This window comes from Meles meles, unplaced genomic scaffold, assembly GCF_922984935.1.
Source record: "Meles meles unplaced genomic scaffold, mMelMel3.1 paternal haplotype, whole genome shotgun sequence".
NCBI lineage: Eukaryota > Metazoa > Chordata > Mammalia > Carnivora > Mustelidae > Meles > Meles meles.
Genome location: NW_025721246.1, coordinates 18,215 through 90,303, shown reverse-complemented (window position 1 = coordinate 90,303; position 72,089 = coordinate 18,215). Strand labels below are relative to the sequence as shown.

Below are 72,089 nucleotides of genomic sequence, written 5' to 3'. Positions count from 1 at the left end.
TAGCTATCTGAAGAAACCTGAACCTGTGAATTTTGGTTTGGTTTGAGTTTTAGGCTTGTAGAGAACATCAGTACTTGCTATCCTAGGCAGGAGAGAGTAGTGATAGAAATAATGGCTCACGACAAGCTGGGAATAGGTAGCCATTAGAGCAGTGGCTCTATAACAGTAGTTCCAGCTCTGGCAGTAGTGTATGCCTGTTCATGAGAAGACAGCTAGGAGTTGTTTAATCACAGAGCTGCTGTCAGAGGCTGGACATGGCACTCTCCTCACATGACCTTCCTTTCCAGCCCCAGATAGCGATTTCAGATCTTTATCCTTCCTATCTTCTTAGCTAACCTGGAAGAGCCTAATAAGCACGTGTGTAAATAAGTTAGTATTTCTTCTGGTTCTAATATTCTATAATTATTCTGAGCACAGTAGAAACACATTAATTCAGATAGCTTGTTCCAAATTTCTAATTATTATTCCATTTGGACGAAGCTGCAGTTTATTTTTGTTCAGCAAAATTTTATTATAGATAGCTCAAATTAAAAAGAAAGGGAGGTAGAGGAATTATTAAAATATTTAAGGAGACAAACTTAATTTAATATGTTAAAACTGTTTTATCTGATATATATACATATACATATATATACATGGAATATGTATATATATACATATATATACATGATATATACATATATATACATGGAACTTGCATCTAAACAGCTTAAAAATGGATGGGGAAAACAGACAAATCAACAAATAGATTGTTGTGATAAATGCTGAGAGAGAGGTGTACACACGGTGTGTTAACAAGAAGAAGAATACCTCAGGTACACTAGGGTTGGGGGTCCAGACAGAGAGAGAGACTCTCTGGCAATTACAGAGTGTGGAGGATAAAACAACACTCCTTCTGTGTCCTGCTTCTCTCTCATTACTCTACTACCGTACTGACAGCACTTCTGATACCAGATGTGTGTGTGTGTGTCTGTTTCCCAAACCAAGCAATTCTCTGCAATGCCTGTTGGGTATCCTAAAGTTTAATTCAATTTTAATATTAGCTGGAATTAATGCAGACTCCACAAGTTAAGGGCTCAGTTCCACAAGACTGCACCCCACTTCAACTTTTCAATTGCAAGTAATAGGTCCCTAGGTTACCCATAACTTAGCTACAAATCAGAGGTTCTCATGATTTCCCCTCCCGCCTTGAATTCAATTATTTCCTAGAAAAACTCACTAAACTCAAGAAAACTCTTACTTGCATTTATTGTGCTTATTATAAATACAGTATATGATTAAGGATATAGATTAGCAGCCAGATGAAGAGCTCCGTAAGACAAGGTCTGGAAGTGTTCTAAGCACAGGAGCATCTATCCCTGTGGAGTTGAGTACTCTCCCAACATGTGGTTGTGTACATCAACCTGGAAGCTCCCTGAATCCCATACCTTTGGGATTTTTATGGAGACTTCATCACATAGGTATGATCAATTGTTAACTCAATTTCCAGCACCTCTTCTGTTCCTTGGGGTTGTGGCTTAGGCTAAAAGTTCCAAGCATCTTCCTGGAAACCAGTCCTCATCCAGGAGCCAGAAAATTCCAAAGGACTTAGGAGCTCTGTGTAAGGAACCAGTGTCAAAGACCAAATATTAGAACAAATGTTCCTAGTGCTCTTACCACTTGGGAAATTACAACGGTTTCAGGAACTCTCTGCCAGGAACCAGGGCCAGAGGCCAATATATATATTTTCTATTATTTCACATGTTGGTCAAGGTTTAATGGTTGAATCTAGGTATCTAGATGAAGAGGAGAGGGAAAGAACACTAGGAAAAGCATTTATAGGCAACCACAAATAGTGCAGTGGAAATGGAGACCATATGGCAATAATATTGGAGAACATAATCAATTTTCACTATTCATGGTAGTTATATACTTTAAACTTGTGAGCACTGAATTAGGGAACACTGAACTATTACTCTGTGGTGTGGGTCACAGGTTAAGTTTCTGTGAGTCTCTGGTCAAAACATTTCATCAACTGAAACACAATATGCGTTACACAGATTTGTTTGTCAGGATCCTTGTGAAACAAGCTGGTCTCATCAGTGTTGAAAGTCTGTCCTTACACATAACACTTTTCTTGTATAACACTTGTCAGGTATCTAAAATTCTTCTGTAGCCTCCAGATTCCTTTGGCCATACTGACTCAGGCCTTTATAAAAAAAGAAAAAAAAATAGTATTCTGTTCAACATAGGTGCTTGAAGTCCTAGCCAGAGCAACTAAATAAGAAAATAATAATAATAATAATAATAATAATAATAATAATAATGGCAACAAAATTGTAAAGGAAGAAGTAAATTTTTTTTCTGTCTGCAGTTGAAATGACCTTATACACATAGAAAACCTTGGAAATTCCACAAAGAAACTGTTAGAATAAGTGAATTCAACAAAGTTGTAAGATACAAAATCAGCACACAGATATCAACAGAGTTTCTATATATTAACAATGAATAATCTAAAAAAGATTTTAAGAAAACTCATTGATGAAGGGTGCCTAGGTGGGTCAGTCAGTTGAGCATCTCACTGTTGTTTTTGGCTCAAGTCATGCTCTCAGGGTCCTGAGATTGAGCCCCATGTTCAGCTCCACACTCAGTGGGAAGTCTGCTTGAAAGATTCTCTCCCTCTGCCCCTTCCCCATTCTCTCAAATAAATAAGTAGATCTTAAAAAGAAAGAAGTCTCATTTACAATCGCATCATAAAGAATAAAATACTCAGAATATAAATATAACCAAGAAGCTGAAAGGCTTATATTTTGAAGTCTATAAAATGTTGCTGAAAGAATTCAAAGACATAAACAACTGGAAAGACACGGCTTGTACATGGATTGGAAGGCTTAACATTTTTAAGACGTCAATACCACCCAAAGTGATCCACAGGTATAATGTAATCCCTATCAACCCCCCCCCAAATTAGAAAAATCTATCCTAAATTCATATAGAATCTCAAAGAATTCTATATCACTAGCTAAAACAATCTTAAAAAATGAACAAAGTTGGAGGTCTCATGCTTCCTGATTTCAAACTTATTACAAATCTGCAGTGATCAAATGAGCATCATAATGACCTAAGAACCAATGGTAGTTCAATGGAATAGAAATCCCAGAGAGAAACCCATGCATATATGGTCAAACGATCTTCAGTCTGGATACCAAATCCATTCAGTGGGGAAACATGCTACAATGTGGATGAAACTTGAGGCCATTATGCTGTGTAAAATAAACCAGACACAAAAGGACAAATATTATATGATCCTACTTATGTGCAGTACCTAGAATAGTCAAATTCTTAGAGACAGAAAGTAGAATAGTGCTTACCAGGGCTGGGGATGAATGAGGAGTTACTGTTTAATGGTTAGAGAGTTTCACTTTAGAAGATGGAAAAGTTCTTGAGATAATGGTGGTGATGGTTGCACTATATATATGTATATATATATATGTGTGTGTGTGTGTGTGTGTGTGTGTGTGTGTGTGCATGCGCGCACGCATGTGTATCTTTTATTTTGTAGATATATGTGTGTGTGTATGTATTTGTGCATTTTTTTAGTGATTTTATTTATTTATCTGACAGAGATCACAAGGAGGCAGAGAGGCAGGCAGAGAGAGAGAGAGGAAGGGAAGCAGACTCCCTGCAGAGCAGAGAGCCCAATGTGGGGCTCGATCCCAGAACCCTGGGACCATGACCTGAGCTGAAAGCAGAGGCCTTAACGCACTGAGCCACCCAGGCACCCCATGTATTTTTTATTTTGTAGATATATGTGTGTGTGTGTGTATATCTATATTTGTGTATTTTTTATTTTGTATACACACACACACGTATATCTACAAAATAAAAAATACACACACAATTATCCATATACACTGAGAACATTGTTGATGAGAATTTACATGCATACATGGTCTGTTGTTAATACTATATAATGCTGTCTGCTACATGAAGAAAGAAAAGTAAAGTTATGAATCCCAAAATTATATTTTAGAATATTCTGTTACCTTGTTTAAAAAGATAAACATTTCATATTTTGGCTTTCTTTTTCAAAAATTCCAAATTTTAAAAATAGTAAACATTTACACAGCATTAAATTTCCCATAAATTATAATCAATCTATTCCACATATTATATGAGATAGGCTAACAGATTAAGATATATAAAGAGATATTTACTTCCCTTCCCATCATCAGCTGCAAAATATTTGAAGAGCATATATCTAAATACCTTTGCAACTCTGTAAAGTCTTTATTTGCTCTATTTGCTGATGTTCAGTCTTCACAAATACACTGAAAAAGGAAAAGTCAATCTCAACTTGCTTCTTCCTGCTAGATTCAGAATGGAATTATTTTCTTTCTAATATAGTAGAAAACTCTCATTAGCACACAAAACTATTATTGAAATATTGAATGATAATCCTCTCTTAAGACATCAGAAAAAGAAGCCAATTCAAAGTGAATTGGCTTCACTTCAGTATCAAAATATCCTGAAATTGAACCAAAATCTCATTCTAAACCCATACTATATAACTAATGATGTTGAAATCCTGATGATGGTCTGTGGTTTGATTTTTTTGTTCCTTCACCATTGCTATTTTTATTCTGTGAAAGATTTTTCTATACTCCCACACAGACCAATTTCCAGTGTCACTTCTAATCAACCAAACTCAAGTTAGGAAACCTTATAATAAGGTTTTTATTCTTGGGATTTCACAATATGACCTAAGACAGAAAACTGAGTAACAGAAAGTTAACTCTTACTCATGCAACCTGACTGGGCATTAAAACATTTAGACTTCCTTGAATATTTGCATTGAACATGAGTTAGATATAGAAATAGTTAATTAGTAAAAAAAAAAAGTCAGCAATACAGAGTTAATTATGCAACTTTATATAGACAAATTAGAGCCAGAGGAGGTGTCAACCAACTTTCTCAACATCTCAATAACACAATAATAGATGCAATCACTTCCATACAATGTTATCCTTAGCTCATAAAAATAAGTTATCTCTCAGCCTTTTTTTTTCCCCCCATCCTTTGTGGAGATGGTTGAATGTACAAAAGGTTAAGAATATGTAGCAGAAATCAATAATTATTCATTTAAGACAATTTAGGAAAAAGTGTACATCCTTCCTCATACCATACAAAATTGATTGTCAATAACTGAAAGACTTAATAACAAAATGAAATTATAAAGACATTGTAAGAAAATAAATATTCTTGCATTGAGAAATGTCTAAGTAGAAAGTAGAAATTATGAAAAACAAAACATGGGGTCAAGAAAAAAAAAGCAAAAACAAAAGAAATGGAAAGCCTGTAAAAAATCTGAATGAGGCAGGACTGGCTGGAATATAAAAGTTGGGAAGCAAAAATCTTAATCCAGTAGTTTATAATTTGTCCAATTCACATAGTGAAGGGATGGAATAACCAAAGGACTAGAAGCCAAGTCAGTGGTTGACTGGGTCCACCAGCCCATAGATCTAATTTTTCTCTCTCCTGTGGCAAGTATGTCACTCTGAAAATTACTAGATTTGGCTGTTGTACCCTAGGGATATTAACACCAATAACGGCGTTTTCCTGTCATAATTATGTGCTCCCCATGCAAGCTTCGAATTAGAATATGACTTGCCTATAAATATCTACTTACAGGGAAAGACTGTGTTGTTATGGTGACCCAAGATTTCTGGTATATTCAGTAACCAAATATTATTCATTTATTTATTCATTCATTTAATAAGCCCAGAGCATATCATGTGCCCTGAGCCCTAAGATTATTAATTTAAATAAACATAAAAGAATTCTTATATGACACCAAAGGAATAGGGATCTTGCTTTTTGCTTAGTTGTTTTTTTTTTTTTTAAGATTTATTTATTTATTTTAGAAAGAGAGAGTGTGCTCTAGTGAGGTGGAGGGGAAGGGCAGAAAAAGGCACTTGCTGAGTATGGAGGCTGATGTGGGGATGGATCCCAGGACCATGACATCATGACCTGAGCCAAAAATCAAGAGTCAGCCACTTAACTGACTGAGCCAAACAGGTGCCCCATGCCTTGCTTTTTAAATAACTCACTCCATCCTTCAAATTGTTTCAACATGCATAACCATATATAAATTACATATTTGTGACCTTCTATGTGAATGATATACTGTACATGTTGTAAAAATATTTTTAAGAAAGTCAAATTCCAGGATGACTTGATGAGCCTTCCATCTTCTTCCTATGAGTAATCCATCTGTATGTCTTCTTTGGAGAAATGTCTGCTCATGGATTCTGCCCATTTTTAATCCATTTAATTAGATTATTAGGTTTTTTTGTTTTGTTTTATTTTGGGAGGTTTGGCATTGAGTTGTATAAGTTTTTTATGTATTTTGGATACTATTCCTTTATTGGATATATCACTTGTGAATATCTTTTCCCATTCAGTAGATTGTCTCTGTTTTGTTGATTCTTTCTTTTGCTATGCAGAAACGTTTTATTTTGATATAGTGCCAATAGTTTATTTTTGCTTTTGTTTCTCTTGCCTTAGGAGACTTACCTAGGAAAATGTTGCCATGGACAGTGTCAGGGAAATTACTGACTGTGCTCTCTTCAAGGATTTTTATGGTTTTAGGTCTCAGATTTAGGTCTTCACTCCATTTTGAGATTATTTATTTATGTATTTTTAGTGGTTTTTTTTTTTTTTGTATGATGTGAGAGAATAATCCAGTTCCATTCTTTTGCAAATAGTTGTCCCATTTTTTAAACACCATTTATAGAAGAGGCTATCTTTTTTCCATTGTGTATCGTTGTCTCCTTTATCAAAGTTTGATTGACCACATAATCATGGGTTTATTTCTGGGGCATCTGTTCTGTTCTATAGATCTATGTGTCTATTTTTGTGCCAGTACTATATTGTTTTGATAACTGCATCTTTGTACTGTATCTTGATATCTGGAATTATGATACCTTCAGTTTTGTACTTCTCATTCAAGACATCTCTGGCTTTTCAGGGTCTTTTGTGATTCCATACAAATTTTAAGATGATTTGTTCTAGTTCTGTGAAAAATGCTGTTGGTATTTTGATAGTGATTGCATTAAATGTGTAGATTGCTTTGGATAGTATGGACATTTTAACAAAATTTGTCTTGCAATCCATGAGCATGGAATATCTCTCCATTGTTTGTGTCATCTTTAATTTCTTTCAGTGATGTTTCATAGTTCTCAGAGTACAGGTCTTTCACCTCTTGGGGAAGTTTATTTGTTAGTGTTTTATTATTTTTGCTATAATTGTAAATGGAATTGTTTTCTTAATTTCTTTTCCTGCTACTTCATTATAAGTGAATAGAAAGGCAACAGATTTCTGTACATTGATTTTGTATCCTGCAACCTTAATGAATCCATTTATTGGTTGTAGTAGCTTTTTGGCGGTCTCCAGGGTTTTCAGCATATTATCATATCATCTGCAAATGATGAAAGTTTTATTTCTCTCTTACCAGTTTGGATCACTTTTATTTCTTTTTGTTGTGTGGTTGCTATGGCTAGGATTTCCAGTACCATGTTGAATAAAAGTGCACAGAATGAATATCTTTGTCTTATTCTTGACCTTAAGGGAAAAGCTCTCATTTTTCTCACCACTGAGTATGACATTAGTTGTGGGTTTTTTATATAAAGCTTTTATTATGTTGAGGGATGCTCCCTCTAAACCTACTTTGTTGAGGGTTTTTATCATGAATTAGTGTAGTACTGGGTCAAATGTATTTTTATCATTTGTCAAAATGACTATATGGTTCTTACTCTTCTCTAATTGATGTGATGTATCATGTTGATTGATTTGCAAATATTGGACAACCTTTTTTTTTAAGATTTTATTTATTTGACAGAGAGAGAGACAGTGAGAGCAGGAACACAAGCAGGAAGAGCACCTTAATGTGCTTAACGACTGAGCCACCCAGGGACCCCTTATATTGGGCAACTCTTGCATCCCAGAAATAAATCTGACATGATAATAGTGGATGAATTTTTCCTTAATGAGTGGTTGGATTTGGTTTGCTAGTGTTTTGTTGAGGATTTTTGCATCTATGTTCATCAGAGATTTTGGCCTGTAGTTCTTTTCTTTTGTAGTGTCTTCACCTGGTTTTTACCCTGTATCAGGGTAATATTGGCCTCATAGAATGAATTTGGACAATTTTCATTCTCTTCTATTTTTTTGTAATAGTTTGAAAAGAATAGGTATTAACTTTTCTTTAAGTGTTTGGTGAAATTCACCTATGATGTCATCTGGTCCTAGACTTTTGGTTGGGGGAGGTCTTTTTTTTAATTTTTATTTTCCTCATTACTTATTCAATTTCATTGTTCATAATAAGTCTGCTAATTATTTTTAATTCTTCTTGATTCAGTTATGGGGGGTAATATTTTTCTTTTTTTTTTTTCAAAGATTTTATTTATTTATTTGACAGACAGAGATCATAGGTAGGCAGAGAGGCAGCCAGAGAGAGAGGAGGGGAAGCAGGCTCCCTGCTGAACAGAGAGCCTGATGCGGGGCTCGATCCCAGGACCCTGGGACCATGACCTGGGCCGAAGGCAGAGGCTTTAACCCACTGAGCCATCCAGGTGCCCCGGGAGGTAATATTTTTCTAAGAATTTATCCATTTCTTCTAGGTTGTCCAATTTGTTGGCATATAATTTTTCATAATATTGTCATGCCTTTGTTTTTCTGTGGTGATGATTGTTATTTCTCCTCTTTCATTTCTGATTTTGAATCCCATTTCTCTCTCTCTTTCTCTTTCTCTCATTCCAATGGGTTTGACTAGTAGTTTATCAGTTTTTTATTTTTCATGTTCTCCAAGAACCAGCTACTGATTTCATTTATCTCTTCCAATGTTTTGTTTGTTTGTTTTGAACTTCCATTTCATTTATCTCTGCTTCAATCTTTTTTTCAATCTCTGCTTTCAATCTTTTTTTATATCCTTCCTTCTGCTGGTTTTGGGTTTGTTTTTTTTTTTTCCTCTCTAGCTCCTTTAGGTTTAAGGTTAGGTTAATTATTTGAAAATTTTCTCACTTCTTGAGGTAGGCCTCTAAACTTGCTTTAAAATTCCCTTTTAGGCTCCGTAGCTCAGGGGTTAGAGCACTGGTCTCGTAAAATTCCCTTTTAGAATAGCTTTTGCTGCTTCCAAAAGATTCCAGGCTATTGTGTTTCATTTTCATTCATATTCATGTATTTTTAAACTTTCTCTTTGATTTCTTAGTTGACATTTCCTTGTTTAGTTGCATGTTATTTAACCTAGTTGTATGTGTGTGCTTTCCAGAGTTTTTCTTATAGTTGTTTTCTAGGTTTATAGCACTGTGGCCAGAAAAGATGCATGGTATGATTTCAGTCCTTTTTAATTTGTGGAGACTTTTTTTATGGTCTAACACATGATCTATTCTGGAGAATATTCGATGTGTACTTGAAAAGAATGTATATTCTGCTATATTAGAATGGAATGTTCTGAATATACCAATTAGATACATCTGGTCAAATGTGTGATTCAAAGCCATTGTTTCCTCATTGATTTTCTGTTTGAATGATCTATCCACTGATGTAAGTAGGGTGTTAAAGTCCCATATTATTTTGTATTAGTATTGATTACTTCCTTTATGTTTGTTAGTAGTTGCTTTATGTATTTGAAGGCTCCATTGGTTGGTGCATAAATATTTATAATTCTTATATCTTCTTGTTGAATTGTTTCCTTTATGGTTATATAGTGTCCTTCTTTGTAACTTGTTATAGTCTTTGTTTTCAAAGTCTATTTTGTCTGGAAGAATCCTGTAGATGATGGAAAAGTAGTGTTTCATCTGTTCCCTTGAATTTACCTAGATATCTAACAGATCATTCAGAATATCTATAAATTCAACCTGAGATCTAAGGAAAGAATTGATACAATTCTACAAATAGAAAAGAGACCACTTTTTGCAAAGGAAGAAGGTGCAGATACATGAATTTGAGGGGATATATAAACCACAGTGGGGAGGAGCCTCTGTAAGCAGGCCACTGGAAAGTGATATAGCAGCAGTACATAAAACCGGAACTTTTAGAAGTCTGCTTCCATGAGGGACATCGCTGGCTGAAATATGCTCAGGCAGTGAAGCAGAGCAGACTCTTAAGCAGCATGGTCTCAGGATCCCCAGGGTCACAGAAAGAAGGGGGATGTCTGAGTGCAGCAGAGTGCCCAAGTGTTGGAGCAGAGAAGCCAGCTATAATTAGAGAGCTCCAGCCAGAGTGACCTCTCAGCTACGTGTTGCAATAAACTGTGAACCCCAGCACAATCAGGAAACCACTCTCCAAGCAGGGACCCAAAAGACAGAGGATATTAGATTGAATAAAAAAGCAAGAACCATCCATATGCTGTGTACAAGAGACTCATTTTAGACCTAAAACACCACCAGATTGAAAGTGAGGAGGTGGAGAACCATTAATCATGCTAATGAATGTTAAAAGAAAGCTGAAGTAGGAATCCTTATATCAGACAGATTAGGTTTTAAACCAAAGATGATAATAGAAGGTGAGGAAGGACAGTATATCTTACTTAAAGGGTCTATCCAACAAGAAGATCTAACAATTATAAATATTTATGCTCCTAATTTGGAAACAGCCAGTTACATAAACCAATTAATAACCAAATTAAAGCAACAGATTGATAATTATACAATAGTAATAGGGGACTTCAACACCCCACTCACAGCAATGGACAATCATCTAAGCAGAAGATCAACGAGGAAACAAGGGCTTTGAATGACAATGACACACTGGACCAGGTGGACTTCATGGATATATACAGAGCATTCAATCCTAAAACAACAGAAAACACATTCTTCTTGAGTGCACATGGAACATTTTTCAGAACAGACCACATACTGGGTCACAACTAAGGTCTCAATGGGTACCAAAAGGTTGGGATTATTCCCAGTAATTTTCATACTACAATCCTTTAGAACTTGAACTCAATCACAAGAGGAAATTTGGAAGAAACTTAAACACTTGGAGGTTAAAGAGCATCTTACTAAAGAATGAATGGGTCAACCAGGAAATTAAAGAAAATTTTTAAAAATTCATGGAAACAAATGAAAATGAAAACACAACTCTTCAAAACCTTTGGGACACAGGATAAGTGGTCCTAAGGGGGAAATATGTAACCATCCAAGCCTTTCTCAAAAAAATTAGATAAGTCTCAAATACACAGTCTAACCTTATACCTAAAGAAACTGGAGAAAAACAACAAATAAAGCTTAAACCAAGCAGAAAAGAAATAATAAAGATTAGAGCAGAAATCTATGAAACAGAAACAAAAGAAGAGTAGAACATATCAATAAAACTAGAAGCCGGTTCCTTGAAAGACTTAATAGGATCGATAAACCCCTAACCAGATTTATTTAAAAGAGAAGAGAAAGGACCCAAATTAATGAATTGAAAATTAATAAATTGAAAAATGAAAGAGGAGAGATCATGATCAACATCAAGGAAATACAAACAATTATAAGAACATATTTTGAGTTACTATATGCCAACAAATTAAGCAACCTGGGAGAAATGGATACATTCCTGGAGACTTATAAACTACCAGAACTCTAAGAGGAAGAAACAGAAAACATGAACAAACCTTCACCAGCAAGGAAATTGAAGCAGTGATAAAAAAATCTCCCAACACCTGAGTCCAGGTCTGAATGGATTTCCAGGGATATTTTGCCAAACATTTAAAAAAGAACTAATACCCACTCTTCTGAACCTGTTCCAAAAAATAGAAATAGAAAGAAAACTTCCAAACTCTTTCTATGAGGCCAGCATTATCTTGATCTCAAATCCAAAGAACTCACCAAAAAGAAGAATTACAGACCAACATCCCTGATGAGCATGGGTGCCAAAATTCTCACCAAGATATTAGTAAGGTCCAACAGATACATTAAAAGGATTATTCACCATGACCAAGTGGAGTTTATTCCTGGGCTGCAAGGGTGTTTCAACATTTGCAAATCAAACATGACATATCACTTTAATAAAACTAAAGACAAGAAACATATGATCCTCTCAAATGATGCAGAAAAAGCACTTGACTAAATACACCATTCTTTCTTAATTAAAACTCTCCAAAGGATTTAGGTCAAGATGGCAGGGAAGTAGGAAGAGGAGGCACCGTTTCAAACTGTACCCTAAAGTGAGCTGATTACCTACCAAAGAACTCCGACCACCCATGAAATCAGCCTGAGATCAGAATTATACACGGCTGGATCTCTACAGGAGCAGAAGACACCAGTGGCAGGTAAAGCAGACTGGGAGCATTGCACTGATATCGGAAGATAAACAAAAGGGGAGGGAGCCACCAGAGGTGACTGATTGGAAAGTAATACCCCAATACGAGAGTGCCCTGCGTCTGAGGACCAGCATTAACTTGGAGTCTGGTTGAAAGCACTCAAAAAAAAAAAAAAAAAAAGAGCAAACGATCGCGGGGGGGGTGGGGGATAGTGGGAATCTGGGCGGTTAGGGTCAGGGACCTAAGTCCCAGGACCCAGGACAGCCTCCCCTGGCGCTGAGCAAGAGAGAGTGTGGCGGAGAAATCAGGTCTCAATCCCTGAGCTGCCAGTGCACCTGACCCGCCAGCGTGCCCGAAAATGAGTGGGGACTGGCTCCCGTGAGGGGCTGGGAGCCTGGCCAGACGGCAATCCTAAAACGCGCACGTCCCACACCCTCCCTTGGGAGAGGAGCTCATAGGTGCTAGCCTGGAGCTCTGGCATCCAGAAAAACCAGACATTCCCAGCCCGGGACAGCGGGAAAATCTCAGTGTGCGATCTCTGCTCGGAACCTCTCTGGCGGTCTGGAGCTGCCTAGACAGCCACTGCTTCCCTGGTATTGGGTACAACGAGGAGCTCCTGCATCCCCAGGGACAGTGACTCAGCTCTGCAGAACATTCTGAGGCTTCTCTCTAAGAGGGAGGTCAGGGTGCACTTTGGTCTCCTCTAAAACTCCAAAAACCATCAAATGCTGTCAAGGCGAGAGAAAACAGATAAAAGAACATAAAAACCACCAGAGAACAAAAGCCTGAAAAAAATAGTTTCCTCAGAGCCCACCCACTTGAGGAGAGCAGGAGGACCTAACTCAGGGAACATCATTGTCTGAAAACCCACGTGGCAGGTCCCTCCCCCAGAAAACCAACCAGGAAGGAAGAAAAAAAAAAAAGAAGAAAACTACAAGAGAACAACCACCACTACTTCATAAATACAACTTTTATTTTTAACTCTTTACCAATATTCTGGTTCTTTTATTTTTATACATACAGATAATTTTTTAACCTATTTACCATCACACTGAGATGTCCAGTACATCAAATTCTTTAATAACCTTCTAACCTGAACTTTTTGATACATACACCCATGTTTTTCTTTTGCTTTTCTATTTCTTTAATTCTTTTTTTATTTTAACTTAGTTTAGTCTAGTTTATTCTTTTTTAATTTTTATTTTCTACTATACATATAGAGTTAAACTTCAAGGTAATCCCCTTTCCCCAGTCAATGCTACCCCTATAGGCAAACCAGTTTCTAATCCCCCTGTAACTTAGGAAAGTTGAGTCCCTTAACAAAAACATCAGGATACATTCAGGAAGAATCAAAATAACCTTCCTCAAATACACTGAGAATTTATAACCACTCTCCCAATTTTTCCTTCTGTCAGTGTTTCTGTGAATTTGTGTTTGTCCTGATAATATATAAATCTTATACTTGGGGTTCTTTCTGATGAGGTTCTTCCCTTTTTTTGCTTATATATATATTTTTTTTTCTCTTGTCATATACTTTTATCAGTCTTTTTGTTTGTCTGTTTTTGTTTGTATACTCCACAAATTTTACCTTGTGGCCCATTTGGGCTGAGCCTTCTCTTTTATCTTCCCTTTTTTTCCTATCTCTCTCTCTCTCTCTTTTTTTTTCCTTTTTTCTTTTCCCCTTTTTTTTCTTTCTTCTTCTCTATTTCTTTTTCTTTTCTTTTTTCTCTCATTTGGGTGGGGAATCCTGATTGCACAGAGGCATTCCAGGGTGCACCTTGACTGCACCACAATCGATAAATCCAGCTGCATCTGTTCAGTCATCTCTTACCAAAATGACTAGGAGGAGGAATACCCAACAGAAGAAAAATACAGAGGATGGACCTTCTGCAACAGAGCTAATGGCTATCGACATAGACAATATGTCAGAAAAGGAATTCAGACTAACAATTATCCAGGCAATAGCTAGGTTGGAGAAAGCCATGGATGACCAAACAATTGATTAGGGCAGAACTGAAAGCCACCAGGGATGATGTTCACAATGTTAGGGCAGAACTGAAAGCCACCAGGGATGATGTTCAAAATGCTCTCAATGAGTTCCAATCTAAAATAAATTCTCTAAAAGCTAGGGTAACTGAGACAGAAGATAGAATTAGTGATCTGGAGGACAAAGAGATAGAGAGAAAGGATCAGGAGGAAGCCTGGAACAAACAGCTCAGAAGCCACGAAAACAGAATCAGGGAAATAAACGATGCCATGAAACGTTCCAACGTCAGAATTATTGGAATCCCTGAAGGGGAGGAAAAAGAAAGAAGTCTAGAAGATATAGTGGAACAAGTTGTCTATGAAAATTTTCCCAATCTCACGAATGGAAACAATGTTCATGTACTAGAGGCAGAGAGATTTCCTCCCAAGATTTTAGATTCTCGAAAGTCCTCACGACACCTTATAGTTAAAATGAGGAATTATGTTTCATGACAGTCCCTCTTAAAAGCAGCTAGGACAAAGAAGCTCCTTACATACAGAGGAAAGCCCACTAGAATAACGTCAGACCTTTCCACAGAGACCTGGCAAGCCAGGAAGGGCTGGCAAAATATATTCAGAGTACTAAATGAGAAGAACATGCAAGCAAGAATACTCTATCCAGCAAGACTGACATTTAAAATGGATGGAGAGATAAAGAGTTTTCAAGACCGGCAAGGCTTAAAAGACTATGCAACCACCAAGCTGACACTGCAGGAAATATTAAGGGGGGCCCTATAAAAGAGAAAAAATCCTAAGAATATCATTGAACAGAAATATAGAAACAATCTACAGACAGAAAGACTTCAAAGGCAACACGATGTCAATAAAAATGTATCTATCAATAATCACTCTCAATGTGAATGGCTTAAATGCGCCCATAAAATGACACAGGGTTGCATATTGGATAAAACGACAGGACCCATCTATATGTTGTCTACAAGAGACCCATTTGAACTTAAAGATACACCCAGACTGAAAATGAAGGGATGGAGAAGCATTTTTCATGCCAATGGGCCTCAAAAGAAGGCCGGGGTAGCTATTCTCATATCAGATAAATTAGATTTTAAACGAAAGACTGTAGTCAGAGATACAGAAGGACACTACATAATTCTTAAAGGGACTATCTGCTAAGATGATCTAACAATTGTGAATATCTATGCCCCCAATATGGGAGCACCCAATTACATAAGAAAACTATTAATCAAGATAAAGAGTCATATTGATATGAATACAATAATAGTAGGAGGTCTTAATACACCTCTCTCAGAAATAGACAGATCATCAAAGCAGAAATTAATAAAGAAATAAGAGCATTGAATGAAACATTGGGCCAGATGGACCTCATAGACATATACAGAACATTCCAACCTAAAACAACAGAATACTCCTTCTTCTCAAGTGCACATGGAACCTTCTCCAGAATAGACCACATACTGGGTCACAAAGCAGGACTCAACCGATACCAAAAGACTGACATTATTCCCTGCATATTCTCAGATCACAATGCTTTGAAACTGGAACTCAATCACAAGGAAAAGTTCGGAAGGAACTCAAACACCTGGAAGCTAAAGACCACCTTGCTTAAGAATGCTTGGATCAACCAGGAGATCAAAGATGAACTTAAACAATTCATGGAAAACAATGAGAATGAAGACATTTTGGTCCAAAACCTATGGGATACAGCAAAGGTGGTTCTAAGGGGGAAATACATAGCCATCCAAGCCTCCCTCAAAAACATTGAAAAATCAGAATACACCAGCTGTCTCTACACCTTAAAGAACTGGAGAATCAACAACAAATCAAACCAACTCCACACGCAAGAAGGGAAATAATCAAGATTAGAGCAGAGATCAATGAGGTAGAAACCAGAGATACAGTAGAACGTATCAATGAAACTAGAAGCTGGTTTTTTGAAAGAATCAATAAGATCGATAAACCATTGGCCACACTAATCCAAAAGAAAAGAGAGAAAGCCCAAATTAATAAAATTATGAATGAAAAGGGAGAGATCACAACGAACACCAAGGAAATAGAAACAATCATCAGAAATTATTACCAACAGTTATATGCCAATAAGCTAAGCAACCTAGATGAAATGGATACATTCCTGGAAAACTGCAAACTCCCAAAATTGAACCAGGAAGAAACTGACAACCTGAATAGACCGATATCTAGTAATGAGATTGAAGCAGTGATCAAAAACCTCCCCAAAAACAAGAGCCCAGGACCTGATGGATTCCCTGGGGAATTCTACCAAACTTTCAAAGAAGAAATAACACCAATTCTCCTGAAGCTGTCCCAAATAATTGAAGCAGAAGGAAAACTTCCAGACTCTTTTTATGAAGCCAGCATTACCCTGATCCCCAAACCAGGCAATGACCCTACCAAAAAAGAGAATTTCAGACCAATATCACTGATGAATATGGATTCAAAGATTCTCAACAAGATCCTACCAAACAGGATCCAGCAGCACATTAAAATGATTATCCACCATGACCAGGTGGGATTCATCCCTGGGTTGCAAGGTTGGTTCAACATTCGCAAATCAATCAATGTGATAGAACAAATCAATAAGAGAAGAGAGAAGAACCACATGGTCCTCTCAATTGATGCAGAAAAAGCATTTGACAAAATCCAGCATCCGTTCCTGATGAAAACGCTTCAAAGTATAGGGATAGAGGGAACATTCCTGAACTTCATAAAATCTATCTATGAAAGACCCACAGCAAATATCATCCTCAATGGGAAAAAGCTTGCAGCCTTCCCGCTGAGATCAGGAACACGACAAGGATGCCCACTCTCACCACTCTTGTTCAACATAGTATTAGAAGTTCTAGCAACAGCAATCAGACAACAAAGAGAAATAAAAGGTATCCAAATTGGCAAGGAAGAAGTCAAACTCTCTCTCTTCGCAGATGACATGATTCTTTATATGGAAAACCCCAAAGACTCCACCCCCAAACTACTAGAACTCATACAGCAATTCAGTAACGTGGCAGGATACAAAGTCAATGTACAGAAATCAGTGACTTTCTTATACACTAACAATGAAAATACAGAAAGGGAAATTTGAGAATCGATTCCATTTACTATAGCACCAAGAACCATAAGATACCTGGGAATAAACCTAACCAAAGAGGTAAAGGACCTGTACTCGAGGAACTACAGAACACTCATGAAAGAAATTGAAGAAGACACAAAAAGATGGAAGACTGTTCCATGTGCTTGGATTGGAAAAATAAACATTGTTAAAATGTCTATACTGCCTAGAGCAATCTATACTTTTAATGCCATTCTGATCAAAATTCCACTGGTATTTTTCAAAGAGCTGGAGCAAATAATCCTAAAATTTGTATGGAATCATAAGAGACCCTGAATTCCTAAGGAAATGTTGAAAAACAAAAACAAAACTGGTGGCATCACGTTACCCGATTTCAAGCTTTACTACAAAGCTGTGATCACCAAGACAGCATGGTACTGGCATAAAAACAGACACATAGACCAGTGGAACAGAGTGGAGAGCCCACATATGGACCCTCAACTCTATGGTCAAATAATCTTCGACAAAACAGGAAAAAATATACAATGGAAAAAAGACAGTCTCTTCAATAAATGGTGCTGGGAAAACTGGACAGCGATATGTAGAAGAATGAAACTCGACCATTCTCTTACACCCTACACAAAGATAAACTCGAAATGGATAAAAGACCTCAACGTGAGACAGGAATCCATCAGAATCCTAGAGGAGAACATAGGCAGTAACCTCTTCGATATCAGCCACAGCAACTTCTTTCAAGATATGTCTCCAAAGGCCAAGGAAACAAAAGCGAAAATGAACTTTTGGGACTTCATCAAGATCAAAAGCTTCTGCACAGCAAAGGAAACAGTCAACAAAGCAAAAAGGCAACCCATGGAACGGGAGAAGATATTTGCAAATGACAGTACAGGCAAAAGGTTGATATCCAGGATCTATAAAGAACTCCTCAAACTCAACACACACAAAACAGATAATCATATCAAAAAATAGGCAGAAGATATGAACAGACACTTCTCCAATGAAGACATACAAATGGCTATCAGACCCATGAAAAAATGTTCTTTATCACTAGCCATCAGGGAGATTCAAATTAAAACAACATTGAGATACCACCTGACACCAGTTAGAATGGCCAAAATTAGCAAGACAGGAAACAACGTGTGTTGGAGAGGATGTGGAGAAAGGGGAACCCTCTTACATGTTGGTGGGAATGCAAGTTAGTGCAGCCTCTTTGGAGAACAGTGTGGAGATTCCTGAAGAAATTAAGAATAGAGCTTCCCTATGACCCTGCAATTGCACTGCTGGGTATTTACCCCAAAGACACAGATGTAGTGAAAAGAAGGGCCATCTGTACCCCAATGTTTATTGCAGCAATGGCTATGATCGCCAAACTGTGGAAAGAACCAAGATGCCCTTCAACGGATGAATGGATAAGGAAGATGTGGTACATATACACAATGGAGTATTATGCCTCCATCAGAAAGAATGAATACCCAACTTTTGAAGCAACATGGACGGGAATGGAAGAGATTATGCTGAGCGAAATAAGTCAAGCAGAGAGAGTCAAGTATCATATGGTCTCACTTATTTGTGGAGCATAACAAATGACATGGAGGACATGGGGAGATGGAGAGGAGAGGGAGTTGAGGGAAACTGGAAGGGGAGATGAACCACAGAGACTATGGACTCTGAAAAACAACCAGAGGGTTTTGAAGGGGCGGGGGTGTGAGAGGTTGAGGAACCAACCAGGTGGTGGGTAATAGGGAGGGCACGTACTGCATGGAGCACTCTGTGTGATGCCAAAAAAATGAACACTGTTATACTGTAAATAAAAACAATTAAAAAAAAAACCTCTCCACAGTGTAGGGATAGAGGTAACATACCTCAATATCATAAAAGCTATCTACAAAAAGCCCACACCAAATATTATTCTCAATGGGAAAATACTGAGAACTTTTCCCTTAAGGTCAGGGACACAACAATGGATGCCCACTCTCAACCACTGTTGTTCAACATAGTACTAGAAGTCCTAGCCTCAGCCGTCAGACAACAAAAGGAAATAAAAATAATTCAAATTAGCAAGGAAGAGGTGAAACTCTCACTCTTCACAGATGACATGATCCTTTATGTGGGAAAATCCAAAAAACTCCACCCCAATTGAAATTCCTTACTCTCTTTTTTGCGTATCTATCACCAGTTTTTTATTTGTGGTTATTGTTAGATTTGTATATAACATCTGCATATAGCAGTCCATAATTAGTTAATAGTTGCTTATGTTTGAACCCATTTTTTCTCCTCTCCTTCCCAAGTTTTATGCATATGGTGTCTTACTTTACATCTTTTTATTTTGTGAATTCCTTGACTGGTTTTTGTAATTATACTTAATTTTACCACTTTCTGCTTTCTCCTTTTTTGCTCCTTCTTATGGTCTTTACTTTTCATTCAGAGTCCCTGATATCATTTTTTTGTAGGATTTCTTTGGTGGTGATGAATTCCTCTAATTTCTTTTTTGTCTGTGAAACTTTTTATCTCCCCTTTTATTCTGAAGGATAGCCCTGATGTATAGAGTATTCTTGTTTGCAGAGTTTTTTGTTAGCACATTTAATATATCGTGACACTCCCATTTGGCCTGCAAAGTTTCTGTTGAAAAATTAGCTGATAACCTTATGGGATTTTGTTGTATGTAACTGTTTTCTTTTCTCTTGCTGCTTTTAAAATTCTCCTCTTGCCATTTTAATTAATATATGTCTTGGTGTAGACCTCCTTGGGTTGATTTCAATTATTATGCTGAATGTATCACTAAATTCCCTTAGTCTATTTTCTTTTTTGTTTGTTTGGTTTTTTTTGTTTTGTTTTGTTATTTTTTTCTCTCTGTCACCCCACTTCATTGTTTTCCACTACTCTGTTCTCCAGGTCGCTGATCTGTTCTGCTTTCTCTTGTCTACTATTTATTTCCCCTAGTTTATTTTTAATATCCATTACTGGATATTTCTTCATCTTTGATTGGTTCCTTTTTATGTTTTCTATCTATTAAAGGTCTCACTGAGGTCCTCCACTCTTAAGTCAAGTATCTTTTTGACCAGCACTTAAAGTGCTCTCTCAAGCATATTATGTTTCTTTATTTTATTTAACTTTCTTACTGTGATTTTGTCCTGTTCTTTCATTTGGGATATATTTTTCTGTCTCATTTTTTTCTAACTACCTGCGTCTTGTCTAACTACATCAGCTACATCCTTTGCTCTTGCAAGTAGTGGCCTTATGACAAAGAGGTCTTGTAATATCCTGCAGTGCCATGTCTCCTGTTCCTTAGGACCTGGCACTTCAAGGAGTGACTCCTGTGTGTGTTGTGTGTGTCCTGTTTTGTTCTGGACACTTTTTCCTTCAGTCCTTTTGGCTGCAGTGGCTTTCTTGCCTGTAGTGAGCAGTGTTTGGTCCATCGCTGACATAGAGTGCATTTTACAACTTGCTAGAGTGGGTTTTAATCTACTTACTAAGTGAGACTTGGAGCCCCTGCTTCAGGCTTTAATCTACTTGCTAAGTGAGACTTGGAGCCCCTGCTTCAGGACTGGGCTGACCTAGCAGAAGTGCAGAGAGTGCATGGGCTGTCACTTCCAGGAAAGAGGATCTCACAAAAGGCAGGGGTTGTCTTGCTGTGAAAATTTGCACTGGTCTTCTAGGGGCATGAACTGGCAGCACCAGGACTGAGGCAAGTGTAACTAGTAAAGGTGTATCTGCTGAAGTGAGGGGGGCAGGGCTTGGTCCAAACATGTTAATTAGGGAGTGTGGGCACTGATCTGGTTTCTGCAGATGGCAGTGTGTTTATGCTAAGAGCTGGGGGCAGGGAGGAGGGGAAGGAGAGGGGAATGGTGCCCATCAGTTCCTTTGATCCTGGAGGAGTCTCTGTGAGATCCATGTATCTCTAGGATATGCCCTGTGATGAGTAAATCACTCTCCCTCCAGTCTTTCCCTGGTGGTTTTTCAAATTGCTGGTTCTATGTTCTGTCTGCTAAGGTTTCTTGGCATACTATCTCTTAAAGGCTAGGGACTCAACTTTCTAACATTCTCAGGGTTCTCCTAGAGCTGAGCTTACTGACATTTAGAATTCTATCCAGGTAATAGCCAGGCCAACCTTTAAGGCTGCTTGTTGTTAAGAACTAGTGAAATGTGTCCCCTCTCACCTTCAAAGCCAAATGTTATGGGTTTGTCTTACCCTTGCAGTTTCCTCTGTGTGACAGTCTGTTTCTCACCCTTCTCAGCACCCCTGGCTCCTTCCTCTCCACAAGTAGCCATGGTCTATTTAGGCTTCGAAACACCTCTCCACCTTTCCTACCTTCTTCAAGGTGACCTCTCCTTGCCAGTCTTTGGGTAGTTTTCTGGGTCATTAACCTGATGTGAGTGTTAGCTGGTTATGTCTGTGAGACAAGGCAAGCTTAGGTTCCTTCTATTCCACCACCTACCCAGTGTCCTATATATGTATATACTTATTGGCTTAAAATAGGATGACCACTCTGGAGGTTTGCAAAACAAGCACTTGCCAATATTGGTTACAATATTACTTGGCAGGACAGGGAGGGAGGAAATAGAGGTTGAAACCCATGCCTATGGCTGTGCTTTTTGACTGTGCCCAGGCCATGCATCAGACATTTGAGCTATGAAGCCATCAGGATGTCTCTAGTCCGGCCACTCTCTGCCTATACTACAGGAGACATCCTCAGTGAAAAATACTTGACTGAGTCCCGTCTATCCTCAGATCTACAACAGATCATAACAATAAATGATACTTGCTACAGGACGCTAATTTTGGGGTAGCTCTCTTACAGAAATAGGCAACTGTAACAGGTAGTAACCACTACCATTACTCATACTCTACTTTTATGTTTTTCCTAATAGATGGGACTTTAATATTTACTTGGGTTATTTAACTAATTTAGATTTTTTTCACTTCATCTATGACAGAAACAGCTTTTGACCCAAAGGCTTTACCTTTGTCTTATGGATTAGTTGAACATATTTTGATCTTTTAAACTCTACTTCTGGGAACACTCTGACTAACACTGTGATCTTTTATAAGTCACCTATACAAAAGTTTAGAGAAAAAAACACTCCTTGAAAATAACTTTTTATTTCCAAAGTTTGTGGGGCACCTAGGTGGCTCAGTGGGTTAAAGCCTCTGCCTTCTGCTCAGGTCATGATCCCAGGGTCCTGGGATCAAATCCCGAGTCGGGCTCTCTGCTCAGCAGGGAGCCTGCTTCCTCTTCTCTCTCTGCCTACCTCTCTGCCTACTTGTGATCTCTGTCTGTCAAATAAATTTAAAAAAAAATCTTTAAAACAAAACAAAACAAAAACCAAAGTTTGCATGACATCTTTACAAAAGAATAAAATAAATACACCAGTAGGATAAAATGAAGGCATATTATAACAATCTATAATAGTAAAAAATTGTGGTTTTTATTGCTTAATTTTATTCACTTAATTGACCGTTTCTTCTGTTTAGTAAGCATTAAAAATAGAACTTGCCTTCTACATACTCTGTTGAGCAGATCTCTTGCTTTGTCCCTTCCTCTGTTCAGACATGAAACAATTACCTTCTTCAAACTGAAAATAGCTTTCAAATGTCATTTATAAACATTTATAAACATATAAACATTATAAACATTTATTAAACATTTATTAAACATAGTATTTAACATTATCCATCTCCTTGTGAATTTTTAAAACCACAACACATGATTTTAACAACCACAGCTATGTACTATGGGAAAGTCGAAGCCAAAAAACACAGGAATTGGAGCCAGTGAGTGAAAGGAGGGAGCATGAGATTGATGTATGGAAAGCTTACAAAGAAAAAAATTCAGGACTTTCCAAAAGCACAGAACTAAAGTCAGTCCCATAGCTACATAAAGAAACTCTTAACTAAAATAGACATGCTATTCAGTGTTCTGAAATTATAATTGGCCTTCTAGCATTATTTTACATGGAATTAGTCTCCTCTATTAATCCAGAAATACCAGCCCCAACCAGTGCATCTCCCCGTACCCCTAAAATTTGATAAAGATCATTACTTTCTTTAGTATACATGAATTTCTCATTTCTGCTGAATGATTTCTCAAACTACGTCCTAAACAGGATTACAGACATTGGCACAGAGGAATGCTAATGAGGAGCTACAGGCATTTCCCAATTTAAAACTTGATTGCATTCCAAAAATTTATCGGAAAGTTTGACTAATTGGAACTCAGAATGTATCTTCTTGTGGAAATAAATGGTGGATAATTTCCTGAACTGACCCAAGCCAGGCCATGAGATACCTAAGCCATCATTTCCAACAGCACAACCTAAAATCTGGGTCCAGACAACAGGATCTTTTGGGAAGAGTAGGAGTAAAGGCAATACAGTGAGGTTTACCCCCCTTTTACTTACCACTACTATTATTATACCTTAAATAGGTTAAAAGTGTCTTGGCTATTCTCTCTCCTCCCCCTTTAAATACCACTTCAGCCCTCCTATCCCTGCTAGTGAAATGCTCCAAGCTCCAAAGGTATCTTCCCTACCTCTGCCCCAACCCTACCCCACAGTCTTCATGTCAAGAGTTCAACAGAATGGGAGGCAGTGATAGAAAGACACATTTGTCACTCTTGAGATTTGCCACTTACAAGCTTCCTCACTGGCCAGAATTACATTGGTAGCAGCAGTTCCTCTAATTGCTTGTTCTGGCTTTTGGGAGCTCAAATTGTCATTAAGAAAAAAAATCAATAACTTTTCAGATGTTCTATTCTTCGCAGAAAAAGAGCCCTGGGAAATGTCCATATAGCAGAAGTCCCTGCTGCCATCAATTCTTGCTCCTGTGCCAGTTTTGAATCGATTTAAGAAAAGCTGTCTATGGCTTATGTCTCTCGTCTTCTCTTTCCTTGAATCTTTAGCACAGTTTCTCTAAACATTCAGTGCTCCCTTCAAGGGAGATCTTTGTCTTTTGGAGCAGGTACATTTTCCACTGCCCTATTCTGGTCATGAATATCCTTACTCAGGACCACGTGTCTTTGCATCCAGGGCGAACTTGGATAATTAGGCAGCAGGTGAGGAAAGGCATGACAGGGAAGGTTTGGCTCAATGCAAATGGCATTCGCAGAAGGTTTGGCTCAATGCAAACTCTAATGATCAATGAGGGCTGCCTGAAAAGTGGCAAATAGGGGCTGGCAGAAAGAGAAGGATTCCAGGGAGATCCCAGCTCCAGAGCAAGAGTCTCATAGTTGATTGTTGACTCTGGCAAGAGTACTGGCCAGAGGACAGTGAGGGAACCCACACACTTACACCCTCAATCCTTGGCAGTATGGAGTCAGGATGATTTGGATTCATATCTGGTTTTTCCATTTGGTAGTTATGTGGCATTGGGCAATTTACTTTTAGTTTCTTCTTTTGAAAACTTGAGATAAAAATCTACATCAAAGATCCTTGTGGTAAAGTTAACATTTACAAAGATACAAAAATCCCAAAATATTAATTCTTATCCCCTTCACTAACACTGTCTGCCATTTAATCTTGTTAAATGTTCACAGTTTGTCTCTCCCTCCGATTTCCCCCAACTCACTTCTGAGAGTCTGTAGATTCTGAGAAACAAACTGAGGGTTTTGGAGGGGAGGGGAGTGGGGGGTTGGGTGAGCCTGGTGATGGGTATTATGGAGGGCACGTATTGCATGGAGCACTGAGTGTGGTGCATAAACAATGAATTTTGGAACACACACACACACAATTTAATTTAATTTAATTTTAAAAAAGAATATATACACATAGATGTAGCATCAGCTAATTCAGATTCTTTTGAAAATTTGGCCTGAAGCCAATAAGAGTTTAATTCGTTTGAAAGAACAGACCCATTAAGAATATTTATGTTATAATCAAACATAATTGTAAATAAATATTTAACCTAATTAAAATAAAACTCAATTGTTTTAGCTTAATAATTTTAGTTGCAACTAGAATGTTAATTATGAAAAAAATTATTTTTCATAATGGCCCTTTCCATGAATTTACTTGATTGTTTATTACTTTAAATGACTGGGGTTTTTTTTGTAATGGATAATCCTAGGTTTATTTTATAATAATTTAAAATTTTAATTTCCAGCTAGTTCAACTTAATAAAATGCAGAAAATTTGGAAAAGAACTCTTGTTAAATGTTCAGTTTATGACTTAAATTTCAAATGATGAAACTCTGTTCATTGATTTCCAGTCATCTTCTGAACAGCCTTCTGGGTGCTCTTCCATTACTAGCACACCTGTTAATGCCTTTTTGCACGAGACCTCTACCCAAGTGCCCGGAGAGATGTTTGTACACCTATCATTTCCAGAAGTACCCACTAAATGAGCCAGACAGAGCTCAGTCCCTCCCTATATCTCTTGGATTCAAAACACAAAGCTAAAGTTAGAAATTCAAATAGCAAAACAAAACAAAGGAAAATGATCAGATCATGAGTCCTGTGGACAGAGAACTCAAATCAGGTGATCTAAGGCTTTCACTGATCATTTGTCTCAAACCTAGTATGGTAGGCCGAAAAATTATCTCTCAGAACCTATGAGTATATTACCTTCCATTGTGAAGAGACTAGCAGAGATTATTAAGATTAAAAATCTTAAAATGGAGAGCTGTTTTGGATTATCCAGGTGGACCAGTCTCGTCCCAAGAACTCAAATTCAGAAGAGGGAGGCAGAGGGAGGGGGCCCCAAAACATGAGATGGAAGACAGAGGGGAGATAAGAAGTGTGAGAGGGGACTGACCATTGCTGGCTTTGTAGAAGAGACAGGACCACAGGCCAGCAGAACCTCAGTGCTCCTCAACTGAGAGCTATAAGAAAATAAAGACCATGGAACAGAATTCTGCCAACCACCTGAAATGAACAGGGAAATAGATTCTCCCTTAGAGCCTCCAGAAAGGCACACAGCCTTAAGAAACTTTTCGTTTAGCTCTGTGAAACCTGTTTTGGGCTTCTGATCTACAGAACTGTGAGGTAATTTATTTGTGTCATTTAGCTGCTACATTTGTAGGAATTTGTTAGGACAGCCCTAGGATGCCTCAGGCCACTGCAGATGGGATGGGAGAGTTGTCTCTTCCAGGTCCCATTCAATGCCTTCCTTAGTTTGCATGGTGCTCTCAGATTCTAGAACATACCCCAAGTTTTTCAGCTCACCCACAATTCCACTAAGTCTTTCTGCAGGAGATGGTGCCTAAGTCTTGTAGGAAAAGTTAGCCAAAAGAAAAGGGAGTTGATCCAGGTGGAAGCCATTCATAAACTGTTAGGTAGAGTTTAGGCAAAGTTTAAGTTTGTGCTTCATTGGGGACTATTCTTATAGCTATTAGGAAAAAAGATGCATGGGAAATGAAATATTAGAATATTCATACAGAAGCCCAGGTAAGAAACAATCATGACATAAGACATTGGTAGGAAGGATGGCTGTTTGAAAATGAATCCAACAGATACTTAGCTCATGAAATCAGCAAAACTTAGTGACTGATTTTATATGGGCTTTGAGTGAGAGGTAGGGCCATGTCTAACTCCCAGAGCCTGAGTAAATGGTAGTGTCTCCAACAGAGATGAAAATATACAAAAGGAGGGGGTGTTTAGTGGAAAAGAAGGTAATATGCTCTTTTTGGCAAATGTTATGGAATTGGAGATGTCTTTCATATGTCACGGATAAGCTATCTAGCACTCAGCTGGATTTTTGAGTCTAAAATTCAAGGGAGATGTTTATTTTAAAAGTATGAATATGGAAGTTATCAATATATGGCAGCTAGGGAGTTGTAAAAATCATGAGTGGCAGTGATTCCCAGAAAGACTATGTAGAATAAAAAGAAATAAGAATCTCAGGTTAAACCTTTGAGCACACAGTATTAGAGCCATGGAGAGAAAAAAGAACCCACAAAGAGACCAGAAAAGGAAAGTCAGGGGTAGAGTGTGGAGTAACCAAAGCAAAGAGAGAAGAGAGATTCCAGAAAAAGGAAATGGCTAGCAGTAAGGTGAGACCTACAACATGTCCTCGAGTCCAGCATTTAGGAAGCCATTGGTGATGGCACTCCCCGTAGCACAGGTGAAGTTGAGGCAAGTTACAGAGAAATGAGGAGTATATAGTACATGATGAAATAAAGAGAGATATTTCTTCCTTCAGACGAAGATAACATTTTCATGTCTTACCAGGAAATGGTGTCTTGCCTGTTTCATTAATGACAGTACAGACAAAAGGTTGATATCCAGGATCTACAAAGAACTTCTCAAACTCAACACACACAAAACAGATAATCATATCAAAAAATGGGCAGAAGATATGAATAGACACTTCTCCAACAAAGACATACAAATGGCTATCAGACACATGAAAAAATGTTCATCATCACTAGCCATCAGGGAGGTTCAAATTAAAACAACATTGAGATTCCACCTGACACCAGTTAGAATGGCCAAAATTAGCAAGACAGGAAACAACGTGTGCTGGAGAGGATGTGGAGAAAGGGGAACCCTCTTACACTGTTGGTGGGAATGCAAGTTAGTGCAGCCACTTTGGAGAACAGTGTGGAGATTCCTGAAGAAATTAAGAGTAGAGCTTCCCTATGACCCTGCAATTGCACTGCTGGGTATTTACCCCAAAGATACAGATGTAGTGAAAAGAAGGGCCATTTGTACCCCAATGTTTATTGCAGCAATGGCTACGGTCACCAAACTGTGGAAAGAACCAAGATGCCCTTCAACGGATGAATGGATAAGGAAGATGTGGTCCATATACACAATGGAGTATTATGCCTCCATCAGAAAGGATGAATACCCAACTTTTGTAGCAACATGGACAGGACTGGAAGAAATTATGCTGAGCGAAATAAGTCAAGCAGAGAGAGTCAAGTATCATATGGTCTCACTTATTTGTGGAGCATAACAAATAACATGGAGGACATGGGGAGATGGAGAGGAGAGGGAGTTGAGGGAAACTGGAAGGGGAGATGAACCATGAGAGACTATGGACTCTGAAAAACAACCAGAGGGTTATGAAGGGGCGGCGGGAGGGGGTGGGGTAGGGTGGGAGGTTGAGGAACCAGGTGGTGGGTAATAGGGAGGGCACGTACTGCATGGAGCACTGGGTGTGATGCCAAAACAATGAACACTGTTATGCTGTAAATAAGCAAATAAAAATAAATAAATTAATTAAAAAAAAAACAAAACTAAAGTTTACTGAGCATCTGCTTAATGCAATACTATGGTAAAGGGATCTATGGAGAAGACAAAGATAACATGAAGATGTAGGGTTTCTCTTAAAGAACTTATAATTAAAATACAAAATAATGCATAATAAAAACAATAATTGGTCTTTATTGAACATTTTCAATGTGCTAGGCATTAATTTTACAAACTCTTTTAATCTTTATAACCATTAATTGGTCATGATTATGACCCTTGGTTTTTGTTTTGGGTTTTTTTGTTGTTGTTGTTTTTCAGGTGAAGAAACTGAAGCACAGAAAAATTATGTAACTTGCCCAAGGTCACTCACTTAGTGAATATTCACATAAGAATTCAACTCTGGGAGATAAGGCTTCAGAATGTGTTTACTTAACTATTATGGACCGCAACTATGAGGAAATGTTGAATAAAATAAGAGTCAGGAAGAGAGGAAGCAGGAAGCACTTCAGGGGTTCAGAAGAGAGTAACTTCTGTTTAGAACCAGGAAGAAGTCCATGAGGATGTGGGCATTTGGGTAAGCCTTAATGGACACATGAGGCATGGTGTGATGACAACAAGGGCAACTAAGCTAAAGAAGGTAGGTGATCAAAGGTCCGGAGGTGGAGATGGGTTGCCTGTGGGATGCACAGTACAGAGGTGTGTCTGGTTTGGTGTAAAAAGACAAAAAGGAGCAGTATAGCTAAAAAGGAAGTGTGGCCGGAATGTAGAGGAAGCTAATTAGGCTTTTTAAAAATCATCCTTCCACCAAAAATCATCATCATCTTCATCATCATCTACAGATGATTTTGAAAAAGGTTAGGAATATGATTGGTATTATATTTTTAGAGGGATTAATTCAGTAGCAGTGCTTAGGGAGAGCTAAAATATCATCTCTTTTTAATCCCATGAACCTCCCCGAATTGTCTTAGAAGCTATCCAAGAATTTGCATTATTCTTTTATGGCTGTGATAACAAAGTACAAAACTTGGCTTAAACAACATACATCCATTCTTTTGTACTTCTGGAGGCCATAAATCCAAAATGGGTTCCACTGGCCTGAAAGTGTTAACAAGGCCATGCCCCCTCTAGAAACCCTAGGGGAGAATCTGTTTCCTTGCTTTTTCCAGTTTCTAGTGCTGCATTTCTCACATTATTTGACTTGTGGCCGCTACCATCTTCAAAGCCAATAGTGTAGCATCTTGCTTCAGTGGTCACATTGCCCTCTTTCTTGGTGTTAAATCTCCCTAAGATGTTATGCCTCCTTCTTTTAAGAATACTTGCGATTGCATTTAGGACCCACCTGGATAATCCAGGATCATCTTCTCCTAGAACATTTAGTTTAATCACATCTGTGATATCCTTTTTTGCCTTAAGAGGTAACACTCACAGGTTCTAGAGATTAAGACTTGGATATCTTTGGAGGCCACTATCCAGCCTAGAACAACATCGTTTAGGAAAACAATCCCAAATCCTTTGGCCTCTTTTTCATTCTTGTCCTCAAGTGACTGAATGGTGACAAAAATATAATCATTCAATTGGAAGATTGGTCTGGAATTGGCAGTGGGATATGGAGAATATGCCAATCCCTCTATCCACCCCTGTGGTGTTGAAGGAAGGAAGGATAGGAGGGAGGAAGGAAGGAGAGAGATACTAAAACACCATTTGACCAAGAGATTAGTGAGATGCCCACTACAGTTCATGTGGGCAAAGTGTGTGATTTACTTACAAAAGATGTATTCTTTTCATGGAATGGTGGATGAGACCAGCATGCAGGTATACTGGAGTAGACACTGCCATCACTTAGGATCACCCTGGCTGAAGACATGGAGTATGAGAGGAAAAATCAGTGAGGAAGAGCTAATACTAGGGCATGAGTCAGTTATAAGGACCAAGTGCAGAGCCCCTCGTTGCAGCTGAGTTACATGGAAAGGAGAGGAGCCCTAAGCTGAATGAAGTCCTGAAAACTTGGATGCAATGATGAATGGATTTACAAAGGAGAGGTTGGTTCAGCCTCTGTCATAATGATCAGAAATTCTGAATGTAAAATAACTAGTTCCTGAAATTTTACAACATCAGTAGCTCATCTTTTGCTCTATTACAGTTTTCTGCAAAATTTGGATTTTTATCTTCTTTTTATATTGTTCTATGCAACATAAGTATACAATGTGTAATAATCAAAAAGTAATTAAGTTGTATTAAGGAATGTTTATTAGTGAAAAAGTATTGCTAAAAGAGATCAAACCTTTGGGGATTGAATGACAATGATCTTTCATAAGGCATTCATGTCATCTGGGCCAGAATGAAAACTGGAAATAAAATAGTGGCTTTTTATAAATACACAATTAAAAATCTAAAGAAATTATTTTAAGCTGATAAGCATAAGATGTTACCATATTGGGGGCGCCTGGGTGGCTCAGTGTCATGATCCCAGCTCAGGTCATGATCCCAGGATCCTGGGATCGAGTCCCACGTTGGGCTCTCTGCTCAGCAAGGAGCCTGCTTCCACCTCTCTCTCTGCCTGCCTCTCTGCCTACTTGTGATCTCTGTCTGTCAAATAAATAAATAAAACCTTAAAAAAAAAGATGTTACCATACTGATAAATCTCCAGAATGGAAGTGGGAGTTATCTACTTTGGAAACCCATGGTAAGATATTACTATGAAGATGTTTGCATACTACATGTTTCCATCAAGGTCCTGGAATTGGACAGACAACACCATTAGTTGGTATGTTTGTGGAAGCCTCTTTGGTGAGGAATTGTTTGCAGTGGTGTAGACAGGGTTAAGGAAACCAACAGGAGGTGTTGAAGCATGCTTGAGGACTAGCAGCAGCTGAAAACCATTACCACCCACAGGCCTGAAGGGGAAGAAGAGGAAGGCTTTCCTAGACCAGACCTGGCCAAGGCCTTGGGAGACAAAGAATAATCATCACACTAGACAACATCATATACTTTGGTAAGACTGGGAAACTTCAAGAACTAAAGTGTAAGCAACTCTACCCCTTCTCCCACTAGTCACAGCATGTAAGATCGTGCCCTGAGGTGTAAGAGTTGGCCACAATCCAGAATAAAGATAATTATTTTTGGAGATCGCTTTTGAAAGATTGAGTGTATCCTCAATTTCAGGCAAACACAGGAACTAAGGTGCCTCTAAGCAGCCTTCCATTTCTCAGAGCTCTGATGGGCTTGACACAGACTGAAGATTAGAGTAGCCTGAAGCATGGACTGTTCCATCTTGTCATCAACGCGGTACGAAATACAGAACCTTACTCAGGCCCTAAGCCACTGTTTTAACTTCACCTAAGAGAGGAAGAGAATGGACCTTATTTCTCATTTGCATAGCCCCATGTAGGGGAAACTCAATATTGAGCGGGGCTTAAAGTGAGCCTTAAATACAGTAGCTGGGAGGAGCATGCTCTTCCCTCAGGGCAGGAAACGATTCCTGTAGGACTTGACCCCCAAAGGGATATCCCTAGAAGGTGACATAAAAGCTTTGAACAGGAAACACTCTTGCTAAAGGATTCCATACTTTCTAAATGAGAAATGTCAAGACTGGAGTATTATTTTGAGTGTCATTATTATCATTTTTGCTGGAATAAACAAATCATCGCATATGGACTTTACAGCTGAACAGTATTTTCCAGCTTTTTAGTTCCTCTGTCAGTCCCAAAATAGGTAATTACAGAAGCAAATGAAACCCTTCATACAATCCAAAGGTTTGGAGGGAGCCATCACCACCTACGCACTGGGCAGCAGGTCCTATGGGAAACATTTATTGTGCGCCACATGTGAATCAAAGTGGAAACCAACAGCTTTAGTTCTGGCTTTGGAACATATGGTGCGGTAAGTTATCAGCAATGTGCTGCATCAAAAATTGATCAAAATGTAACAGAAGAAACAGTGAAGGTGAGAAGAGGCACAGTCTGCCCTCAACCCAAGCACACATTCCCTTTTAGTTAAAATTTCTTCTGTGGGATGTTACTCTAGGCTCTTGAGCTTCTCCTCAGTTCCACTATAAGTTCTGTGCCAGTCACTTGTGTGGACGACCCTGAGATAAAGGGAAAGAGGTTTTGGGAAAAGAAACAGAGTGATGAGGACGTAGAGGCGTAGAAGACATGGAACAATTTTTTGCCGAGGCCTTTGGGCAGTTTGAAAAGAGGAAGAAAAACAAACACATGACCAAGAACCTCAGTGTCTGTGAGCAGGGGGGAACAGAGCCCTAAGTAGGAGCATTGCCTGAGGTGGCTTAGGAAGCAAGATGTGGACAAATGTGACTTCAATCTTTGATCACCAAAGAGTAAATGATTTGGGTGGTTCCGTGGTGCAGAAAATGTCTGCATAATGTCTTCAACTCAGAAACACATGTATAAGCCTTTCCTTTTAGGAAAGGAAAATGATGAAGAGTTTTGTAAAGGGGGAGGAGGTACATGAAAATTAATTACACTACTGTTATTATTCATTTAAGCTGCCTAAATTATTATTGATTATTTATTTTTGGTGCTGATTTGCTGTTTTATTTAAAAAAAAAAATTCCCAAGGATTTTTATAGGCTCTTCTATTTTTTTTATAAATTAAAAATGAACTTTCAAATTCTCTTACCAGGGGAGCATTTTAGTTTGTGTGCTTTTGGTCCCAAGCAATAGACACTTATTATTCAAACAAGTTGAAGACACATCAGCTCTCATTTGGGGACTCCAGACAGAAGAGAAGGTTCAGGACCTGTGACTCAGGGAGGTGGATAAGATTGCCAGGTTCTGTCTAGCTCTTCACTTTCATCCAGGTTATCTGCTTTGCCCCAGGGCTGGCTCTTCTCATCCCTGCAAAATGACCTTGTAGCTGTCCAAGCTATCACTTCCAGAAACAGCACCTTTCCAGAGGGGAAGCTGTCCATTCCAGGATGCTGTTCCAGAGACCAAAGAAGCCTTTGCCCCCAAAAGCCTGCCAGCAAATCTGCCTGCACTATGTTACCTGCTGCCCATTCTCACTAATGGGTTGGGGACTGTCACGCTTGGATTTAGTTATTCGGGCTTTTCCTGAGAGCCAGGAATGGGTTCCTGGTTCCCAGAGCTGTGTAGTAGAAAGGATGTCCAGACAAAATTGGTCCTCTGCCCTCTGCGTGGGTAGAAAGGATAAGCATGCCCTGAAATTTTCAGCTTGCAAAGAGAATACTATCCTCTCATGGACTTTTTTTTTGACCTGCTTCACTATTGCACTTATTATATTTATTTGTAGATGCTGTTCTCAAATATTGAAGATATCCTTGCTGTACCTAAGGAATTTTTAAAAGGCGTGGAAGAATGCCTGCATCCAGAACCTAACACTCAACAAGAAGTGGAACCAGCTTTCTTCACTTTGTAAGATCAATTTCTGTTTATTTTAGAAGCTCTGCCCCATCCCCCAGATTTTAAGGTTTAGCTTTTGGCACAGTAGCATGTGAGAACTCAGTGTAGAAGTAAAATGTGACACCGAAAGTTTGGGGTCTTTTAAGGCCAATGAAATCTTCCACTGAGAGCCAGGAAAGGGGTGAGGTCCTCACATCATCCATTTTATTCAGTGAAGAACAAACAGCCTTTTCTTTTTTCCAGCAAGTTAGTTCTTGGCATCCTCTGTAGCTTTGAATCCTAATGAATATTCAGGCTGTTCATAATGAATGGATTTTTATGTTTCCCCCAAACATAGAGCATTTCCCTTTTGAGGGAGAAAATCCTTACTCTTACAATGGCCTGATGAGCCTTTTGTGAGTCAGAATGTTCCCTTGTTAATGGGCTGGTGACAAGCCTGCAGGTGAAGGAGCCCTGTCACTCTAGGTACACAGACGCAGGAGTCTTTTGTTTTTCAAGGGTAGTTTCTCAGAAGGTCGTACTGAGTGGTGCAGAAGAATAACCAGTCAGTCCTCCGTTGTTTCAAATTACACATCATGCTCCTGTAATCATTTTCGTCTCTGTTAAAAATGCAAAAGAGTATTTTGTCACAGAAGTCAATTTTTGTTTATTTTTATTTCTATTTAGCCTTTAGAAAGTTAACGGTATGTATTTTTTTTTTTAATTTTTTTTTAAGATTTTATTTATTTATTTGATAGACAGAGATCACAAGTAGGCAGAGAGGCAGGCAGAGAGAGAGGAGGAAGCAGGCTCCCTGCGGAGCAGAGAGCCCTATGCGGGGCTCGATCCCAGGACCCTGAGATCATGACCTGAGCTGAAGGCAGCAGCTTAATCCACTGAGCCACCCAGGCGCCCCCGGTATGTAATTTTTAGGTCTGTAATCCTGTCTGGAGTGGGCAAAGCTGCAAAAGTTCTTTTTATAATCAGGAAATATTTCATAAAGGTACTTAATATTAAATGGAGAGAGGCTCCTTGGCGCAGGAAGATCAAGCCGTACTTTCCTTGGGTATGACTGGAAACCACGCATGTTTGTGTCCACTTAATGCAGACTGTTCCTCTTCATGAATGAATTCACATCTTCTGCCAGCTGGAGCATCTGCTGCCTTAGTCCAGGGCCTCACATGGGAATCTTGCACTCTGACATCCATTTCCTCAGTAACACACTATGAATCTGTCATCCATGAATTTAGCTAAACTATTTCTGAAGCGTATTTCCTTTTGGGTCATACCATCTCTTGAAATAAGTAACTCAAAATATAAGTAACTCAAAATATTTTTTGCTGGCTATATAAAATAGCACTCAGTGTTGCTTTCCAAATGTATGTCATGGAAATTCCAGAGGGTGTACTTCGGTTCTAATATTTGATCAATACATTTTCTGTGTCTTCCTCTTATTGGAGTTGCTTTGGTAGATACTAATCCTAGCCACTGAGAGAAAAATCTAATGACAGAAGGATGCTTAGAGGTCATGATGGTGAAATTACTCCCTTTTTGAATGTACCCCTTCTGTGGCAAATACGAAGGTTATTTATCTTGTTCCTACTTGATCTCTTTTAATGAAAGCTATAAACACTAGAAGATCTTTATGTTAATCCTGAATCTGCCTACCACTGCCCATTATGGATTGCCCTTGCAATGTCCACCCAGTGGTCTTAGTTTTGTGTTTTGGAGCTACACAGTGTTGTAAGTCCCATTACACTATGACAGCTGTCTGAAAGTAGCTACCATTTCCTTACTTTATTATACTAACAAATGATTCTACTTGAAATGACCTCTCATACTTTGTCACAGAGAGTCTCATATTTGGAGACTCTAAGTCCATCATTATCTTAGTCACTTGTTGCTGACTATTCTCTTGTTTGTCCGTGTCCCTCCTAAACACAGCTGTCCAGATTGGTGCATGTGAACTGCAGGGTATTAGGTCCCTCTATTCCTGCATGATCAGGCACATGCTTTTCCCTGTTCCTAAAATGCTTTCTTCCCTCACCCTGCCTGGGAATGATGCATTCATCTCTCTGAACCTTGCTCAGATACTACTTTTTTTTTTTTTTTTTAAAGCTGTATCTGAACCGTCTCAGGAAAGCTAAGTACCCTCTTCTCTGTAATTTGCTACCATTTGGCTCATTTACTTAGTATTGCATACGTCATATTGGACTCTAGTTCGTATAACCTTTTTTCCTAGATTATTCTTCTTGAATCAGAGAAAATTGGTAAATGAAGTATGCTTAGATACATACACAGAGTAGAGCTCCCAAAATATAGTAAACGCTTTGGACACATAAAATATGTTCACAAACATCACACAGGTTGATCTTTCCAAATAGGTATTACCATGACTCTAACTTATCCTTATTCAAATTCACAGAAAGACAAGTTTGGTATCTATGATGAATATTGTAGTAACCATGAGAAGGCACAGAAATTGCTTTTCGAACTTAACAAAATAAGAACAATCCGCACATTTCTTTTGGTAAGTATATATATGAGTGTTACCATACGCTGTGATTTGTTGCTAGGCTCTCTAAGGAACCAAGGACTAGCGTCAATGTGGTGCAAAAATTACTCATGGGACAATGCTTTAAATGTGTCCGGGCTAGGAGACTAAAGTCACAAAGGACTCTAATCGTAAGAAGGGAGAGTTGGCAGAAGCTCATGGATGGGAAAACACTGATAATGGCCTCTCCTGGCTGACTATGAATTGTTTGTGAGAACCTCAGATTCTTAGTGAGAGAAGACATTTATGCCAGAGTTCATCATCGCTTGTATATCCCTCAGCTCCCTAGGGTTTCATTTGCTTTTGCTAAGAGAGCTGTAAATGGGGCCATCACAGGAAGGAAGCGATTCGTGGGTATAGTAGAAAAGAAATTTCAAGATTGAACTTTCTCCTGCATAAGTTCCTTACTCACTTTCCACAGAAAGAATAAGAATATATGTTATTTTAAAGATTTTATTTATTTATTTGACAGACAGAGATCACAAGTAGGCAGAGAGGCAGGCAGAGAGAGAGGGAGAAGCAGGCTCCCTGCTAAGCAGAGAGCTGGATACGGGGCTTGATCCCAGAACCCTGGGATCATGACCTGAGCCGAAGGCAGAGGCTTTAACCCACTGAGCCACCCAGGTCCCAAGAATATATGTTTTATTTCTTTAGGATAGCACAGAGAAATGCATATTTTGGTAGTAATTTGGACAATTTAATTGCCCGTAAGGACCACATTGTAAGTGTACAATTCAATACTATTTAGCCAATTGTGGAGTGGAGGAACCATCCCCACTATCCAGTTATAGAGATTTCTAGCACCCTGAAAAGTCCCTCATGCCTGCTCATGGCTCATCTCTACAACCCCTGTAAACTCTAGGCTATCAATTGATTTACTTTCAATCTCTGTAGTTTGCCTTTTCTGGATAGTTCTTATAAATGGAATGGTTCAATGTAATATTTTACACCTGGTTTCTTCTACTGAGTAAATGTTTTGAGGTTCATCTCCATTGTAACATGTATCCATATGCCATTCATTTTTATTGCCGGATAGTATTCGTTGTATGGCTATACCATATTTTATTTATCCATTTGCCGGTGTATGGACTTTGGGTCAGCAAGCAAGTATGATTAATGATGGGCCTTGAAGATCTTTTCAGAGAGAGGTATTAGTATAGAAAAAGTCAGGAAATGTCCAGTTTGAACTGTTTTATCAACGATGGTGAGATGAACATTCATGTACAAGTCTTTGGATATTTTCATTCTCTTGGATGGATGCTAAGAGTGGAATTACTAGGTCATAGTAAGTGTATATTTAAGAAACTGCCAAAATGACTGTGCCATATACACCAGCAATGTACGTTTGCAGTTTCTTTATATTTTTGCAAACACATGGTATTACCAGTTGCAATTATAGCTGGGTTAGTGGATGTGTAGTTTATCTCAAGATGATATTTATTTGCATTTCTCTCATGACCATTGATACCAGGCATGCTTTCAATGTTCTTATTAGACATTCATATATCCTGTTGGTGAAATGCTTATTCAAATCTTTTGTTCCATTTTTAAATTGAGATGTTTATCTTATATTGAGCTATAAGTGTTCTTTATTTTGGAACACATCTTCTGTATCTGACATATAATTTGTGAATATTTCCACTCAGTGTGGTTTGTTTAAAAATGTTATCTTTTGGACATCAGAATTCTTACATTTTGTTGAAGTAGGATTTATTAAATTTTTTCCATATGAACATATTTTCATTTTATTTAAGAAGTCTGTATTCAGGGGCGCCTGGGTGGCTCAGTGGTTTAAGCCACTGCCTTCAGCTCAGGTCATGATCGCAGGGTCCTGGGATCGAGTCCCGCATCGGGCTCTCTGCTCGGCGGGGAGCCTGCTTCCCTCTCACTCTCTCTGCCTGCCTCTCTGCCTACTTGTATCTCTCTCTGTCAAATAAATAAATAAAATCTTTAAAAAAAAAAAAAGAATTCTGTATTCAGGTTTTATACTTACTTTGTTAATTTTTTCCCCAAGTATTTTGCTCTTTTTGATGCTGCTGTGATCGGAATGATTTTTTCTTTTCTTTTTTAAAATTTTTTATTTATTTCTTATTTTTTTTTATAAACATAGAATGTATTTTTATCCCCAGGGGTACAGGTCTGTAAATCGCCAGGTTCATACACTTCACAGCACTCACCATAGCACATACCCTCCCCAATGTCCATAAGCCCACTCCCCCTCTCCCAAGCCCCCTCCCCCAGCAAACCTCAGGTTTTTTTTGTGAGATTAAGAGTCACTTATGGTTTGTCTCCCTCCCAATCCCATCTCGTTTCATTTATTCTTCTCCTATCCCCTAGCCCCCCATGTTGCATCTCCACGTCCTCATATCAGGGAGATCATATGATAGTTGTCTTTCTCTGATTGACTTATTTCACTAAGCGGAATGATCTTAATATCATTTTTTGAACTGTTCATTGCTACCATATAAGCATTTGACTTTTATTTATTTTTGTTTATTGTATATTCTTATATCATGTGCTTTAAATTCATGTATTAGTTCTAGGAGTTTTTTTGGTAGACTCTTTAGGACACTTTACATATCGAATGAAGTCATCTGAGAGTAGACAGTTATATTACTTCCTTTTCAATATAGATGTCTTTTTTCCCCCCTGGGTTTTGCACTGGTTAGAACCAGTTTACTATTGAATAGAAGTGATAAGAACAGACATGCCTGCCTTGTTTCTGATCTTGGGGGAAATCAATCAGTTTTTCATCATGAAGTGTGAAGTTTACTGTTGTCACAGATGTCCTCTCCCAGTTGAAGAAGTTCCACTATATTCATAGTTTGTCAAGAGTTTTTATTGGGACCTTTTTGCTTTTTCCGACGTAGGTGTTTAAAGCTATGATTTTGTCCTACACACTGCATTAGTTTTATTCCATAAAATTTTACATGTGTTTTCAGTTTCATTCAGTTATTGAAAAGGTCTCGTTTCCTTCGTAATATCTGTCTATTCTTTATTTAGAGTTTGTCTTGGAAGGCAGTTCTGCATGGGACTGTGTCCCTGCACATTTTCGGAGCGGAGGAACTGACTGCTTTTGTTCTGGCTGATCTTTAAAGGATGTTTATATCACGATATAAAGGATGTTTATATCAGAAGGTAGAGATATTCTCTTCCTCCTAAGTGGCGGGCAGTCACGCCTGCTGCCCTCATGAAAGATGCATGGTTCTTAGCTTCAGGTCTCCTTTCCTGGTATCCATGTGCATGGGCCACCTGGTCTTTCTTGTGTTGCGATTTGGGAACTGAGCCTTGGCAAACTGGCCCCAAAATAATGATACTCTGGCTACTGCTATTGCTTTCAGGGGAAAAAAAAAAGTCCTGTAGCTCTGGCCTAGGAGTTTTATGTGTTCTTCCAGCATCCAGAAATCTCTGGCCGGTTGACTTTTGAGCTTGTCAGTAGGGTAAAATCTTAGAATGATGAGTTTTAACATTCCGTTATTTTATTTCCCAAGGTTGGAATTTTCCAGATTTCTTCCTGTAGTTGACTTTTTAAATTTAATTCCATTTTGGTCAGAGAACATAATTAAATCATTTAAATCTTTTTAAATTCATTAAGACATTTTTATGGTTTAGCATATGGTCTGTCCTGGAGTTTTTTGTTTTTTGTTTGTTTGTTTTTTTCCCCCTCTCTGTATGCTCCATGTGTGCTTAAAAACTATGCATATTCTGTAACTGTTGGGTGGAATGTTCTATAAATGTTAGGTCAGTTTTGTTCATAGTGTTGTTCTTCTCTTCTTTCTCTTTTCCTCTAGGTGTTCTGTCAGTTATTGAGGGTAGGATATTGAAATCTATAGATATAATTGTTAAATTGTCTGTCTTGCCTTTCAATTATGTCAGTTTTGTTTTATATGTTTTGGGGCTCTGTTGTTAAATATATATTCATTGAAAGTGCTTGTATTTGTATTTCTATTGATCATAAAATGTTTTTCTTTGTCCCTAGGGATATTTCTTTTCTTAAAGTCTGTTTTGGCTGATATTATTATAGCCATGACACTTCTTGTACTGTTTGTGTATCTTTTTCCAGTATTTTCCTTACAAACTATTTAGGTCTTTGAATCTAAAACATGTCTCTAGGAGACAGTATATAGTTGGATCTTGCCTTTTTTTTTTTATTTTACTTTATTTAAATTCAGTTAGCCAACTACAGTACATCATTATGGATCTTGATTTTTTTATCCAGCCTGATCATCTCTGACTTTTGATTGGACTGTTCCATTCATTGATCTTTAACTGAATTATTGGTATTGTTGTATTGACAGGTACCATTTTATTGTTTTTTCTGTATGTGTTTTTGTTGTTACCCCTCTGTTCCTCCCTTACCTTCCTTAGTGTACTGTTTTATTTCCTCTGTTGATTTTTTTGAACTATTTTTTTGGGGGGGTGATTGCTCTAAGAACATTATTCATCTTAATTTATCAAGTCTATTTCCTGAAGTTGGTTGTTGTTTTTTGTTTGTGTTGTTCTGTTTTGTCTTTTTGTAACTTTCCTGGACTTGATTTAAGAACCTGTGACTCTTGTATGTGCAACTGCTCTCTCTACTCAATTTTTTGTTTTTTAATTTAGCCTCTCTTTTTAGGGGTCACTCCAGTAACTGCTTAACTTAGTTCTGTCGGTGGTTTGTCAGAGGTGACCAAACATCGTTAATCATCTTGTCTATGGATCTATGTGTTACTTTAGGGGGGTGGGGGAGACATTCAGAGAGTAGGCAGTTTTCAAGTCAGATCTAGGTTTTTCTTTCCATAGGGACACCGCTTCCCCCTTGGGTCTTTTTTACAGATGCACAGCCTGATATCTGCTCCAAAGAGGGCTATAATCTCAGGCCAAGGGAATTGTGGGCATTCTCCATTTTTCTTATATAGTGTGCTAACTTTATTGACAACGCCCTCAGGAGTGAGATATTTACTTTCTGCAGCCCCACCTGAAAGCAGGTTTTCAGGGTCTATCACTATGTCAGGGCCCCTGTGATGCGGCCACTGCAGGAGAGCCACTGTGGAAGCACCATTTTGATAGGGCCACTGTGCAGGGCGAGCTGAGGAGGGCGGAAGCACGGGGAGGCAGGGGGAAGGTGGGAGAAGCTCTTGTGAGAATGCTATAGACTCCCACCTTTCTTACCAGAAATTTCCGCAGTTTTTCATGGAAAAAACACTTCTCTGTTTTTTTGTTTGACTTTAGTTGATTTCCAGAGCCCTGAAGTTGATATTTTCGACAGTTTTGCTGAGGTTACAGTTGTTTTTTTTAGGAAGAGGATTTACTAATCCCTTTTCTCTGCCACAGCCAGAAGAGGCTTCTATGCCACTAAAATTTTAGAGCTTTTTAGGAGGTGTTAAAGCTTCATTGTCTTAGTGAATCCAGTCTGTTCTCAGCACAGTTGACTCTTTGATCCCCTTGATCTAGTTTATTGACTGAATTGTGTCAAGCCATGCCAGTCAAGTCCAAAGTGTGTTGGTTTTTAGATGATCCTGCAGCATAGTCTGGTAGGAAACCTGGCTTTTATAATACCTGCTCTGGTACTAAGTGATCTCTAATTACCTGAATGACTTTAAGAAATTGATTTTATCGCCGGTGTCATTTTCCATCTCCATAAAATGGGGGATAATAACAGTCACCCTTGGGAAGACAGTTAAGAGTACAGATTTGGTGGTGGTATTATTTGGGTACTTGGGTATGCTGGCACAGTTTTCATCATCATGGAGATCTGTGGGAGCTCATTTAGAAGATATTCTTTGTAGACGCATGGAGAGCGAGTTGGCTTTCATAAGCCAGTCTAAAGTGACAACCCACCTCTGCTATTATGAAGACAGTTCATGATCTGTACAGTCCTCTTAAACAAGGAAATAACAGTGTGTTAAGCAGTCATGAATTTCTTAGGGTACCTCAACGCGGGGCTAGGGAAAGGGGTGGCTGTGTTTATAAGGGGCGCTAACGTATGTAAGGATGCTGAAACATCACTGAAAATACAGTGAGATGTACATAGTTGTGTTTCATACGGTTCCTCTGGGGACAACACCATGTGGGGTTGGAAAAAATTTTGATAAACTGATTGCAATGGGGGGATGAAGCCCTCAAAGAGCATGCTTGAGTCAGAACACTTCTTTGCTCCCCTGTCTTCTAAAGTGTCTGGGTGAAGTTAAAGTCATGATGTTAGTTTTGCTGACTCAAATACACTTGGCTAAAGCCAAGTTGCTCACGACATTTGGGGCTGGGGGGCAGATACTGCTACCCCCAGTCTTTTCATTTTCATCCTTTCCTGCTCAGCTCTTGGTCTCTCTTCTCAGTGAATGTAGGACAGTAGTCTCATCCCTTGTAAAATGCTGGTATAAAGGTTGCTAAATTATCAGTATGATATCTGAGGAGCCCTTTTCTCCATTTATTACATATTTATCGACTACTTTCTTTTTGCCAGTCCCTCTGATAGGCATTGTAGGAAAAGGATTTGGCACAAGTTTCTAATCTTTTTCTTTTTTAAATTGATACTTAAATTATAAAATAAAGACCAGATGCTTCAGAGGATATAGGCTTTTTTTTTTTTAATCAGAGTTGATTTTCCTTCCATTTCATGTTATTCTGATTGCTGCTTTTGAGATTTCTCCGTTCATCTTGCCTCTCTGGTGATCATACCTGACCTCCTTCTCAGAGACTGACTGGCCATTGTCACTGGTGGGGTATTATAGCTAAAAGTGACTGAGCAATCACTTGGTTAAAACATGACAGTTTTATAGGCAGGAAAACTAGCATTCTGAAATCAACCCAAAGTTACATCACTAGTCAGTGGTGAGGATGTATAGAACGCGGTTGTCTTCAGGCCCTGCTCTTTACAACACAGCACAACACCACAATTCAGCTACAACACAACTCCTTTTATAAGCAGGATTGATCTGTGTATCTTTTTGTCTGTTATTTATTTATCCATCAGTCCATTCATCCACCCATCTGTCCATCCATCCATCCATCCACCTACCCATCATTTATTCCTCCATCTCTATCCTATTTCTTTTTCCTCAGACTTTAGAGGATAGTACATAAAAATTAATTTTAAAGGTATGTATTTAAAACTTATTTTGGTTTCTATAACTAACGTGATACGAAAATACTTCTCTTTGTCTTCTGTCAATGTTCTTTGTGATTTCACAGGCTCATCTCAGAGAAAGAAGGTATAAAGACAGGCTTTCAAAAGATTTTAGCAGAAAATTTTATGATAGAAGAAAATTTCATGGCTCCAGCTTTAAAAAATTGCGATTAATTATTTTTATTTCCACTGCAGAACTGCATGCTACTTGGAGGACGGAAGAATACAGATGTTCCCCTGGAAGGATATTTAGTAACACCAATACAAAGAATTTGCAAATACCCTCTCCTTTTGAAGGTATTTTATGTGTTTATTTCACTGTAGTATTTTCCTTGTATCTGCATATTTTGCTGCATATTTTGCTTTAAAATGTTTTTCTTTTAAATAATCTGATTTTCTAAAAAAAGGGCAGATTATACTTACTAGGGAAAATAGCTATTTCATCACATATATATGGATTAGGAAACAAATCTTTTAGGAAAAGAGACTTTTTAGTGCTCTTTGTAGAAAACTTATCCGTTTGAGTTTCATTTAGAGTAAATGCATTAGTTTCAAGATAGATCCCATTAAATACCTTATGACAAGTTTATATTGCATATTGTCTACAGGGTTCGTTATCTTAAGTAAATCTACTATTGTTGTATTTTTTGACTTCCCCTTACACTGGTCTCCTCTTGATGCTAATGAACTTAAAGTGAAAGTTACCTAATTTCACAGTTTGGTTTTTGAATCAGTATTCAGGGAATGTTGTGGGTCACATGGGACAATAAATGGTAGGATGTAGAACGACCGTGCTAAGCAAATACTGCCTGTGGATGCATTAATAGTCATAGGCCATTGTCTCATTACAATGACTAAAAGTGTTACTGTGAAATACACATTTTAATGTGCTAATTATGCTTGTACTGTAAGAATATGTGAATAGATTAGAATAGCAATTCTGGAAATGGTGCTTCTTGGAACTAGAACAGCAGTTTGGGTTGGCGGTTGAGCACAGGAACTCTGAGTTCAGATCCTAAGTATTCTGCTTACTATGACTGAACACATAACCTAACTTCTTTTTTTTTTTTAAGATTTTATTTTTATTTATTTGACAGACAGAGATCACAAGTAGGCAGAGAGGCTGGCAGAGAGAGAGAGAGAGGGAAGCAGGCTCCCCGCTGAGCAGAGAGCCGGATGCGGGGCTGGATCCCAGGCCTCTGGGATCATGATCTGAGCCGAAGACAGAGGCTTTAACCCACTGAGCCACCCAGGTGCCCCCACATAATCTAACTTCTTAAAGCCTTGGGTTTTTATTAATGAAGCAGAAAAAATGATGATGAAATTGTAGCGTATGTCTGCAAGGATGTGTATAATGGATGTGTATGTCTGTGTATGTGTGTATATACATATATACATACACACATATGGAAAATGTATTACATAAAAATAGTAATTCAACTTTTATGCAAATCATTTAGCACAGTATGTACTCCGTATATGTTAGTTATTATGTACTCCGTATATGTTAGCTGCTATTATTCATATATATTTGATTCTGATTTATCTTAATAGATGAACTACTGCTTGCTCTCTAAATTTTTAAAATATTTCAATATGTTATGCACATATTAACTGGTGTTCTTATTGATTTACTTTTTGAGAAACAAATGTAAGGAATTTGAACTTAAAAAAATTTTTTTAACTACAACTTCCATGAGTTGCATAATTGGGTTTTTGTGTAAAATTTCTTTGAAAACAATTTCTCCTTATTAAAAAAACAAGTCAAAATTGCTTGCTTAAGCCACAGAGGGAAGCTAACATGGGGATCTTCAGTTTTGCAGACCTTTAATATGGTCTTCAGTTCAGTAAGATTGGGGCAAACGTGACTCCTGTCTTTCTGAGAGTCCTTTCAGACTCTTGACTTGGTGACTCAGATCACGTCAGCTATTCCTGGCCCTGATTTTGGAATCCCAGGCATTTGTTTGTTGTAAGAGTCAGAAGGGATAGTGCTATTAAGAGAAGGATATCATGCTAAGTAGTTGTTCTAAATCACTTCTGGATGGGGATGACCACCAGATAGGGTTGGCTGATCTGACCTCTCCAAAGATAGAACAATGGACACATCCTTGCTTAGGAAGAAAAAGATCAACTCAGAGCTCCTTCGAGAAGTGGAAAGATGACATCTTTCCCCTTCTTTGGATGATTATCTTCACAAAGAAACATGAAGAAACTATTTATTTGTGTAGTAGATATGTTGGTGTTGATAATTTTGTTGTTGTTGTACCATTGTGCCTATAGTCTCTTTGATTTTGGTTGGTTTTATTTATTCGGAGAAAAGCATTAGGGGTTAGGCTGTGTGTTATACAATCTATCGGTCATCTTTGTGGAACTTGAAATTATTGGCATGGCCAACCAGTACAATGTTGATAGAAAGTAACTGACAAACGATTAGTACTACTCATTTTTCTTGCTGTTTCACATTGTCTACATTCATGTCTCAACTTCACAGATACGCACTGGCACAATTCCATAGGACCTCAAATCACAGTCTGCAGACTGACTTGACCACTTCACATAATTTACAAATACTTCTGCACTTTAGAATTTTTAGAGAAGCCAGCATATCTCTTTTATGGATTTGTGATCCAACATAAGTTTTTAAATCTTGTCTTGGGAGTGATGTAATGTGCACTCTTCTGGTGCTAGCCCTGCAGAACGGAATGTGAACATACTGAATGCAGGGTCAAAGTTTATGGCAGAAGTTTCAACAGCAACAGACCTCAAGAGAGTATAACAACTGCATAGTTTCCCATTGGATGTTAAGAATGAAGAAACTTATTTTAAAGACTTGCCCCAGGATTTCTGTAATTGTGTTAGTTAATGTGATGATGGCAACTGTAGTAAAGAGACAAATGACTAATGAAAAAGCAATGTGGTCACAACTGTCTAGACAGTGGGTGAAGATGTTTAATTTCGTGCTTCTAAACAACAAACAAAACCTTTTAATATATTTAAAAGATTAAAGATCACGCTTGCTCTGATATCCTGAATGGACAAAACCATAAAATGCCAAAAAAAAAAAAAACAAACCCAAATCAAAACAACAACAAAAAAAGCTTTGGAGGGGCCTATGGCAATTCATTCACTGTAGAAAGTGAAACCGAGTTATTGGTGTAAATAGCATAAATTGCTCCGTTAGTGATGGAGTATCATGGAACTTGTAAGTTACTTATTTTGCTAGAGTATAAGACATCATTTAAAAATTTTGCTTTACTCATGGCATGTTTTTGTAGTTTCTCAAAAGTGTTTTAGGAAATAAGGCATTGAAATTATTTTTGAAATTATGGGACATATTTATTTAAAGACTTACTGTTCCGCTAAGACTCTAGGAAGACATACAGAGTTCTATTTCTGTTGGAGCAGAGGTCAATCTTATAAACAAATTACATGCTGCAGGTGAGATATTTGACAATTCAAAAGGAGAAATCTAATTTAGTTTTTAAAACAAAATAATTTTAAAGCCAAAAAATTAAAGGAGCTGCAAAATGTGTGTCAGGGTAACGTACATTCATTGATCTGAATTTCAGTGGAGTTTGTGATGTCCCTTCTGAAGGTGGCTCTCACGATCTCTGCAGTTCTCATTTCCTGGTCATTCTGAACCTGCTATACCAGAAAGCTGAAGATCAAAGGGCGATTTGTTTTTTTTTTGTGTATAAACAGGAGTTGCTGAAGCGGACTCCAAGGAAACACAGTGTCTACGCAGCAGTAATGGAAGCCCTCCAAGCCATGAAAGCTGTCTACCCCAACATAAACGAGGCCAAGAGGCAGATGGAGAAGTTAGAAGTTTTAGAGCAATGGCAGTCTCACATTGAAGGCTGGGAGGTACATTTACTCTACTCAACAGTGGAGCTTAAAATAGTTGTGTTATGTCTTATGCTGCATGTAGAATTGTTGACAGTGGATGGAGCCATAAATGGTCATTTTCCCAGATAATGCCAGAGGGCTATAACCATTTCTGCAAAGTGCTGTCATTATTATTTTTAAATCTCTTTAGAGTGGCAAGTTAATTGACTTAACGTCAACCTGAAAGCTTTGTCATAGAGCCTTCTAATGTTGTGTGGGTTATAAGCTTTGGTGTTTCAGTATTTGTGCGTCTTGATTATCCTTTTCCCTGCCTTCCTTTGATCAATAAGTACATAGCCTGAAACCTTGAGAGAGTAAGGAAGGGGAGTAACGCCCGGTATGTGTTCTATGATACTGTTATTTTCAGATTCTAAATTAGGTGTTTGATGATGAATTTCATGTTAAGGTCACTTAATCTCTTAAACTGCATTTCTTTGCAATTATTTCATCATTTCTAAGTGAAGAAACTGTCTTATGATGTGATTTTCAAGGTCCATTCAAGATGAAAAGTCTTACGGATTTATGACTCATTAAAGAAAGATTTTTTTAAATGATAAAAGAAGCAAACAAAGAATGATATTCAGACTCTGTTATATGTTTTCATCCATGGTAACTTTGAATCCTTGTTATTTCATGGGGTTGGAGCCCTGTGTTATTTTAGTGCTATATAAAGCATAAACTGAAATTTTGTCTTTAAATTGACTTAATTGAGATGAGATGAGCTTTCAACCGGGATCATTTAGTTTTATAAAGTAAAGCAATTAAGACATTTTTTAAAGGGATAGAGAAGATTTAAAATGTTTCCAACCAAATAATGTTTTCACACAAATTCGAGAGAATTGCTTTGTATCTTTAGGACCTTATAATTGACTGATTTGTTTCATATCTTCAAAATGTTGGTTTCCATTTAGATCTAAAATTAAATCCATTAAAAAATTATATCCATTCAGATTTGCAAAGAAACCTCAAACGTTGACCTCCGGGAATTCACCAGTTTATCCACCCTTCACCATGAAATTTTCAAATCCAGCTGGGATGGAAGTTTTCTCTTCATCTATATTCTTTCATTTCAAGTGTCCAGGGGGACCTCCCATTTCAGCATGAATGCTAATTATTTCAGTCAGTTAAAATGGTTGTGTGTTTTGCAGTTGATTCATGATGATAATTCCTTTCTTGGGGAGCGCTTGTCCTGCTGGGTTGAGGAAAATGGACTGAAGTTTGCTTTTGTCGTTCTGTTGTCAGGCGAGCATTGGAAGAAAAACTGAACATGCTTTAAACTGCAGGGTTTCTCATTGATATTTGCCAGGCCTTTTCCCAAAACAAAACCTCACAGGTTCTTCTCGGTACTCTAGGGGAATGGAATCTGTCATAATTTTGTTCCTCCTCATGTATATTCTAAAAAAAAAATTGTATCTACTGCAGAATTAAGAGATTCTTTATAAAAAAGTTGATATTTCTTGCTCTGGGCATGGCAGTTACTCAGAGGAAGAATGTGTGTGGATCATGTTCCGTTACTTACAGTCCCTAACAGGGGGTGCCTCAATCTCACCAGCGCTCTCTGTTTACAACAAACAGTTGAAGTGCAAGAGGAAAATGCAGCATCGGGACAGAGGAAACTGGCTGCAGGAAATCAGATATTACTACAGTCCCAGCAGGCACAGAGGAGATCATATGTGTTCAGGTCCCAAAAAAGGGCAGTGACGCAGATTCTATTGGAGTAGGATTTGAATATAATTGCATAAGACACAGCCAGGCTACTTTGGGGGGTTTTGGGACATTGAGGGAACGGAGCTTGGAGGAATGCCCAGCTAACTGGTTGGCAACTTTTGATAAGAACATGATTCCTCATCTCAGTCCACCAGCTTGGAGAGAGGGGGAAAGCTCTTACAATACTCACACCTGGTCTGTTCCTGGAAGCTTTGGAGAAACTGCTGATAGGACTCCCGATTTGTCCAGGAGAGAGGGGTAGTCTTACAGGATGAATACAGGCCCTGGGAGGGAAGGAGGATAGTTACAGAGCTTTCTCTGAATTGCAAACAAAGATTACTGCTCAGCTTGCAGAGAGCTTTGTGTATGTTTAGAGTAGCTCTCCTGGGATTAGGACACGGCCAAGGGCAGATGTCAGGTGGCAGGCTGGCCAAGAATGGAGAGTTCCTTAAAAAGCCTTTGAGGTGAGAAGTCTTGAGCTAAGAAGGCTGGGAAACAACTCCCTGTCTAGTTCCTTCCCCAAGCTCCTGCAGACCCTTGAGGACCACCTGAGGGATGACACCCTCGCTCCAGTAACTATAAAATTTCTTGAATGGGATCTGAATCTGATACAGCATGAATTAGCATTGTTTTCACCTTAGGTGGATTATTTATTTCATGTAAGTCACTTAATTATCCAGTCTTATTTTCTCATTAATCAAATGAAGGCTTTTTATAGTAAAATCTGTCTGGTATCTTGCCTGTCTAATATTTTGTGCTATAAATTATCATTACATTCCTTTATGTTGAATTTAGGTAAACAAGTGATTGAAATCTATGGTCCCAAATTAGATAACACAGAGGTGAAACATGATTTTCTCTAGTCCGGACTCTAACCCTTACTTTGGGGATGATATATCAGACCTCTCCCACATAGTATGTGGATTATTACAGGAGTCAAACGAAATAAGTGGAAGTGCTTTGAATACTGTAAAATCCTATGCAAATGAGAAGTATTTTAAAGCTCTGGTTCAATGGTAGGATTTTTACCGTTGAGAAATTCCTATTTGTCTAATACAAGCTCCTGACTACTGAAGGTATTATATCACTTCACTTAAGGTTAGATACCTCCAAGTCACAGAAACTAAAAGAAAAATTAATTTTAAAAGATATGGAGTAGCTCACAGAATCAGTAGAAAAGCTACACTCTCAAGGGTGTCTAGGCAGCCAAAACTGGTAGGTAGGTTCATCAGTGCCCTGAGTAAAATGGATAGACTCTAATAATGTTTTCTACCATTTTATTACATCACTCAAGATTCAAGATCAAAATCTAAGATTCCTGTAGTCTTGCCTAGGGGAGGACAGAGGTCCTTGTTGGCCAGTCAGCCACTTCCCTTTTGAGGAAAGGCTGATCTTCCATTGTATGCAATCTTGGTGAGCCCTTAACCGTTGGCTGAGGTTTTATAATCCCCATTACACAGATTTAAAAAGTGAGGGCCCATATGATTTACCCCTAAGTGCTTATAGCTAATGGATGGCAGAGTTTAAACCTATATTCCTTGTCACCGTGTAATATTGTATCTACTCAGAAAAAAAATTAAGCTAATTCTTTAGATTACGTTGATTGCTTGCCATTTAGAAGTAAATTGACTATAGAAATTAGGTGTTTGTCATCATTTACATAGTGACTGCCATTACAGAAGATCTGTAGTTTAATTGCTCAGATTTGAAGTTCTGCCTTTTATTAGTATAATTTATGATATCTCAGTTTTATGTCTTCTCCAACATTCAGAGCATTGCACAGGATATTCTACCAAAGGTAATTGTAGGGCAGTGATCAGTGTGCTTGGAAAGGAAGTTCATTAGTTGTTTAATCAGAGTCACTGATTCATTTCATAGAGCAGGACCAGTCGCCGTCTTGGTCTGCTTTTTGGCTGATTGATAGTATTGTAATGGTAACTCTAATCTTTGGAGTCCTAATGAACTCTGTCAACAAGGGAGTATCAAAAAGCATTATATCACTTGGTAATTCAGCTTTATATCCGTGATAGCCCTGTTTGGAATAGACCTCTCAAATCTGAAAACAATCATATTCAAAGATAAGAGGGAGAATTATTAACATATGAAGGTGCTGGAAAAAATGAGATCAAAATAGTTACTGCATTTTATGAAATAGAAACAGAATAGAAATTTGACACCTCTTGGCTTTCTGCGTGGAGAAATATAATGGCACAAAACCGTTTTAACATCCATTTCCTGCTTTTTATATATGATTGTGTCTGACAGTATATTGACTTCAAGTCATGTTCTCTTACTTTATGAGTATGAGTCTAACAGAGGTTGTGATGAGAATTTTTTTTTCTTTCTACAAGGTGATTTGGTAGATACAAATTTGTCTACTGCCTTGAGACAGAATTGATTTATAGATGGCTCTTGTTACTTAAGGACAGGTGGTTTGGGAAGAAGGCCATTGAAAGTCAATCTATGTAGAAAGGGAGCAGAATTTCCTGAGTGGGAGGGGGGAAGGTTGATTGGGACTTCATTTCGATAAAACGAACATTTATGTTATTAGTTTTATCTAATAGATGACAGAATCTAGGTTAAAACATCAGTTAATAAATTGAATCTCAAAAAGAGTGAACCAAATGCTGAATATTGCTGTGGGACATACATTTTATGACAGTCTATGATAAAATGATGTGATATTCTTCATTTCATGTTTAACTTTTCTAGTAGATTTAAAAGGTTTTTTGAAAGAATATTCAAATGCTTCATTCATTTTCTCGAGACACTCCTTTGATACTGAAATCATTCTCTTATGAGACGCTCACCTAGTTGTCATTCTTGTCAATTTTCTTTTCTTCCACAGTGAGTGGGTCTAGCTCTTGTTAGATCTTCATCTGTCAGTGCTTTGTATATGATTGGGGGAAGTTTCAGGGCCTCCTGTCATCCTCCTCCTTTGCCAAGATTATGCCTTCTCTCTGCAGTCTGCATTTTTCCAGTATTGACATTCAACATTGAGTTGACAAGATGAATGGGGTAGACTCTGGTGTTAAGCAGGGAGCGCTGACAGTGGGGTCAGATAATTAGTGACTAGATTCCTATTATAGTGATTTTTTGCCTCCTCATAGCTGCAAAGAATCAGTAATGAACCCTTCCATAACATATTAAGAGAACTTAACATAAAAAGATTTACCTTTCAAATAATCCAGATGTGGTTTAGCAATAGTATTTTCATTGGGTCTTTTTCAGAGGTGGGGCTTTGTTCTATTGTTGCAGTGCTTCATAAATCATTTTAATGTTTGAAGACACACTGGAAATTAGAAAAGGGGCCATAAAATAAATCCACACGCTCCTGTCTTTTCTGGGTGTTGTCATTTTCTGAAAGCATACTTTGTCACCTAACTTGTGTCCACCTATGGAAATTCATCATATTCCACATTAAATTAAATTACATTCAATTCTGTAATGGCACTTTGAATTTACTAGTCTTTCATGTATGCTGACTATATAATTCACACCTGACTATACCTCCAATTCATTGAATCAAAATTATTCAGCTTCTTAACAAATTAGATTCTGAATTTTCACCATTTTCTGGCTGGATCTTGACCATGAGACACCCACAGTGGGAAGAGGAGCCATTGGTGAGGAGGGTTGCCAATATGGACTGCCACTGGGTCCTGGCTTTAGTGACTGAAGTCATGGTTTGCTCCATCCATTTCAGACTGATCTTTTCACCCTATCAGAAGGTGATACTGAAATGGTGTACTTTGTAAGTCTGACAAAGAAAATCCCTAAAGAGTGATTGAAACCTGAAACCATGATATGGAGTGAACTATATAGTTAATGATAAACAAATAATCATACACACACAGCTATCTCTAAGAGTGTTAATTCAGGCCAGCTCTCATTTTGTTGCTACTCTGTTACTGCAGTGATCACACTGCATTTAATTCTATGCTTTCATATCTGTTTCTTCCACTAGAATCTGGAACAGGGGTCAAGTCCCAAGCCTTTGCACCTGCTGGGACCAAGGTGAAGGAGGAGGGATGAGATAGGTTTCCACAGACTGGACTAGAAAGAGAAGCTTTTGGAAGGAGAGGCACTGGATGAGTAGATTCCCACCCATGGTGCAGTTATTAATGGGTGGTTACTTCTCCCCTTGAACGGCCACTCAGCCCCCCTTTCCTGATTTAATAAAAGTGGTCAGGATTAGAACCATCCATGGAACGTCCTTGCTGGGGCTTTGTTGTATTTAGTTATATATATATATATATATATATATATATATATATATATATACTTCATCACAGGTGTGATTTTACATGATAAATGTTGCTTCTTAAAGGGAAATGCATGTTAAAAAGGATAAATCATCTAGATGAAAAAAGTACATTATTTTGGTTATTTTTTAAGGGATTGCTGAGACAGCAAAAGTCTGAATCATATGGGTAAACACATTATTTAAAAATATCTGTACTGGGGCGCCTAGGTGGCTCAGTGGGTTAAAGCCTCTGCCTTCGGCTCATGTCATGGTCTCAGGGTTGTGGGATCGAGCCCCACACCGGGCTCTGCTCAGCAGGGAGCCTGCTTCCCCCCTCTCTCTCTGCTTGCCTCTCTGCCAGCTTGTGATCTCTCTCTGTCTGTGTCAAATAAATAAGTAAAATCTTTAAAAAAAATCTGTATTGAATATGTACATATACATATTACATTATGGGCAATAGCTTTCGGATAGTCCAAAATTAATGATTTATACAAGCCCTCTTATTTTTTTTAATACTTTATTTATTTGACAGAGAGAAATCACAACTAGGCAGGCAGAGAGAGAGGAGGAAGCAGGCTCCCTGCTGAGCAAAGAGCCTGATGCGGCGCTCGATCCCAGGACCCTGGGATCATGACCTGAGCCGAAGGCAGAGGCTTTAACCCACTGAGCCACCCAGGCGCCCCCCTCTTACTTTTTAAAATAATTCTTTATACCTTGCCTTCAAATGTTCGTTTATGACTCTATGATATATCACTGTACTGTTAAAATAGCTTATTTTAATGGGCAATATTTTTTTCACAGACACATGAAATTCCATCTTTGTAAAAGTATTTCTATAGGGTTTTTCCCATAGTGAAATAATCTGCCGCCTTCAACATCTATTTGGTGACCCATGAAAGACTGTACAAAACTGATCTAACCAAACATCTTTCCCTTTCTTTTATTTTCCTTCCTCCTGTCCTCCCACCATATTTCTTTCCTCCTTCCTTCCTTCCTTCCTTCCTTCCTTCCTTCCTCCCTTCCTCCTATTCTTCCTCCCTCCTGTCTCCCTCTCTCCCTCTTGCTTCCTAAAACTTTACAGAGAAGCCTACTTGCTAGAGATTTATACCAGGAAAAAATGTTTAACACATTGTTTGGCATGTTATAGAAATGTTAAAACCCTGACTTTAGTATTCATCTAGAGAAAAGTGTTTATCATACATGATTGTTCAATGACTAAATATGGAATTGCCAAAGAACAGATTTCTAGATTTAAAAATTAGCATCAATTTTCAAAATGAAGATAAAACACTAACTAGGTTATGTAACATTACTTAGGTATAATTGAATATTCACCAGTGATGAAATATACCAGAGGTGACCATGTGGTATATTTGCGACCATGGTAACACGATCAATGCCTATCTACCCTGGGACTAGGAAGCAGTCAGGACTACCTCAGGCAGAGACCTGTACTCACCTCTATCTCCCTGTCAGCAGGGTTGCCATAGGATCACTTGAGCACCTGGAATCAGGTACTCAAAGCCTCCAAGGCAATTTTACTTAGAGTGTTCCACATGCATCAGCATTTACTGGAATGACGTGGGACCTACCCCAGCTTTACTCAGTTTCAATCTCCGAAGGTAGGACCAGGGAACCTGGGAATTTCAAGAAGCATATCAGGTGTGTCTCCCAAACTCTAACCTTTGAGACCCATTGCCCTAGAGGCTTTGCTGTCTTCTGATGATCTGCCTGGCTTGTTTTACTGCTTTGACATTTTTTATATTCTAGTTCACTTGCCTGACGTTGTCATTTTGATAGACTTTAGTGCTCCTGACTCTTACCTAGTAATCTGATGTTCATAGCCATACTATATTTCAATTTCTTCCGTGAATTTTATAGCTTGACTTCTTTATTTCTAACCCCAGAAGCTCTCCTGGGATTTCTAGGTAAATGAAAAAAAATTGCATGTAATTTCGAAATATCATACATTTCATTTACTTTAAAGATAAAGTCATGAGGGTTTTGTTTTGTTTTCCTTTGTTTTAGCTACAGAGAAAGGTAGATTTATCATGTAAGCAAGGGGAAAATAACACAACATTATTTTAAAAGAGACGCTTATTAAGTGTCTACTTGTACAGGGGATGGATTTGAAGTGAGAGGCATATCATGACTATACAGACGATGGTATATACACTTGGTCAAATTTTTAATATTTCTAACATTGTACGTCTCTGTAGTTAAGAGATTCTTACTGATTTCTAGTTGCCATTGTCCTAGTAATAATGCACAGATTCAATCATGGTAAATCAAGGGCACAATGGTTCTTCTTGACCATTTACAGCTTATACACATGGTATAAAGAGAAATGCTATAGGCCATTCATTTAGAAGGAGTTTTTTTAGACAAATGTGTATGTTCAACACAGATTCCTTTAAGTGTGTAAGCAGTCCTCTGGGATTTATTTAATGGACATTTCATGTGACAGTAGTAGTTTACTATTATCTAATACTATTACTATTCTACTCTGGTAGAAGATGGTAAAGGTACCTAATGTACTGATTCTTAAAGCTGGCTGTTAAATATTAAAGACATATCATTACAGGGATAGAAACGTCTTGGTAGGATTTAGTAAAATATAATAGGAGTGATGTTATGTTTATATTGTGAGATATACTTTAAAAGATAACAAGATTGTTGGGCTCGATGTCATTACCCCACAAAGTTTCATTAATAGATTATTAAACAGATGCTTTGGGCTGTTTTTGAAAAGAAGTGTTTTACCTCACAGAGGTCAATTAATATTATTCTGGTTTTTGATCAGGAGCTAGGAGCTAATGGGAACTTATGGTAATGACTTAAACATAATGTAGTTTTTAAAGATTTTTTAAAAATTGTATTTATTTGAAAGAGAAAGAGAGCACAAGTGGAGGGACAGGGACAGGGAGAGGCAGGCTGAGCCTGACCGAGGGCTCCATTCCAGGACCTTGGGATCATGACCTGAGCTGAAAAGAGACAGTTAACCAACTGAGCCACTCAGGTGCCCCCAAACATAATGTATTTGTAATATTAGTAAGGGGTTTGAGAGTTTGCTATGATACCAATCTAGATTAAATCAAAAGTCAAACTCAGCATACAATAGAGGAAAATGATCCAGAGGCGTTTGTTGACTAATGGAGCACTTGGAATTAGCTGTAAGATGGGATTGCCATAAATGTGTTAATCCAATCTTATAGAATCAAGATATATGTTGTAGGTCTCTGGAGAAATACTGATATCACGACATGATTTATTCACCAGCTTGCATCTGGGTGGTCGTGTTCACTTCTGGAGATGTTCCGTATTGAGGGAGACCCTCACAAACTGGAGAAGGTTCAGAAGAGATCTTCAGGGATCTTGCAGATCTTTCCATAGTTTGGCTATTGTGGACATTACTGCTGTAGACATTTGGGTGCATGTACCCCTTCAGATTACTACATTTGTATCGTTAGGGTAAATAGCCAGGAGTGAGAGTGCTAAGTCATAGGGTAGCTCTATTTTAAACCTTTTGAGGAACCTCTATACTGTTTTCCAGAGTGGCTGCACCAACTTGCATTCCCACCAACAGTGTAGGAGGGTTCCCCTTTCTCCCCATCCTCTTCAACATCTATTGTTTCCTGACTTGTTAATTTTAGCCATTCTCATTGGTATGGTATGGTATCTTACTGTGGTTTTGATTTGTATGTCCCTGATGCCGAGCGATGTTGAGTTCTTTTTCATGTGTCTGATGGCCATCTGGATGTCTTCTTTGCAGAAATGTCTGTTCATGTCTTCTGCCCATTTCTTGATTGGATTATTTGTTCTTTGGGTGTTGAGTTTGGTAAGTTCTTTATAGATTTTAGGTACTAGTCCTTTATCAGATATGTCATTTTCAGATATCTTCTCCCATTCTGTCAGTTGTCTTCTGGTTTTGTTGACTGTTTCCTTTGCTGTGCAAAAGCTTTTGATCTTGATGAAATCCCAATAGTTCATTTTTTCCCTCACTTGCCTTGCCTTTGCTGATGTTTCTAGGAAGAAGTTGCTGCGGCTGAGGTTGAAGAGGTTTTGCTACCTGTGTTCTTCTCAAAGATTTTGATGGATTTCTGTCTCACAATGAGGTATTCCATCCATTTTGAGTCTGTTTTTGTGTGTGGTGTAAGTAAATGATCCAGCTTCATCCCTCTGCATGTGGCAGTCCAATTTCCCCAACACCATTTGTTGAAGAGACTGTCTTTTTTCCATTAAACGTTGTTTCCTGCCTTGTCAAAGATTAGTTGACCATAGAGTTGAGGATCCATTTCTGGGCTCTCTATTCTGTTCCATTGACCTATGTGTCTGTTTTTCTGCCAGTCCCATACTGTCTTGATGATTATAGGTTTGTAATAGAGCTTGAAGTCCAGAATTGTGATTCTGCCAACTTTAGTTTTCTTTTCAACATTCCTCTAGCTATTTGGGGTCTTTTCTGGTTCCATATAAATTTTAAGATTATTTATTCCATTTCTTTGAAAAAAAATTGATGGTATTTTGATAGAAAATGCATTAAATGTGTAGATTTCTATAGGTAGGTAGCATGAACATATTCACAATATTTGTTTTTCCAACCCATGCGCATGGAACACTTTTCCATTTCTTTTTGTCTTCCTCAATTTCTTTCATGAATACATTATAGTTTTCTGAGCACAGATTCCTTGCCTCTTTGGTTAGGTTTATTCCTAGGTGTCTTATGGTTTTGGGTGCAATTGTAAATGGGATTGACTCTTTAATTTCTCTTTCTTCTGTCTTGTTGTTGGTGTATAGAAATGCAACTGATTTCTGTGCACTGATTTTATATCCCGACACTTTACTGAATTCCTGTATGAGTTCTAGCAGTTTTGGAGTGGAGTCTTTTGGGTTTTCCACATAAAGTATCCTATCTGCAAAGACTCAAGAGTTTCACTTCTTCTTTACCTATTAGGATGCCTTTAATTTCTTTTTCCTGTCTGATTATTGAGGTTAGTACTTCTGGTATTATGTTTAATAGCAGTGGTGATAGTGGACATCCCTTCTGTGTTCTTGACCTTAGAGAAAAAGTTCTGTTTTTCTCTGAGAACGGATATTGAGAATGGATATTTGCTGTGAGTTTTTCATAGATGGCTTTGATGATATTGAGGTATGTACCCTCTATCCCTACACTGTGGACAGTTATGATCAAGAAAGGATGCTGTACTTTGTCAGACGCTTTTTCAGCATCTATTAAAAGTATCATATGGTTCATGTTCTTTCTTTTATTAATGTATCACATTGATTGATTTGCAGATGTTGAACCAACCCTGCAGCTGAAGAATAAATCCCACGTGGTTGTGGTGAATAATCCTTTTAATGTACTGTTGGTTCCGATTGGCTAGTATTTTGGTGAGATATTTTGCATCCATGTTCATCAAGGATATTGGTCTATAATTCTTTTTGATGGGGTCTCTGTCTGGTTTTGGGATCAAGGTAATGCTGGTTTCATAAAATGAGTTTGGAAGTTTTCCTTCCATTTCTGTTTTTTGGAATAGTTTCAGGAAACTAAATTCTTCTTTAAATGCTTGGTAGACATCCTTAGAAGCCATCTGGCCCTGGGCTCTTGTTAGCTGGGAGATTTTTTTTTTTAAATGACTGCTTCAGTCTCCTTACTGGTTATGGGTATGTTCAGGTTTTCTGTTTCTTCCTGGTTTAGTTGTGGTAGTTTATATGTCTCTAGGAATTCATCCATTTCTTCCAGATTGTCAAATTTGCTGGTGAATAGTTGCTCATAATATGTTCTTATAATTGTTTGTATTTCTTTGGTGTTGGTTGTGATCTCTCCTCTTTCATTCGTGTTTTTATTTATTTGGGTCCTTTCTCTTTTCTTTTTGATAAGTCTGGCCAGGAGTTTATCAATCTTATTAGTTCTTTCAAAGAACCAGCTCCTAGTTTTGTTGACTTGTTCTACTGTTTTTTTTTGTTTGTTTGTTTGTTTGTTTGTTTTAGTTTCCATTTCATTGATTTCTGCTCTGATCTTTATGATTTCTCTTCGCCTGCTGGGTTTAGGCTTTCTTTACTGTTCTTTCTCCAGCTCCTTTAGGTGTAGGGTTAGGTTGTGTCCTTGAGACCTTTCTTGTTTCTTGAGAAGAGTTGTATTGCTATATACTTTCCTATCAGGACTCCCTTTGTTGTTTCCCAAGGATTTAGAACAGTTGTGTTTTCATTTTCATTTGTTTCCATGATTTTTTTTAAATTCTTTAATTTCCTGGTTGACCCATTCATTCTTTAGCATTATTCTCTTTAGCCTCTATGTATTTGAGTTTTTTTTTTCCAACTTTCCTCTTGTAGTTGAGTTCTAGTTTCAAAGAATTGTGGCCTGAAAATATGTGGGGAATGATCCCAATCTTTTGATGCCAGTTGAGACCTGATTTGTGGCCCAGGATGTGATCTATTCTGTAGAATGTTCCATGTGCACTAGAGAAGTATGTGTAATCTGTTATTCTGGGATGGAATGTTCTAAATATAACTGTGATTTCCATATGTCCAGTGTGTCATTTAAAGGCTTCATTTCCTTGTTGATCTTTTCCTTAGATGATCTGTCCATTTCAGTGAAGGGTTGTTAAAGTTGCCTACTATTATTTTATTATTATCGATATGTTTCTTTGATTTTGTTATTAATTGGTGTATATAATTGGCTGCTCCCATGTTAGGGGCATAGATATTTAAAATTGTTAGATCTTTTTGGACAGACCTTGTAAGTAAGATATAGTGTCCTTCCTCATCTCTTACTATAGTCTTTGGCTTAAAATCTAATTTATCTGATGTAGGGATTGCTATGCCAGCTTTCTTTTGATGTCCATTAGCATGGTAACTTGTTTTACACCCCCTCCTGACTTTAAATCTGGAGGTGTCTTTAGGTCTCAAATGAGTTTCTTGGAGACAGCATAACGATGGGTCTTTTCATTCTTGTTCTTTTCTTTTTTTTTTAATCCATTCTGATACCCTGTGTCTTTTGACTGGGGCATTTAGCCTACTTACATTCAGAGTAACTATTGCAAGCTATACATTTAGTGCCCTACTATTGCCTGTAAGGTTACGGTTACTGTATGTTGTCTTTGTTCCTTTCTGGTCTGTTACTTTTAGGATCTGTCTTTGATTAGAGGACCCCTTTCAATATTTCCTGTAGGGCTGGTTTGGTGATTGCAAATTCTTTTAGTCTTTGTCCTGGAAGCTTTTTATCTCTCCTTCTATTTTCAGTGACAGCCTAACTGGATATAGTATTCTTGATTGCATATTTTCCTCATTATATTGCTCTGATTATATCATGCCAGTCCTTTTGGCATGATCTCTGTAGCTTGGTCTGCTTCCAATCTAATATTTTTACTGTTGGAGTTTACCGACCTCTTGTCCTGGGCTGCTTTCAGGATTTTCCCTTTGTCACTGGGAATTGGGAGTTTTACTATTAGATGATAGGGTGTGGGCCTATTTTTATTGATTTTTTAATTTTTTTAATATATTTTTATTTTTTTTATAAACATATTTTTTATCCCTAGGGGTACGGGTCTGTGAATCACCAGGTTTACACACTTCACAGCACTCACCATAGCACATACCCTCCCCAATGTCCATAACCCCACCCCTCTCTCCCAACTCCCTTCCCCCCTATTTTTATTGATTTTGAGGTGGCTTCTCTGTGCCTCCTGGATTTTGGTGCTTGTACCTTTGCCCAATTAGGGAAATTAATTCTCTGCTATAATTTGTTCCAAAATACCTTCTGCCTCTCTCTTTCTTTCTTCTTCTGGGATCCCAATAATCCCAATATTATTTCATTTTATGGTATCATTTATCTCTCAAATTCTGCCCTTGTGGTTCAGTAGTTGTTTGTCTTTTTCTCAGCTTCTTTATTCTCTATCATTTGGTCTTCTAAATCACTTAATTCTCTCTTCTGCCTCATTTATCCTAGAAGTAAGAGCCTCCATTTTTTTATTACACCTCATTAAATTCTTCTTCGATTTCAACTTAGTTAGATTTTCATTCTTGTATTCCTCCAGAAAGGGCTTTTTTTCTCCAGAAAGGGATTCTCTGAGGTCTTCCATGCTTTTTTCAAGCCAAGCTAGCACCTTGATAATCATCATTCTGAACTGTAGTTCTGAGATATTATTAATGTTTGTATCGTAGATCCCTAGGCACCGGTACTGCCTCTTGTTCTCTCTCTCTCTCTCTCTCTTTTTTTTTTGTGGTGAGTTTTTCCACCTTGTCATTTTTTCCAGATAAAAAAGATGTTCTCTCGAACAAAGGGTGGCAGTGATCCCAGAAAATTATATACTAACCAAGTCAGAAGAGACCCAAAACTGGGAGGAAAACAAAGGAGGAAAAAAGGAAAAAAGAAAAAATTTATATATATTAGACTGGTGAATAGAACAGACAAAATAACGGTAAATATGATGAAGGGATGGAATATGACTGTAAAGCTGAAAATTTAAAAAGATTCTAAAACAGGAAATGATAAATTCTTTGAAAAAGGAGGAAAAAAAGAGGAAAGAATGTGATCAGGCTGGAGACTAGAACAAAGACATGTGCTAGATTTAGGGTATATTTTGATCTATTAGAAGAATCTGTGTTCCAAAATTTTAAAGAAAAAAAACCTGTCTGTATCCAAAAAATAAAGTTAAATACAATGAAGGGATAGAATATGAGTATAACAATGAAAATTTAAAAAGATTTTTTAAAAGGTATTGATAAGATAAAATAGTTAAAAAACGTTAAAATAAGATGGAGGAAATTTTTACAAATAGAAAAAGGAAAAAACAAAATTTAAAAAGTTAACTTTCAAAGACTAAAGAATCATGGTAAAAAAGTCATGAATTCTATGTGTTGCTTTCCCCTAGCTCTGGAGTTCTGCAGTTCTTATTGAGTAGAGGACTTATTCTTGGCTAGATGTTCTTATACATCTACTGGGGGAGGGGCCTGTTGCCATGATTCTCAGATGTCCTTGCCTGAGGTGGAACTGCACCACCCTTGCCAGGGGCCAGGCTAAGTAATCTGCTCATGTTTGCTTTCGGGAGCTTTTGTTTCCTGAACACTTTCTGTATAGCTTTGGAGAACCAGAATGAAGATGGTGGTCTCTCAATCTCTGGCCCTGGAGGAGCTGAGTGCTTGGGGGCTCTACTGCTCAGTGCACCCCCAGAGAAAAGCAGTTAATCCCTCTGTCTCCCTGGTCTCTGGCTGTACTCCAAGCTCACCCATCCTGTGACTGAGTTTTTCTATCTCTGTGGAATGGCCCCATTTGGAGTCTCCAAACCCAGCTGATTCCAGCACTGTGCTCCTATGCAGCTCCTCTTGGAGGAAGAAGGGTTTTCTCCCCTGATCTGCCCCTTGTGGGGTTCCTGCTTGGAGAGTTGTGGCCCAACTATGCCTCGGATCATGGTTTAAGGTAACCCTGAGCTTAGTTCTCCCTCCTTGGCTCTGTCTCTGCAGCCGGCTTTCCCTGCTCTATACCTGGGAGCTTTGCAACACTCAGACACCCCTGGTCTTTTTTTTTTGACCCTGTGGGTGCTGAGACCATACTATCCCCACGAGTGATCTCCCCACCCCCACCCCCCCTACCCCTTAGCCTCTACAATGACATCCCTCAGTGGAGTGGACTTCTAAAAGTTCCTTTTTTGTGCTCTGCTGCTCCCTCTCTTGCTGGGAGCTGGCGCTTCCCCCCCAGTCTGTCTTCCCATCTGTTGCCTCAGATTCACTTCTCTGCACGTTCTACCTTTTGGAAAGTGGTCTGTTTTCTCTTCTTAGAATTACTGGTCGTCTTCTCCTTGATCTCCGGTTGAATTTGTAGGTATTCAGAATGGTTTGATGACTCTCTAGCTGAATTCCTGGGACCTGATGATATTTAAGTCTTTTACTTCTCCCCCATCTTGCTCCTCCCTTGCAGCTCCCATTTAATTAGATAAAAACTTAGCTTCTTTGCTTTACTTTTTTGGGCTACCATGAGAAATAATGTAACGTGACATATTTTGTACGTTTTGTAAAATTGTTATCAATAAAACCGCTTTCATAACATTGTATAGGTCCTTGTGCAAGAATCAATGTGATGTTTCCTTATTTCCATTTTTAATAGTATTCTATCGTAATTTTTTTCTGAGGTAGGGATAGTACTTAAGTAAGAAATCATTGCCACTGAAATTGGGATTTATATTCGAATTTGATGACAGTTTTTACTTAATTATCACATGAGGAAGGATATGAAATTGTATAAATTTTTGATAGATCTCTAATTATATGTCCACCTTTATGATGAAAGACGAGAAAAAGGGAAATGTCTTAAATCTAAAATATTTTGTAATGGATGGTCACCAGAGGGGAGGTGAGTCCGGGGGAAGGGTGAAAGAGGTGAGGGGGATTAAGAATACACTTATCGTGATGGGCACTGAATAAGGTATGGACTTGCTGAGTCACTATATTATACACCTGAAACTACTATAACACTGTTTGGTAACTCTCCTGGAATTAAAATTAATTTTTTTTTAAATTTAAGTTAAATATAAAAACAAAAAATAAAATACGTGTGTAGGGATGCCTGGGTGTCTCACTCATTTAAGCACCTGCCTTCAGCTCAGGTCATGATCCCAGGGTCCTGGGATTGAGCCTCCTTCTCCCTCTGCCTGTTGCTCCCCCTGTTTGTGCTCTCTCTGTCTCTCTCTCTCTCTCTCTCTGACAAATAAATAAATAAGATCTTTAATAAAATAAAGTTAGTAAAAAATAAAAAATAAATAAAATGTGTTTGTAATGCAGATACTCAGCACAATCACATTCTCTTAACTTCCCATTTGGGAAATTTCTTACTGACATGTATGAGTTATCACTGTAATTTAAATTTTTATAATCAGATAAACCATATCAATGATTACTGTGGAAATATGAAATTTACAATTCGTGGTCTGATTTTTAGATATCAAAAACAAAAATAAAAGCATTGAGTTGAAAAAGAATCAGAAATTTATCCCTAGATTTAAAGACCAGACATATTGAAAACAGAGCATGCTTACCAGCTATCTACTGAAAACTTTTTTTGTTTTTTTTTTTGTTTTTTGTTTTTTGTTTTGTCTAACTCAGTGCATTAGCTATGATAGTTTAGGATGTAGAAACAAATACACTGCCACATTTATAATGGCTCAAAGGACAGACTTTTAATCAGCTCACACAACAGTCCAATGCTTGTACTCTGCTTCATTGGGCAGCTTTCCTCTGTTCATGATTCAGGTTCTTTCCATCTGTGTCTCCTCTCAGTGGTTAGTTCTTGTGTGAAGACTTAGTTTTGTCACTAGTCATCTGAGCTTAGCATGCACTCAGTGAAGGCTTATTTAAGGAACAAGTGTGCCTATGCTAACTTTTACCTTGGGTTAAAGCTGTATGGAAGGTTGCTCTCTTTAAATGGTTTTTTTTCTTTAATTTCTTCTTTTTCTTCTCTCCATCCAAGGAGTGGATAAATAAGTTGATACCCGTTGAAAATTTAGAGAATTTAATGTACTTTGTGATATATCCGTGGAGCTCTTTTCCCATACCAGGGGAAGAGAGGAGGGGGAGAGAAGTGTTAGAGACATGAATTTTATGCATCAGTTTGAAATCATCTCCTTGTAAAAGAGCATCGGTAACATGTATCATCCATGCTTATATATGCCTACATGTGTAAGAAAGCTAAAAGAAGACCCAGAGTCTCCTAACCACAGTTGTATCTGCTGAGACTGATGAGGAGGAGTCTGGGAGGGAAAGAGACCTCCATCCAGTGTATAAATATTTATGGTGTTTCAACTTTTATTCTGTCCGTATATTGTATCTTGAAATAAAAACAGACTTTTAATGAGAAAAAGAATTACACACAAACGTTTCTGTTAAGTAATCAGACATTATCTCTCTCTCTCTTTTTCTTTTTTTTTAACCTAGGGATCCAAGATCGCCAACACCTGCACTGAGATGCTAATGTGTGGCGTCTTGCTGAAAATTTCTTCTGGAAATATTCAAGAACGGGTGTTTTTTCTTTTTGATCATCTTCTGGTGTATTACAAAAGGAAACACAGGTAAGGTGATAAACAGGTACTACTTCAGAAATAACTTATTAACCTTGGAAAATATTTTTTGAGAAAAAAGAAATTATCAGTCTCACAGTTTCAACCTTTTCCTCTGTGCTCCCGGGAACTCAGGATCTCCTCAGTAAAATTCACGTACTCTTAGCCTGTTTTCTGATTCTTCTCGTTACCTTCTTGTAAAACCTGACTGAAATGTGACAGTCGTTCAATAACACTACCTTCCCAGGAAGCTTTTGGAGGAAAAAATTTTTTCTGTTGCTACCCGACATGCCTCAGGCTCTGTAGGAAAGGTGAATATGTCTTCCGTGTTTCCCAGTGCTGTTTCCCAGTCATTTCCTCCCCTTCCTTGGAAATATTTTCCTTGATTGCCCCATCTAGTATAGCCTCCCGGCAATTTTATATCGATACCTAGAAAATTCTTGCTAATAGTTCCTTCATTATTTATTTATTTGTTGCCACCTTTGCTGGATTAGATGGTAAAGTCAATGAGAATACTGGTCTTGCTACTTATTCTGTGCTATTTCCCCAGAGACTGGACCTGCCATGTACCATGTAATAGACACTCAAGAGGTATTTGTTGAATAAGTGAATAAATGAATGAATAAGTGAATGAATGAAACCCATGCAAGTTCCTGGTATAGCTTAGTTATCATTAGTTTAAGTAATTTAATGTAGCAGTGTTACTGATGTATGTTATTTTTTTTAAAGTAGGGATATAATTTTTTCTTCAGGAGGTACTTAATATATAGGATGTTTCCTTGAACTCCTGGTGAAACATTTTACAGATTATTTAAGCAAAATAATAAAGCTGAACTTAATTGGGAAATTTCCTGAGCCTTTCTTTACTTCTTCCTAACCATATCTAGGATACATTATTTTCAGTTGAAAGGTACTAAAAGGCTTCCTGAAATTTAAAGGTGAAACAGATGGGTTGAGGATGCTGGGTTTGCATGAGTGTTTATTCTAGGTTCAGAAATGAGGACAGTGTAACCAAAGATTTTTGGTAACATGAAAATGAGAAACTCAAAAACTGCCTGATTTCTGAGGCAAGTTTAAGGGAAGTCATTCTTCATCTTTTGAAATGGGATTTCCTAAGTCAATGAACAAGATGTCAAGAGCAAGTTCTCTGAGCTGGCAGCTGTATTGATGACATGGGAGTTCTGCCTCTTGGATTATAGTATCAGAATGCCCTAGCAGGAGACATGAGTGCAAAAATACAGTGATGCTGAGAAAGCATAGAACTACCCATGTGTCTTGCTGAAAGGGAACAGGTTTGGGTTAAAGTCAAAAGATAGTTATGGGCTGCCTGGGTGGTGCAGTTGGTTAAGTGTCTAACTCCTGGTTTCGACTCCGGTTATGATCTCAGGTTTGTGAGATTGAGCCCCATATCAGGCTCCGCATCAAATTGGTGTCAGCTTGAGTTTCTCTCTCTCTCACTCTGCCCTTTCCCAATCTCACACATGCTCTCTCTCTTTAAAATAAAGAAATAATAAATCTTTCAAAAAAAGATAGTTGTTGTTAATCCCTGCCTTAATGAGCTTTTTTTTTTTTTAAAGATGCTTTTTACCACATATGAAAATGAATTGACTATTTTTTTACTATGCTCTTCTAAATTCTTTGTATTTTGCAGCAAGATTGGGACTCATAGAAATACGTTTCAGGAAGATGTAGAAAAGGCTGTTAATTTTACTTGTATATAACTCATTAAAATATTATAACGTGCTTCAAGTTGTTTAGGTACAATTGTTTTTATCCAGCTTTATTGAGGACTAGTTGACAAGTAACATTGTAATATATTTTAATTGTACTACATGTTGATTTGATATACATCATGAAAGGATTTTACCTATGAAGTCAATTAACACATCCATCTAGGTGCAATTATTAAAGGCATCCATTTGAGAATGAGTTTTTTAAAATTACAATTGATCTCATACATGCCCGCTTTCAAGTGCAAAGCTTTTGCAAGATTAGCCATGTACAGTGATGATATCATTTATGGTCTTATGACTTTCCTTTTTAAATTGGTAAACAACAGAAAAGATTTTGTAAAATTAAATCCTGAAGGTTTTTTTTTATTATTTTGAGAGAGAGAGAGAGAGATAGTGAGCAGTAGGAGGGGCAAAGGGAGAGGGAGAGAAGCAGACTCTCCCCGTTGAAGTGCAGAGCCTGACATGGGGCTTAGTCCCAGGACCCTGAGATCATGACCTGAGCCAACATCAAGAGTTGGACGCTTAACTGACTGAACCATCCAGGTGCCCCTAAAATCCTAGTTTTTGAGCAAATATCCTTAATGGGTATATAATATGGACAAAATGCATAGTGACTAGAAATGGAAATACTGCATAAAAATGATTGTCTATTCACTTCCCGAATTGGAGTAGTAAGAAGATACCATCTAGTCCCTTCATTTTAGGATACTTCATCACCTTAATCAAGTATTATTGAAGCTCTAAAGATTATTTAGTGAGTATGAGTAAACTGAACCTTTTCCACATTTCCACAATATTTTAACTGCAAAACCTGGGGACTTGATGAATTGAATTCTAGATTTACATTCACAAAAGACAAGAGTGCTGATTAGGAATCTCAGCTCTGGAATTTACTAATGCTATTAATCTCAGGAGAAACTAGTATTTAAAAAAATGATGTATAATAGTTAATACATAAAGCATGATATGGCTTAGTTTGGCTTGTTAATGAGCTCTATAAGTATGATAACGTATTTTGCTTTCTGCAATTTATATTTTGTATACAATATAGTTTGTAAATTATTTATCCATATGTATAGGAATAGTTTATTCATTTAACTGTTGCATAATACTCCATTGGTTGAATATTATCACAATTATATTGATAAAAACTTAATTACTCACTCTCCCATCAGTGGACTTTAGGTTTTTATTTGTTTGTTTTAGTTTTTCTGCCATTATGAATGTTCCTGCAGTGTGTGTCTGATGACCACTAAAACAATTAATTAGAAGGGAAATCAGAAAATTGGGATATCAAATATTCTCCATTAAAACATAGAGCAAAATTATTTTCAAAGCAGAAGCTTTTCAGTTGATACACTTTAATAGAACCACCTTCTGAAGGGAACGAAGATCTCTCTTTTTAAGCCAAGTGTTAACAATATTGATCAGACACTTAGTGGAATTTCATACTGAGTGTTACTATCTATGGGTCAAGAGAAATTTAAAAGCCTATACAGAACTCACAAGATCACAAAGTAAATTAATGCTTTGGAAAATAGACCCAGTGTTAGATTCCACACCATGATTCTTTGCCTGTGAATAAAACTTTTAAAAAAATGATTGAAGTATGATGTATCAACTTACAAGAAACTCTCTTTTGCAAGAGACCACAATAATATGTCCTACCTGGGAGAATATGCAATTATCTACATACTAAACTTCTCGGCATTCTTCTCTATCCTGGCTTTCTATGATGCCAACTTGCATACTATATGGCCTGAATCCGTAATTGGTAGCATTTATTTAGGGTTATTAGCAAAGGACATTTAGAGGTGACTTTCATAATGAACATAGGAGTGCAAGATGGTGAAGGCCTGGGCCGACAAACCCTAATCAGGTTAACTAATCTATTTAATTAGTTTCTTTTAGTAGGGATGAAGGACTAAGTTCTGATGAGGCTTTAGACAGATGACCTAGGAACATAGATTCTCTTTCAAGGAAGGAACTCAGACTGGGACAGCACCTTGTGACCCCTCCTTGCACCTACTCCTCCTGCTTCAGGGCTGATATCTAACTGCAAGGGTGGGGAGGAGAGGGACACTGAAGTTGGTGAATATTTATGCCTTCACTTTTGTCAGATGTGTCTGTACAACAAATGGAACAAATGAATAATTATTTCAGTATATTAAATTATTAGGCAGAATTTTGTCAATGAGTCAAATGGAATAGTTCAAGTTAATTGAAATCTTTTGAGTGACTAGGTATTCTGGAATCCTCCTGAATCATTTCTTAGAATCTTTCCTCTTTAATTAAAAATCCTGTTTTTAAAATAATCTCTCCTGAATGTTCAGTGATTCAACTACAAACACATTTAGCCACATAATACATTATTATAAATGTTCATCTATAAACCTGGATATTTTAACTTCGTGTTACATTTAAAGATTAAAGACCAGTCTTAGACACACTATACCAAAGTTCTGGAATGTTTGAGAGAGGAGGAAGCAGGCTCCCTGCCGAGCAGAGAGCCTAACACGGGGCTCCATCCCAGGACCCTGGGATCATGACCTGAGCTGAAGGCAGAGGCTTTAACCACTGAGCCCCCAGGCGCCCCCATGCTTAAAACTTTTGATGACAAGTTTAAATGTTCCCCCGCCTATTTGAATATATTATAAAAATACTAGGTATTTTTGCATACTGTAGGTATAAGTAAAATACTTTTCTAAGTAAAGGACTCCATCAGACACTGATCACAATGATTTAGCTCAAAACTTGCAGAAGAAATAATTGCGTTTGGAATGAGACTAAGCTTTTAGCCAGTGTGTAACTATTTAAATCTTTTGAAAAATAAACTTGATTACACTCTTACTTATAATGTTTTATAAATTGAATTACATCAGTTATATCTTAGAATACAAAAAAATAATGCAATAATGATATGACATGTAGAAATGTGAAAATTTGTTTGTTTTAATATATCGATGTTATCCATTACTGCTTATGTTGAAGGAAGATGGTTGCCATTGAATTTGTCTCCAAATTTCTATTCCTCCATTGTCTAGACCCAACTCTCATTTTGGTTAATTCTAATTTAATTATTCTTTGAAGATTCTTTCCGAGATATTAGTTTGAACATGATGCATAAAAAGTATCCAACTTAAGACCTACCTAGGAAAGCTGTTGAACTTTCTGCAGTTAACTTCCTTGGTAATTTTCATAGTATATGCTTAGACATTCATTCGGAAAGTAACAACAGGTCATTTATATTCTTTCTTAAGAACTAATTTATTTGTGTAGTTGGAGAGAGGGCAAAATGGTAACCTTTAGAAAATGTGATCTCTAGTGGTGTTAGGCAAACCACAAATTTCAATACAATGGTCAAATTTGAATTGAATAAGATGGAAATTTTTTATTCTTTAAGGTGTTCTTTAGTGTGAATTGATTTTCTTAAGGAAATATTTCAGCTGTCATTTTCAATATAAATATTTTAGACCATTTAAAGATATTAAACTCGTTGAGTTTTTTAAATTAAATTTTGCTTATTAGAGAAAATTTGGAAATAACAGAGAAAAAATTGAAAATACTAGGTAATTTCATCACCTAAAAAGAAGTAAATGAGAATTTTTAAAATTTCCATTTTCTTTTTATGCATAGATTTTTAAAATGCTGGGGTGCCTGGGTGGCTCAGTAGGTTAAAGCCTCTGCCTTCGGCTCAGGTCATGATCTCAGGGTCCTGGGATCGAGCCCTGCATCGGGCTCTCTGCTCAGCAGGGAGCCTGCTTCCCTTCCTCTCTCTCTGCCTGCCTCTATGCCTGCTTGTGATCTCTGTCTGTCAAATATATAAATAAAAAATCTTTAAAAAAAATAAAATGCTTAAAAACATGAACCTCTATAGTTTTGTATCCTCTTTTCAGTAAAGTAGAATCATTTTTTGAATTTTAGTCATCTTTGTCTTCATGTCTTATCATCCACATAAGATATATTTATTGTTACTTAATCATCAATAAAATAGACAAACCATAATTACCTTTACAACCATGCTACTGTAGTATAAGCGCTATTGAATACTTTCTTAATAAAAAAGTAGCATAACTTTACAATGTTGAAAAGACTGCCAAGAAATATTAGTTCCTTCTTGATACAGTTAAATTTTCAATGTTATTAATTTAAAGGAGTGTTCCTGGGAATTGAAAAAAGGTCAGTGGGGTCACTTCTAGTTTTAAAAGGAAAAATCTGTTACAACCTTTAAAAATTTTTTTTTTGCCATAAATAATGTCAAATGATTTTGGATGCCAGAAAATCTTCTTATGTTATTTGATAGAATCAAAGATTTATTCCAAAAAGTATTTTTTTTCAGCATTAATTATTAATAATGTGAGTAAATTCTGATTTTTTAAAATTTCTCCTAGAAATTTATGCATTCACACCATTGATCATCAGGATAAGGGTTAAATACATTGTTTTGATATCAGTTTCTTGATGTTTTGAATAAATTTTTTGGCAGTTTCTTCTATTTCCTAGCTTGAGTATACAGTACGTGGCTAGCTTTCATCTCATTAAAACTCACACTATTGAAAAGATACCAGTATTTCCACTGAGAGTTATAGTAGTATCAGTTTTTGAAAAACCTCATCTCTTTATGTAAAACTATGCTGAGTTAAGAGTGAGGAATTTGCAAACTGTATAGCTTCAAAGTAATTAGTTAGTTGTTCAGGGCTGCCCCTTGGATTTTTCTCTTTTTGGAAAAAACATCGGTGCCTGGAGACAGTTCAGTTTGGATATTCTACATTTAATGAATGACAATTTTAATTCCATTCCTTTTTAACACTTCCTGTAGAATTATATTGTAGATCCATTGAAGTTTGCAAATTCCTGCATATGGCATTAATAAATTATTCTTTCATTAAAAATATTTTTAAATTTCTACTAAGGAAAAGCACTGTTGGGCTTTTCTGTGTTTTGTTTTAGGATTTAATT

General features: G+C 37.6%; 1 protein-coding gene and 1 long non-coding RNA gene across 2 annotated transcripts; both read left to right on the top strand.

Annotated features, from left to right (window-relative positions):
• The first annotated feature begins 32,401 nt into the window (after nucleotides 1-32,401).
• LOC123936221 lies at nucleotides 32,402-36,344 on the top strand. Its single transcript, XR_006817169.1, has 3 exons — nucleotides 32,402-32,441; nucleotides 33,768-33,889; nucleotides 36,282-36,344. It is a non-coding gene; the product is annotated as an uncharacterized LOC123936221 (long non-coding RNA).
• On the top strand, nucleotides 36,340-62,253 carry LOC123936219 (phosphatidylinositol 3,4,5-trisphosphate-dependent Rac exchanger 2 protein-like). The gene is made up of 5 exons (XM_045996891.1): nucleotides 36,340-36,386; nucleotides 43,711-43,812; nucleotides 47,218-47,379; nucleotides 57,383-57,412; nucleotides 62,224-62,253. Exons 2-5 carry the CDS (start codon nucleotides 43,717-43,719, stop codon nucleotides 62,251-62,253), a joined length of 318 nt encoding a protein of 105 aa, XP_045852847.1. The 5' UTR covers nucleotides 36,340-36,386; nucleotides 43,711-43,716.
• Nucleotides 62,254-72,089: the final 9,836 nt, after the last annotated feature.

Coding starts and splice junctions, on each gene's coding strand:
- LOC123936219 (XM_045996891.1), top strand. CDS start 43,717: ATGCTACTTGGAGGACGGAAGAATACAGATGTTCCCCTGGAAGGATAT. Junction 43,813..47,217: donor AATACCCTCTCCTTTTGAAG/GTATTTTATGTG, acceptor GTGTATAAACAG/GAGTTGCTGAAGCGGACTCC. Junction 47,380..57,382: donor CTCACATTGAAGGCTGGGAG/GTACATTTACTC, acceptor TGATGTTTCTAG/GAAGAAGTTGCTGCGGCTGA.